This window comes from Myodes glareolus, chromosome 21 (genome assembly GCF_982192425.1).
Source record: "Myodes glareolus chromosome 21, mMyoGla1.1, whole genome shotgun sequence".
NCBI lineage: Eukaryota > Metazoa > Chordata > Mammalia > Rodentia > Cricetidae > Myodes > Myodes glareolus.
Genome location: NC_142046.1, coordinates 3832166 through 3903998, shown reverse-complemented (window position 1 = coordinate 3903998; position 71833 = coordinate 3832166).

Sequence of the window (71833 nt, the reverse complement as noted above, 5' to 3'; positions counted from 1 at the left end):
CGAAGGTAATAGAGTGTTGCTTCACTTTCTAAATGCTGTCCTTTCAGAGAAAATCACTTTCCTTTGAAAGTGCCTTAAGCTACTTACAAGCATTCACCAGAAACTCACATGCGTTTCTCTGAAACAGAAGCAGTCTGTTCCAACACTTCAATTCACTGTGTGAAGTGAATGGAGTGTTGCCTCACATTCTAAATGCTGTCCTTTCAGAGAATATCACTTTCCTTTGAAAGTGCCTTAAGCTAGTTGCAAGCATTAGGAAGAAACTCACATGCGTTTCTCTGAAAGAGAAGCAGTCTGTTCCAACACTTCAATTCACTGTGCGAAGTGTATGGAGTGTTGCTTCACTTTCTAAATGCTGTCCTTTTAGAGAAAATCCCTTTCCTTTGAATGTGCCTTAAGCTACTTACAAGCATTCAACAGAAACTCACATGCATTTCTCTGAAAGAGAAGCAATCTGTTCCAACACTTCAATTCTCTGTGCGAAGTGAATGGAGTGTTGCTTCACTTTCTAAATGCTGTCCTTTCAGAGAAAATCACTTTTCTTTGAAAGTGCCTTAAGCTACTTGCAAGCATTCACAAGAAACACTAATGCGTTTCTATGAAAGAGAAGCAGTCTGTTCCAACACTTCAAATTATTGCGCGAAGGGAATGGAGTGTTGCTTTACTTTCTAAATGCTGTCCTTTCAGAGAAAATCACTTTCCTTTGAAAGAGCCTTAAGCTACTTACAAGCATTCAACAGAAACTCGCATGCATTTCTCTGAAAGAGAAGCAGTCAGTTCCAACACTTCAATTCCCTGTGCGAAGTAAATGGAATGTTACTTCACTTTCTAAATGCTGTCCTTTCAGAGAAAATCACTTTCCTTTGAAAGTGCCTTAAGCTAATTTCTAGCATTCACAGGAAACACACATGCGTTTCTCTGAAAGAGAAGCAGTCTGTTCCAACACTTCAATTCACTGTGCGAAGTGAATGGAGTGTTGCTTCACTTTCTAAATTCTGTCCTTTCAGAGAAAATCACTTTCCATTGAAAGTGCCTTAAACTACTTTCAAGTATTCAAAAAAACTCACATGCGTTTCTCTGAAAGAGTAGCAGTCTGTTCCAACACTTCAGTTCACTGTACAAAGTGAATGGAGTGTTGTTTCACTTTCTAAATGCTGTCCTTTCAGAGAAAATCACTTTCCTTTGAAAGTGCCTTATGCAACTTGCAAGCATTCACAAGAAACACTAATGCGTTTCTATGAAAGAGAAGCACTCTGTTCCAACACTTCAATATACTGCACGAAAGGAAAGGAGTGTTGCTTCACTTTCTAAATGCTGTCCTTTCAGAGAAAATCACTTTCCTTTGAAAGTGCCTTAAGCTACTTACAAGCATTCACCAGAAACTCACATGCGTTACTCTGAAAGAGAAGCAGTCTGTTCCAACACTTCAATTCACTGTGCGAAGTGAATGGAGTGTTGCTTCACTTTCTAAATGCTGTCCTTTCAGAGAAAATCACTTTCTTTTGAAAGTTCCTTAAACTACTTTCAAGCATTCACAAAAACTCACATGCGTTTCTCTTAAAGAGAAGCAGTCTGTTCCAACACTTCAATTCACTGTGCGAAGGGAATGGAGTGTTGCTTCACTTTCTAAATGCTGTCCTTTCAGAGAAAATCACTTTCTTTTGAAAGTGCCTTAAACTACTTTCAAGCATTCATAAAAAACTCACATGCGTTTCTCTGAAAGAGAAGCAGTCTGTTCCAACACTTCAATTCACTGTGCGAAGTGAATGGAGTGTTGCTTCACTTTCTAAATGCTGTCCTTTCAGATAAAATCACTTTCCTTTGAAAGTGCCTTAAGCTACTTGCAAGCATTAGGAAGAAACTCACATGCGTTTCTCTGAAAGAGAAGCAGTCTGTTCCAACACTTCAATTCACTGTGTGAAGTGAATGGAGTGTTGCCTCACTTTCTAAATGCTGTCCTTTCAGAGAAAATCACTCTCCTTTGAAAGTTTCTTAAGCTACTTACAAGCATTCAACAGAAAATCACATGCGTTTCTCTGAAAGAGATGCAGTCTGTTCCAACACTTCAATTCAATGTGCTCAGTGAATGGAGTGTTGCTTCACTTTCTAAATGCTGTCCTTTCAGAGAAAATCACTTTCCTTTGAAAGTGCCTTAAGCTACTTACAAGCATTCAACAGAAACTCACATGCATTTCTCTGAAAGAGATGCAGTCTGTTCCAACACTTCAATTCACTGTGCGAAGTGAATGGAGTGTGGCTTCACTTTCTAAATTATGTCCGTTCAGAGAAAATCACTTTCCTTTGAATGTGCCTTAAGCTACTTGCTAGCATTAGGAAGAAACTCACATGCGTTTCTCTGAAAGAGAAGCAGTCTGTTCCAACACTTCAATTCACTGTGTGAAGTGAATAGAGTGTTGCCTCACTTTCTAAATGCTGTCCTTTCAGAGAAAATCACTTTCCTTTGAAAGTGATTTAAGCTACTTACAAGCATTTAACAGACTCACATGCGTTTCTCTGAAAGAAAAGCAGTCTGTTCCAACACTTCAATTCACTGTGCGAAGTGAATGGAGTGTTGCTTCACTTTCTAAATGCTGTCCTTTCAGAGAAAATCACTTTCTTTTGAAAGTGCCTTAAACTACTTTCAAGCATTCATAAAAAACTCACATGCGTTTCTCTGAAATAGAAGCAGTCTGTTCCAACACTTCACTTCACTGTGCGAAGTGAATGGAGTGTTGCTTCACTTTCTAAATGCTGTCCTTTCAGAGAAAATCACTTTCCTTTGACAGTGCCTTAAGCTACTTGCAGGCATTAGGAAGAAACTCACATGCGTTTCTCTGAAAGAGAAGCAGTCTGTTCCAACACTTCAATTCACTGTGTGAAGTGAATAGAGTGTTGCCTCACTTTCTAAATGCTGTCCTTTCAGAGAAAATCACTTTCCTTTGAAAGTGCCTTAAGATACTTACAAGCATTTAACAGAAACTAACATGCGTTTCTCTGAAAGAGAAGCAGTCTGTTCCAACACTTCAATTCACTGTGCGAAGTGAATGGAGTGTTGCTTCACTTTCTAAAGGCTGTTCTTTCAGAGAAAATCACTTTCGTTTGAATGTGCATTAAGCTACTTGCAAGCATTAGGAAGAAACTCACATGCGATTCTCTGAAAGAGAAGCAGTCTGTTCCAACACTTCAGTTCACTGTACAAAGAGAATGGAGTGTTGCTTCACTTTCTAAATGCTGTCCTTTCAGAGAAAATCACTTTCCTTTGAAAGTGCCTTAAGCTACTTGCAAGCATTAGGAAGAAACTCACATGCGTGTCTCTGAAAGAGAAACAGTCTGTTCCAACACTTCAATTCACTGTGCGAAGGGAATGGAGTGTTGCTTCACTTTCTAAATGCTGTCCTTTCAGAGAAAATCACTTTCCTTTGAAAGTGCCTTAAGCTACTTACAAGCATTCAACAGAAACTCACATGCATTTCTCTGAAAGTGAAGCAGTCTGTTCCAAAACTTCAATTCACTGTGCGAAGTGAATGGAGTGTTGCTTCACTTTCTAAATTCTGTCCTTTCAGAGAAAATCACTTTCCTTTGAAAGTGCCTTAAGCAACTTGCAAGCATTCACAAGAAACACTAATGCGTTTATATGAAAGAGAAGCACTCTGTTCCAACACTTCAATTCACTGCACAAAGGGAATGGAGTGTTGCTTCACTTTCTAAATGCTGTCCTTTCAGAGAAAACCACTTTCCTTTGAAAGTGCCTTAAGCTACTTACAAGCATTCACCAGAAACTCACATGCGTTTCTCTGAAAGAGAAGCAGTCTGATCCAACACTTCAATTCACTGTGCAAAGGGAATGGAGTGTTGCTTCACTTTCTAAATGCTTTCCTTTCAGAGAAAATCACTTTCCTTTGAAAGTGCCTTAAGCTACTTGCAAGCATTAGGAAGAAACTCACACGCGTTTCTCTGAAAGAGAAGCAGTCTGTTCCAACACTTCAATTCTCTGTGCGAAGTGAATGGAGTGTTGCTTCACTTTCTAAATGCTGTCCTTTCAGAGAAAATCACTTTCTTTTGAAAGTGCCTTAAACTACTTTCAAGCATTCATAAAAAACTCACATGCGTTTCTCTGAAAGAGAAGCAGTCTGTTCCAACACTTCAATTCACTGTGCGAAGTGAATGGAGGGTTGCTTCACTTTCTAAATGCTGTCCTTTCAGAGAAAATCACTTTCCTTTGAAAGTGCCTTAAGCTACTTGCAAGCATTAGGAAGAAACTCACATGCGCTTCTCTGAAAGAGAAGCAGTCTGTTCCAACACTTCAATTCACTGTGTGAAGTGAATGGAGTGTTGCCTCACTTTCTAAATGCTGTCCTTTCAGAGAAAATCACTTTCCTTTGAAAGTGCCTTAAAATACTTACAAGCATTTAACAGAAACTAACATGCGTTTCTCTGAAAGAGAAGCAGTCTGTTCCAACACTTCAATTCACTGTGCAAAGTGAATGGAGTGTTGCTTCACTTTCTAAAGGCTGTTCTTTCAGAGAAAATCACTTTCGTTTGAATGTGCATTAAGCTACTTGCAAGCATTAGGAAGAAACTCACATGCGTTTCTCTGAAAGAGAAGCAGTCTGTTCCAACACTTCAGTTCACTGTGCGAAGTGAATGGAGTGTTGCTTCACTTTCTAAATGCTGTCCTTTCAGAGAAAATCACTTTCCTTTGAAAGTGCCTTAAGCTACTTGCAAGCATTAGGAAGAAACTCACATGCGTGTCTCTGAAAGAGAAACAGTCTGTTCCAACACTTCAATTCACTGTGCGAAGGGAATGGAGTGTTGCTTCACTTTCTAAATGCTGTCCTTTCAGAGAAAATCACTTTCGTTTGAAAGTGCCTTAAGCTACTTGCAAGCATTAGGAAGAAACTCACATGCGTTTCTCTGAAAGAGAAGCAGTCTGTTCCACCACTTCAGTTCACTTTGCGAAGTGAATGGAGTGTTGCTTCACTTTCTAAATGCTGTCCTTTCAGAGAAAATCACTTTCTTTTGAAAGAGCCTTAAGCTCTTACAAGCATTAGGAAGAAACTCACATGCATTTCTCTGAAAGAGAAACAGTCTGTTCCAACACTTCAATTCACTGTGCGAAATGAATGGAGTGTTGCCTCACTTTCTAAATGCTGTCCTTTCAGAGAAAATCACTTTCCATTGAAAGTGCCTTAAACTACTTTCAAGCATTCAACAGAAACTCACATGCGTTTCTCTGAAAGAGAAGCAGTCTGTTCCAACACTTCAATTCAATGTGCAAAGTGAATGGAGTGTCGCTTCTTTTTCTAGATGCTGTCCTTTCAGAGAAAATCACTTTCCTTTGAAAGTGCCTTAAGCTACTTGCAAGCATTCAACAGAGACTCACATACATTTCTCTGAAAGTGAAGCAGTCTGATCCAACACTTCAATTCACTGTGCGAAGGGAATGGAGTGTTGCTTCACTTTCTAAATGATGTCCTTTCAGAGAAAATCACTTTCCTTTGAAAGTGCCTTAAGCTACTTGCAAGCATTAGGAAGAAACTCACACGCGTTTCTCTGAAAGAGAAGCAGTCTGTTCCAACACTTCAATTCACTGTGCGAAGTGAATGGAGTGTTGCTTCACTTTCTAAATGCTGTCCTTTCAGAGAAAATCACTTTCTTTTGAAAGTGCCTTAAACTACTTTCAAGCATTCATAAAAAACTCACATGCGTTTCTCTGAAAGAGAAGCAGTCTGTTCCAACACTTCAATTCTCTGTGCGAAGTGAATGGAGTGTTGCTTCACTTTCTAAATGCTGTCCTTTCAGAGAAAATCACTTTCCTTTGAAAGTGCCTTAAGCTACTTGCAAGCATTAGGAAGAAACTCACATGCGTTTCTCTGAAAGAGAAGCAGTCTGTTCCAACACTTCAATTCACTGTGTGAAGTGAATGCAGTGTTGCCTCACTTTCTAAATGCTGTCCTTTCAGAGAAAATCACTCTCCTTTGAAAGTTTCTTAAGCTAATAACAAGCATTCAACAGAAACTCACATGCGTTTCTCTGAAAGAGATGCAGTCTGTTCCAACACTTCAATTCAATGTGCGAAGTGAATGGAGTGTTGCTTCACTTTCTAAATGCTGTCCTTTCAGAGAAAATCACTTTCCTTTGAAAGTGCCTTAAGCTACTTACAAGCATTCAACAGAAACTCACATGCATTTCTCTGAAAGAGAAGCAGTCTGTTCCAACACTTCAATTCACTGTGCGAAGTGAATGGAGTGTGGCTTCACTTTCTAAATTATGTCCGTTCAGAGAAAATCACTTTCCTTTGAATGTGCCTTAAGCTACTTGCAAGCATTAGGAAGAAACTCACATGCGTTTCTCTGAAAGAGAAGCAGTCTGTTCCAACACTTCATTTCACTGTGTGAAGTGAATAGAGTGTTGCCTCACTTTCTAAATGCTGTCCTTTCAGAGAAAATCACTTTCCTTTGAAAGAGCCTTAAGCTACTTACAAGCATTTAACAGAAACTCACATGCGTTTCTCTGAAAGAAAAGCAGTCTGTTCCAACACTTCAATTCACTGTGCGAAGTGAATGGAGTGTTGCTTCACTTTCTAAATGCTGTTCTTTCAGAGAAAATCACTTTCGTTTGAAAGTGCCTTAAGCTACTTGCAAGCATTAGGAAGAAACTCACATGCGTTTCTCTGAAAGAGAAGCAGTCTGTTCCAACACTTCAATTCACTGTGCGAAGTGAATGGAGTGTTGCTTCACTTTCTAAATGCTGTCCTTTCAGAGAAAATCACTTTCCTTTGAAAGTGCCTTAAGCTACTTACAAGCATTCAACAGAAACTCACATGCATTTCTCTGAAAGTGAAGCAGTCTGTTCCAACACTTCAATTCACTGTGCGAAGTGAATGGAGTGTGGCTTCACTTTCTAAATTATGTCCGTTCAGAGAAAATCACTTTCCTTTGAATGTGCCTTAAGCTACTTGCAAGCATTAGGAAGAAACTCACATGCGTTTCTCTGAAAGAGAAGCAGTCTGTTCCAACACTTCAATTCACTGTGCGAAGTGAATGGAGTGTTGCTTCACTTTCTAAATGCTGTCCTTTCAGAGAAAATCACTTTCTTTTGAAAGTGCCTTAAACTACTTTCAAGCATTCATAAAAAACTCACATGCGTTTCTCTGAAAGAGAAGCAGTCTGTTCCAACACTTCAGTTCACTGTGCGAAGTGAATGGAGTGTTGCTTCACTTTCTAAATGCTGTCCTTTCAGAGAAAATCACTTTCTTTTGAAAGTGCCTTAAACTACTTTCAAGCATTCATAAAAAACTCACATGCGTTTCTCTGAAAGAGAAGCAGTCTGTTCCAACACTTCAATTCACTGTGTGAAGTGAATAGAGTGTTGCCTCACTTTCTAAATGCTGTCCTTTCAGAGAAAATCACTTTCCTTTGAAAGTGCCTTAAGATACTTACAAGCATTTAACAGAAACTAACATGCGTTTCTCTGAAAGAGAAGCAGTCTGTTCCAACACTTCAATTCACTGTGCGAAGTGAATGGAGTGTTGCTTCACTTTCTAAAGGCTGTTCTTTCAGAGAAAATCACTTTCGTTTGAATGTGCATTAAGCTACTTGCAAGCATTAGGAAGAAACTCACATGCGATTCTCTGAAAGAGAAGCAGTCTGTTCCAACACTTCAGTTCACTGTGCGAAGTGAATGGAGTGTTGCTTCACTTTCTAAATGCTGTCCTTTCAGAGAAAATCACTTTCCTTTGAAAGTGCCTTAAGCTACTTGCAAGCATAAGGAAGAAACTCACATGCGTGTCTCTGAAAGAGAAACAGTCTGTTCCAACACTTCAATTCACTGTGCGAAGGGAATGGAGTGTTGCTTCACTTTCTAAATGCTGTCCTTTCAGAGAAAATCACGTTCGTTTGAAAGTGCCTTAAGCTACTTGCAAGCATTAGGGAGAAACTCACATGCGTTTCTCTGAAAGAGAAGCAGTCTGTTCCAACACTTCAGTTCACTTTGCGAAGTGAATGGAGTGTTGCTTCACTTTCTAAATTCTGTCCTTTCAGAGAAAATCACTTTCCTTTGAAAGAGCCTTAAGCTACTTACAAGCATTCAACAGAAACTCACATGCATTTCTCTGAAAGAGAAGCAGTCTGTTCCAACACTTCAATTCACTGTACAAAGAGAATGGAGTGTTGCTTCACTTTCTAAATGCAGTCCTTTCAGAGAAAATCACTTTCCTTTGAAAGTGCCTTAAGCAACTTGCAAGCATTCACAAGAAACACTAATGCGTTTCTATGAAAGAGGAGCAGTCTGTTCCAACACTTCAATTCACTGTACAAAGTGAATGGAGTGTTGCCTCACTTTCTAAATGCTGTCCTTTCAGAGAAAATCACTTTCCTTTGAAAGTGCCATAAGCTACTTGCAAGCATTAGGAAGAAACTCACATGCGTTTCTCTGAAAGAGAAGCAGTCTGTTCCAACACTTCAATTCACTTTGTGAAGTGAATGGAGTGTTGCCTCACTTTCTAAATGCTGTCCTTTCAGAGAAAATCACTTTCCTTTGAAAGTGCCTTAAGCTACTAACAAGCATTCAACAGAAACTCACATGCGTTTCTCTGAAAGAGAAGCAGACTGTTCCAAAACTTCAATTCACTGTGCGAAGTGAATGGAGTGTTGCTTCTCTTTCTAAATGCTGTCCTTTCAGAGAAAATCACTTTCCTTTGAAAGTGCCTTAAGCTACTTACAAGCATTCAACAGAAACTCACATGCATTTCTCTGAAAGTGAAGCAGTCTGTTCCAAAACTTCAATTCACTGTGCGAAGTGAATGGAGTGTTGCTTCACTTTCTAAATTCTGTCCTTTCAGAGAAAATCACTTTCCTTTGAAAGTGCCTTAAGCAACTTGCAAGCATTCACAAGAAACACTAACGCGTTTATATGAAAGAGAAGCACTCTGTTCCAACACTTCAATTCACTGCACAAAGGGAATGGAGTGTTGCTTCACTTTCTAAATGCTGTCCTTTCAGAGAAAACCACTTTCCTTTGAAAGTGCCTTAAGCTACTTACAAGCATTCACCAGAAACTCACATGCGTTTCTCTGAAAGAGAAGCAGTCTGTTCCAACACTTCAATTCACTGTGCGAAGTTAATGGAGTGTTGCTTCACTTTCTAAATGCTGTCCTTTCAGAGAAAATCACTTTCCTTTGATAGTGCCTTAAGCTCCTTGCAAGCATTAGGAAGAAACTCACATGCATTTCTCTGAAAGAGAAGCAGTCTGTTCCAACATTTCAATTCACTGTATGAAGTGAATAGAGTGCTGCCTCACTTTCTAAATGCTGTCCTTTCAGAGAAAATCACTTTCCTTTGAAAGTGCCTTAAGCTACTTATAAGCATTTAACAGAAACTCACATGCGTTTCTCTGAAAGAGAAGCAGTCTGTTCCAACACTTCAATTCACTGTGCGAAGTGAATGGAGTGTTGCTTCACTTTCTTAATTCTGTTCTTTCAGAGAAAATCACTTTCCTTTGAAAGTGCCTTAAGCTACTTGCAAGCATTAGGAAGAAACTCACATGCGTTTCTCTGAAAGAGAAGCAGTCTGTTCCAACACTTCAATTCACTGTGCGAAGTGAAGGGAGTGTTGCTTCACTTTCTAAATGCTGTCCTTTCAGAGAAAATCACTTTCTTTTGAAAGTGCCTTAAACAACATTCAAGCATTCATAAAAAACTCACATGCGTTTCTCTGAAAGAGAAGCAGTCTGTTCCAACACTTCAATTCACTGTGCGAAGTGAATGGAGTGTTGCTTCACTTTCTAAAGGCTGTTCTTTCAGAGAAAATCACTTTCGTTTGAATGTGCATTAAGCTACTTGCAAGCATTAGGAAGAAACTCACATGCGTTTCTCTGAAAGAGAAGCAGTCTGTTCCAACACTTCAGTTCACTGTGCGAAGTGAATGGAGTGTTGCTTTACTTTCTAAATGCTGTCCTTTCAGAGAAAATCACTTTCCTTTGAAAGTGCCTTAAGCTACTTGCAAGCATTAGGAAGAAACTCACATGCGTGTCTCTGAAAGCGAAACAGTCTGTTCCAACACTTCAATTCACTGTGCGAAATGAATGGAGTGTTGCCTCACTTTCTAAATGCTGTCCTTTCAGAGAAAATCACTTTCCATTGAAAGTGCCTTAAACTACTTTCAAGTATTCAAAAAAACTCACATGCGTTACTCTGAAAGAGTAGCAGTCTGTTCCAACACTTCAGTTCACTGTACAAAGTGAATGGAGTGTTGTTTCACTTTCTAAATGCTGTCCTTTCAGAGAAAATCACTTTCCTTTGAAAGTGCCTTATGCAACTTGCAAGCATTCACAAGTAACACTAATGCGTTTCTATGAAAGAGAAGCACTCTGTTCCAACACTTCAATATACTGCACGAAAGGAAAGGAGTGTTGCTTCACTTTCTAAATGCTGTCCTTTCAGAGAAAATCACTTTCCTTTGAAAGTGCCTTAAGCTACTTACAAGCATTCACCAGAAACTCACATGCGTTACTCTGAAAGAGAAGCAGTCTGTTCCAACACTTCAATTCACTGTGCGAAGTGAATGGAGTGTTGCTTCACTTTCTAAATGCTGTCCTTTCAGAGAAAATCACTTTCCTTTGAAAGTGCCTTAAGCTACTTACAAGCATTCACCAGAAACTCACATGCGTTTCTCTGAAAGAGAAGCAGTCTGTTCCAATACTTCAATTCACTCTGCGAAGTAAATGGAGTGTTGCTTCACTTTCTAAATGCTGTCCTTTCAGAGAAAATCACTTTCCTTTGAAAGTGCCTTAAGCTACTTGCAAGCATTCACCAGAAACACACATGCATTTCTCTGAAAGAGAAGCAGTCTGTTCCAACACTTCAATTCATTGTGCGAAGTGAATGGAGTGTTGCCTCACTTTCTAAATGCTGTCCTTTCAGAGAAAATCACTTTCCTTTGAAAGTGCCTTAAGCTACTTACAAGCATTCAACAGAAACTCACATGCGTTTCCCTGAAAGAGAAGCAGTCTGTTCCAACACTTCAATTCAATGTGCGAAGTGAATGGAGTGTTGCTTCACTTTCTAAATGCTGTCCTTTTAGAGAAAATCACTTTCCTTTGAAAGTGCCTTAAGCTACTTACAAGCATTCACAAGAAACTCACATGCGTTTCTATGAAAGAGAAGCAGTCTGTTCCAACACTTCAATTCATTGCGCGAAGGGAATGGAGTGTTGCTTTACTTTCTAAATGCTATCCTTTCAGAGAAAATCACTTTCCTTTGAAAGAGCCTTGAGCTACTTACAAGCATTCAACAGAAAATCACATGCATTTCTTTGAAAGAGAAGCAATCTGTTCCAACACTTCAATTCACTGTGTGAAGTGAATGGAGTGTTTCTTCACTTTCTAAATGCTGTCCTTTCAGAGAAAATCCCTTTCCTTTGAATGTGCCTTAAGCTACTTACAAGCATTCAACAGAAACTCACATGCATTTCTCTGAAAGAGAAGCAATTTGTTCCAACACTTCAATTCACTGTGCGAAGTGAATGGAGTGTTGCCTCACTTTCTAAATGCTGTCCTTTCAGAGAAAATCACTTTCCATTGAAAGTGCCTTAAACTACTTTCAAGCTCACAAAAAACTCATGTGCGTTTCACTGAAAGAGAAGCAGTCTGTTCCAACACTTCAATTCACTGTGCGAAGTGAATGGAGTGTTGCTTCACTTTCTAAATTCTGTCCTTTCAGAGAAAATCACTTTCCTTTGAAAGTGCCTTAAGCTACTTGCAAGCATTAGGAAGAAACTCACATGCGTTTCTCTGAAAGAGAAGCAGTCTGTTCCAACACTTCAATTCACTGTGCGAAGTGAATGGAGTGCTGCCTCACTTTCTAAATACTGTCCTTTCAGAGAAAATCACTTTCCATTGAAAGTGCCTTAAACTACTTTCAAGCATTCACAAAAAACTCACATGCGTTTCTCTGAAAGAGAAGCAGTCTGTTCCAACACTTCAATTCACTGTGCGAAGTGAATGGAGTGTTGCTTCACTTTCTAAATGCTGTCCTTTTAGAGAAAATCCCTTTCCTTTGAATGTGCCTTAAGCTACTTACAAGCATTCAACAGAAACTCACATGCATTTCTCTGAAAGAGAAGCAATCTGTTCCAACACTTCAATTCTCTGTGCGACGTGAATGGAGTGTTGCTTCAGTTTCTAAATGCTGTCCTTTCAGAGAAAATCACTTTCCTTTGAAAGTGCCTTAAGCTACTTGCAAGCATTCACAAGAAACACTAATGCGTTTCTATGAAAAAGAAGCAGTCGGTTCCAACACTTCAATTCATTGCGCGAAGGGAATGGAGTGTTGCTTTACTTTCTAAATGCTGTCCTTTCAGAGAAAATCACTTTCCTTTGAAAGAGCCTTGAGGTACTTACAAGCATTCAACAGAAACTCACATGCATTTCTCTGAAAGAGAAGCAGTCGGTTCCAACACTTCAATTCACTGTACAAAGTGAATGGAGTGTTGCTTCACTTTCTAAATGCTGTTCTTTCAGAGAAATCACTTTCCTTTGAAAGTGCCTTATGCTACTTGCAAGCATTAGGAAGAAACTCACATGCGTTTCTCTGAAAGAGAAGCAGTCTGTTCCAACACTTCAATTCACTGTGCGAATTGAATGGAGTGTTGCTTCACTTTCTAAATGCTGTCCTTTCAGAGAAAATCACTTTCTTTTGAAAGTGCCTTAAACTACTTTCAAGCATTCACAAAAAACTCACATGCGTTTCTCTTAAAGAGAAGCAGTCTGTTCCAACACTTCAATTCACTGTGCGAAGTGAATGGAGTGTTGCTTCAGTTTCTAAATACTGTCCTTTCAGAGAAAATCACTTTCCTTTGAAAGTGCCTTAAGCAACTTGCAAGCATTCACAAGAAACTCACATGCGTTTCTCTGAAAGAGAAGCAGTCTGTTCCAACACTTCAATTCACTGTGCGAAGTGAATGGAGTGTTGCTTCTCTTTCTAAATGCTGTCCTTTCAGAGAAAATCACTTTCCTTTGAAAGTGCCTTAAACTACTTACAAGCATTCACCAGAAACTCACATGCGTTTCTCTGAAAGAGAAGCAGTCTGTTCCAATACTTCAATTCACTCTATGAAGTGAATGGAGTGTTGCTTCACTTTCTAAATGCTGTCCTTTCAGAGAAAATCACTTTCCTTTGAACGTGCCTTAAGCTACTTACAAGCATTCACCAGAAACTCACATGCATTTCTTTGAAAGAGAAGCAGTCTGTTCCAACATTTCAATTCACTGTGCGAAGTGAATGGAGTGTTGCTTCACTTTCTAAATGCTGTCCTTTCAGAGAAAATCACTTTCCTTTGAAAGTGCCTTAAGCTACTTAAAAGCATTCACCAGAAACTCACATGCGTTTCTCTGAAAGAGAAGCAATCTGTTCCAACACTTCAATTCACTGTGTGAAGTGAATGGAGTGTTGCCTCACTTTCTAAATGCTGTCCTTTCAGAGAAAATCTTTTTCCTTTGAACGTGCCGTAAGCTACTTGCAAGCATTCACAAGAAACACTAATGCGTTTCTATGAAAGAGAAGCAGTCTGTTCCAACACTTCAATTCATTGCGAGAAGGGAATGGAGTGTTGCTTCAGTTTCAAAATGCTGTCCTTTCAGAGAAAATCACTTTCCTTTGAAAGAGCCTTGAGGTGCTTACAAGCATTCACCAGAAACTCACATGCATTTCTCTGAAAGAGAAGCAGTCGGGTCCAACACTTCAATTCACTGTGCGAAGTGAATGGAATGTTACTTCACTTTCTAAATGCTGTCCTTTCAGAGAAAATCACTTTCCTTCGAAAGTGCCTTAAGCTACTTACAAGCATTCAGCAGCAACTCTCATGAGTTTCTCTGAGAGAGAAGCAGTCTGTTCCAACACTTCAATTCACTGTGCGAAGTGAATGGAGTGTTGCTTCACTTTCTAAATTCTGTCCTTTCAGAGAAAATCAGTTTCCATTGAAAGTGCCTTAAACTACTTTCAAGCATTCAAAAAAACTCACATGCGTTTCTCTGAAAGAGAAGCAGTCTGTTCCAACACTTCAATTCCCTGTGCGAAGTGAATTTAGTGTTGCCTCACTTTCTAAATGCTGTCCTTTCAGAGAAAATCACTTTCCATTGAAAGTCCCTTAAACTACTTTCAAGCATTCAAAAAAACTCACATGCGTTTCTCTGAAAGAGAAGCAGTCTGTTCCAACAGTTCAATTCACTGTGCGAAGTGAATGGAGTGTTGCTTCACTTTCTAAATGCTGTCCTTTTAGAGAAAATCCCTTTCCTTTGAATGTGCCTTAAGCTACTTACAAGCATTCAACAGAAACTCACATGCATTTCTCTGAAAGAGAAGCAATCTGTTCCAACACTTCAATTCTCTGTGCGACGTGAATGGAGTGTTGCTTCAGTTTCTAAATGCTGTCCTTTCAGAGAAAATCACTTTCCTTTGAAAGTGCCTTAAGCTACTTGCAAGCATTCACAAGAAACACTAATGCGTTTCTATGAAAAAGAAGCAGTCGGTTCCAACACTTCAATTCATTGCGCGAAGGGAATGGAGTGTTGCTTTACTTTCTAAATGCTGTCCTTTCAGAGAAAATCACTTTCCTTTGAAAGAGCCTTGAGGTACTTACAAGCATTCAACAGAAACTCACATGCATTTCTCTGAAAGAGAAGCAGTCGGTTCCAACACTTCAATTCACTGTACAAAGTGAATGGAGTGTTGCTTCACTTTCTAAATGCTGTTCTTTCAGAGAAATCACTTTCCTTTGAAAGTGCCTTATGCTACTTGCAAGCATTAGGAAGAAACTCACATGCGTTTCTCTGAAAGAGAAGCAGTCTGTTCCAACACTTCAATTCACTGTGCGAATTGAATGGAGTGTTGCTTCACTTTCTAAATGCTGTCCTTTCAGAGAAAATCACTTTCTTTTGAAAGTGCCTTAAACTACTTTCAAGCATTCACAAAAAACTCACATGCGTTTCTCTTAAAGAGAAGCAGTCTGTTCCAACACTTCAATTCACTGTGCGAAGTGAATGGAGTGTTGCTTCAGTTTCTAAATACTGTCCTTTCAGAGAAAATCACTTTCCTTTGAAAGTGCCTTAAGCAACTTGCAAGCATTCACAAGAAACTCACATGCGTTTCTCTGAAAGAGAAGCAGTCTGTTCCAACACTTCAATTCACTGTGCGAAGTGAATGGAGTGTTGCTTCTCTTTCTAAATGCTGTCCTTTCAGAGAAAATCACTTTCCTTTGAAAGTGCCTTAAACTACTTACAAGCATTCACCAGAAACTCACATGCGTTTCTCTGAAAGAGAAGCAGTCTGTTCCAATACTTCAATTCACTCTATGAAGTGAATGGAGTGTTGCTTCACTTTCTAAATGCTGTCCTTTCAGAGAAAATCACTTTCCTTTGAACGTGCCTTAAGCTACTTACAAGCATTCACCAGAAACTCACATGCATTTCTTTGAAAGAGAAGCAGTCTGTTCCAACATTTCAATTCACTGTGCGAAGTGAATGGAGTGTTGCTTCACTTTCTAAATGCTGTCCTTTCAGAGAAAATCACTTTCCTTTGAAAGTGCCTTAAGCTACTTATAAGCATTCACCAGAAACTCACATGCGTTTCTCTGAAAGAGAAGCAATCTGTTCCAACACTTCAATTCACTGTGTGAAGTGAATGGAGTGTTGCCTCACTTTCTAAATGCTGTCCTTTCAGAGAAAATCACTTTCCTTTGAACGTGCCGTAAGCTACTTGCAAGCATTCACAAGAAACACTAATGCGTTTCTATGAAAGAGAAGCAGTCTGTTCCAACACTTCAATTCATTGCGAGAAGGGAATGGAGTGTTGCTTCAGTTTCAAAATGCTGTCCTTTCAGAGAAAATCACTTTCCTTTGAAAGAGCCTTGAGGTGCTTACAAGCATTCACCAGAAACTCACATGCATTTCTCTGAAAGAGAAGCAGTCGGGTCCAACACTTCAATTCACTGTGCGAAGTGAATGGAATGTTACTTCACTTTCTAAATGCTGTCCTTTCAGAGAAAATCACTTTCCTTCGAAAGTGCCTTAAGCTACTTACAAGCATTCAGCAGCAACTCTCATGAGTTTCTCTGAGAGAGAAGCAGTCTGTTCCAACACTTCAATTCACTGTGCGAAGTGAATGGAGTGTTGCTTCACTTTCTAAATTCTGTCCTTTCAGAGAAAATCAGTTTCCATTGAAAGTGCCTTAAACTACTTTCAAGCATTCAAAAAAACTCACATGCGTTTCTCTGAAAGAGAAGCAGTCTGTTCCAACACTTCAATTCCCTGTGCGAAGTGAATTTAGTGTTGCCTCACTTTCTAAATGCTGTCCTTTCAGAGAAAATCACTTTCCATTGAAAGTCCCTTAAACTACTTTCAAGCATTCAAAAAAACTCACATGCGTTTCTCTGAAAGAGAAGCAGTCTGTTCCAACAGTTCAATTCACTGTGCGAAGTGAATGGAGTGTTGCTTCACTTTCTAAATGCTGTCCTTTTAGAGAAAATCCCTTTCCTTTGAATGTGCCTTAAGCTACTTTCAAGCATTCAACAGAAACTCACATGCATTTCTCTGAAAGAGAAGCAATCTGTTCCAACACTTCAATTCTCTGTGCGACGTGAATGGAGTGTTGCTTCAGTTTCTAAATGCTGTCCTTTCAGAGAAAATCACTTTCCTTTGAAAGTGCCTTAAGCTACTTGCAAGCATTCACAAGAAACACTAATGCGTTTCTATGAAAAAGAAGCAGTCGGTTCCAACACTTCAATTCATTGCGCGAAGGGAATGGAGTGTTGCTTTACTTTCTAAATGCTGTCCTTTCAGAGAAAATCACTTTCCTTTGAAAGAGCCTTGAGGTACTTACAAGCATTCAACAGAAACTCACATGCATTTCTCTGAAAGAGAAGCAGTCGGTTCCAACACTTCAATTCACTGTACAAAGTGAATGGAGTGTTGCTTCACTTTCTAAATGCTGTTCTTTCAGAGAAATCACTTTCCTTTGAAAGTGCCTTATGCTACTTGCAAGCATTAGGAAGAAACTCACATGCGTTTCTCTGAAAGAGAAGCAGTCTGTTCCAACACTTCAATTCACTGTGCGAATTGAATGGAGTGTTGCTTCACTTTCTAAATGCTGTCCTTTCAGAGAAAATCACTTTCTTTTGAAAGTGCCTTAAACTACTTTCAAGCATTCACAAAAAACTCACATGCGTTTCTCTTAAAGAGAAGCAGTCTGTTCCAACACTTCAATTCACTGTGCGAAGTGAATGGAGTGTTGCTTCAGTTTCTAAATACTGTCCTTTCAGAGAAAATCACTTTCCTTTGAAAGTGCCTTAAGCAACTTGCAAGCATTCACAAGAAACTCACATGCGTTTCTCTGAAAGAGAAGCAGTCTGTTCCAACACTTCAATTCACTGTGCGAAGTGAATGGAGTGTTGCTTCTCTTTCTAAATGCTGTCCTTTCAGAGAAAATCACTTTCCTTTGAAAGTGCCTTAAACTACTTACAAGCATTCACCAGAAACTCACATGCGTTTCTCTGAAAGAGAAGCAGTCTGTTCCAATACTTCAATTCACTCTATGAAGTGAATGGAGTGTTGCTTCACTTTCTAAATGCTGTCCTTTCAGAGAAAATCACTTTCCTTTGAACGTGCCTTAAGCTACTTACAAGCATTCACCAGAAACTCACATGCATTTCTTTGAAAGAGAAGCAGTCTGTTCCAACATTTCAATTCACTGTGCGAAGTGAATGGAGTGTTGCTTCACTTTCTAAATGCTGTCCTTTCAGAGAAAATCACTTTCCTTTGAAAGTGCCTTAAGCTACTTATAAGCATTCACCAGAAACTCACATGCGTTTCTCTGAAAGAGAAGCAATCTGTTCCAACACTTCAATTCACTGTGTGAAGTGAATGGAGTGTTGCCTCACTTTCTAAATGCTGTCCTTTCAGAGAAAATCACTTTCCTTTGAACGTGCCGTAAGCTACTTGCAAGCATTCACAAGAAACACTAATGCGTTTCTATGAAAGAGAAGCTGTCTGTTCCAACACTTCAATTCATTGCGAGAAGGGAATGGAGTGTTGCTTCACTTTCTAAATGCTGTCCTTTCAGAGAAAATCACTTTCCTTTGAAAGTGCCTTAAGCTACTTGCAAGCATTAGGAAGAAACTCACATGCGTTTCTCTGAAAGAGAAGCAATCTGTTCCAACACTTCAATTCACTGTGTGAAGTGAATGGAGTGTTGCCTCACTTTCTAAATGCTGTCCTTTCAGAAAAAATCACTTTCCTTTGAAAGTGCCATAAGCTACTTCAAGCATTCAACAAAAATCACATGCGTTTCTCTGAAAGAGAAGCAGTCTGTTCCTACACTTCAATTCAATGTGCGAAGTGAATGGAGTGTTGCTTCACTTTCTAAATGCTGTCCTTTCAGAGAAAATCACTTTCCTTTGAAAGTGCCTTAAGCTACTTACAAGCAATCACAAGAAACTCACATGCGTTTCTCTGAAAGAGAAGCAGTCTGTTCCAACACTTCAATTTACTGTGCGAAGTGAATGGAGTGTTGCCTCACTTTCTAAATGCTGTCCTTTCAGAGAAAATCACTTTCCATTGAAAGTGCCTTAAACTAATTTCAAGCTCACAAAAAACTCACATGCGTTTCTCTGAAAGAGAAGCAGTCTGTTCCAACACTTCAATTCACTGTGCGAAGTGAATGGAGTGTTGCTTCACTTTCTAAATGCTGTCCTTTTAGAGAAAATCCCTTTCCTTTGAATGTGCCTTAAGCTACTTACAAGCATTCAACAGAAACTAACAGGCATTTCTCTGAAAGAGAAGCAATCTGTTCCAACACTTCAATTCTCTGTACGAAGTGAATGGAGTGTTGCTTCACTTTCTAAATGCTGTCCTTTCAGAGAAAATCACTTTCCTTTGAACGTGCCATAAGCTACTTGCAAGCATTCACAAGAAACAGTAAAGCGTTTCTATGAAAGAGAAGCAGTCTGTTCCAACACTTCAATTTATTGCGCGAAGGGAATGGAGTGTTGCTTCACTTTCAAAATGCTGTCCTTTCAGAGAAAATCACTTTCCTTTGAAAGAGCCTTGAGGTACTTACAAGCATTCACCAGAAACTCACATGCATTTCTCTGAAAGAGAAGCAGTCGGGTCCAACACTTCAATTCACTGTGCGAAGTGAATGGAATGTTACTTCACTTTCTAAATGCTGTCCTTTCAGAGAAAATCACTTTCCTTCGAAAGTGCCTTAAGCTACTTACAAGCATTCAGCAGCAACTCTCATGAGTTTCTCTGAGAGAGAAGCAGTCTGTTCCAATACTTCAAGTCACTGTGCGAAGTGAATGGAGTGCTGCTTCACTTTCTAAATTCTGTCCTTTCAGAGAAAATCACTTTCCATTGAAAGTGCCTTAAACTACTTTCAAGCATTCAAAAAAACTCACATGCATTTCTCTGAAAGAGAAGCAGTCTGTTCCAACACTTCAATTCACTGTGCGAAGTGAATGGAGTGTTGCCTCACTTTCTAAATGCTGTCCTTTCAGAGAAAATCACTTTCCATTGAAAGTGCCTTAAACTACTTTCAAGCATTCAAAAAAACTCACATGCGTTTCTCTGAAAGAGAAGCAGTCTGTTCCAACACTTCAATTCACTGTGCGAAGTGAATGGAGTGTTGCTTCACTTTCTAAATGCTGTCCTTTCAGAGAAAATCACTTTCCTTTGAAAGTGCCTTAAGCAACTTGCAAGCATTCACAAGAAACTCACATGCGTTTCTCTGAAAGAGAAGCAGTCTGTTCCAACACTTCAATTCACTGTGCGAAGTGAATGGAGTGTTGCTTCACTTTCTAAATGCTGTCCTTTCAGAGAAAATCACTTTCCTTTGAAAGTGCCTTAAGCTACTTACAAGCATTCACCAGAAACTCACATGCGTTTCTTTGAAAGAGAAGCAGTTTGTTCCAATACTTCAATTCACTCTGCGAAGTGAATGGAGTGTTGCTTCACTTTCTAAATGCTGTCCTTTCAGAGAAAATCACTTTCCTTTGAAAGTGCCTTTAGCTACTTACAAACATTCAACAGAAACTCACATGCATTTCTCTGAAAGAGAAGCAGTCTGTTCCAACACTTCAATTCACTGTGCGAAGTGAATGGAGTGTTGCTTCACTTTCTAAATGCTGTCCTTTCAGAGAAAATCACTTTCCTTTGAAAGTGCCTTAAGCTACTTACAAGCATTCAACAGAAACTCACATGCGTTTCTCTGAAAGGGAAGCAGTCTGTTCCAACACTTCAATTCACTGTTCGAAATGAATGGAGTGTTGATTCACTTTCTAAATGCTGTCCTTTCAGAGAAAATCACTTTACTTTGAAAGTGCCTTAAGCAACTTGCAAGCATTCACAAGAAACACTAATGCGTTTATATGAAAGAGAAGCACTCTGTTACAACACTTCAATTCACTGCACGAAGGGAATGGAGTGTTGCTTCACTTTCTAAATGCTGTCCTTTCAGAGAAAATCACTTTCCTTTGAAAGTGCCTTAAGCTACTTACAAGCATTCACCAGAAACTCACATGCGTTTCTCTGAAAGAGAAGCAGTCTGTTCCAATACTTCATTTCACTCTGCTAAGTAAATGGAGTGTTGCTTCACTTTCTAAATGCTGTCCTTTCAGAGAAAATCACTTTCCTTTGAAAGTGCCTTAAGCTACTTGCAAGCATTCACCAGAAACTCACATGCATTTCTCTGATAGAGAAGCAGTCTGTTCCAACACTTCAATTCACTGTGCGATGTGAATGGAGTGTTGCTTCACTTTCTAAATGCTGTCCTTTCAGAGAAAATCACTTTCCTTTGAAAGTGCCTTAAGCTACTTACAAGCATTCACCAGAAACTCACATGCGTTTCTCTGAAAGAGAAGCAATCTGTTCCAACACTTCAATTCACCGTGTGAAGTGAATGGAGTGTTGCCTCACTTTCTAAATGCTGTCCTTTCAGAGAAAATCACTTTCCTTTGAAAGTGCCTTAAGCTACTTACAAGCATTCAACAGAAACTCACATGCGTTTCTCTGAAAGAGAAGCAGTCTGTTCCAACACTTCAATTCACTGTGTGAAGTGAATGGAGTGTTGCTTCACTTTCTAAATGCTGTCCTTTTAGAGAAAATCACTTTCCTTTGAAAGTGCCTTAAGCTACTTGCAAGCATTAGGAAGAAACTCACATGCGTTTCTCTGAAAGAGAAGCAGTCTGTTCCAACACTTCAATTCACTGTGCGAAGTGAATGGAGTGTTGCCTCACTTTCTAAATGCTGTCCTTTCAGAGAAAATCACTTTCCATTGAAAGTGCCTTAAACTACTTTCAAGCATTCACAAAAAACTCACATGCGTTTCTCTGAAAGAGAAGCAGTCTGTTCCAACACTTCAATTCACTGTGCGAAGTGAATGGAGTGTTGCTTCACTTTCTAAATGCTGTCCTTTCAGAGAAAATCACTTTCCATTGAAAGTGCCTTAAACTACTTTCAAGCATTCACAAAAAACTCACATGCGTTTCTCTGAAAGAGAAGCAGTCTGTTCCAACACTTCAATTCACTGTGCGAAGTGAATGGAGTGTTGCTTCACTTTCTAAATGCTGTCCTTTCAGAGAAAATCACTTTCCTTTGAAAGTGCCTTAAAGTACTTTCAAACATTCACAAAAAACTCACATGCGTTTCTCTTCAAGAGAAGCAGTCTGTTCCAACACTTCAATTCACTGTGCGAAGTGAATGGAGTGTTGCTTCACTTTCTAAATGCTGTCCTTTCAGAGAAAATCACTTTCCTTTGAAAGTGCCTTAAGCAACTTGCAAGCATTCATAAGAAACTCACATGCGTTTCTCTGAAAGAGAAGCAGTCTGTTCCAACACTTCAATTCACTGTGCGAAGTGAATGGAGTGTTGCTTCACTTTCTAAATGCTGTCCTTTCAGAGAAAATCACTTTCCTTTGAAAGTGCCTTAAGCTACTTACAAGCATTCACCAGAAACTCACATGCGTTTCTATGAAAGAGAAGCAGTCTGTTCCAAAACTTCAATTCACTCTGCGAAGTGAATGGAGTGTTGCTTCACTTTCTAAATGCTGTCTTTTCAGAGAAAATCACTTTCCTTTGAAAGTGCCTTAAGCTACTTGAAAGCATTCACCAGAAACTCACATGCATTTCTCTGAAAGAGAAGCAGTCTGTTCCAACACTTCAATTCACTGTGCGATGTGAATGGAGTGTTGCTTCAATTTCCAAATGCTGTCCTTTCAGAGAAAACCACTTTCTTTGAAAGTGCCTTAAGCTACTTAAAAGCATTCACCAGAAACTCACATGCGTTTCTCTGAAAGAGAAACAATCTGTTCCAACACTTCAATTAACCGTGTGAAGTGAATGGAGTGTTGCCTCACTTTCTAAATGCTGTCCTTTCAGAGAAAATCACTTTCCATTGAAAGTGCGTTAAGCTACTTACAAGCATTCAACAGAAACTCACATGCGTTTCTTTGAAAGAGAAGCAGTCTGTTCCAACACTTCAATTCAATGTGCGAAGTGAATGGAGTGTTGCTTCACTTTCTAAATGCTGTCCTTTCAGAGAAAATCACTTTCCTTTGAAAGTTCCTTAAGCTACTTACAAGCATTCACAAGAAACTCACATGCGTTTCTATGAAAGAGAAGCAGTCTGTTCCAACACTTCAATTCATTGCGCGAAGGGAATAGAGTGTTGCTTTACTTTCTAAATGCTGTCCTTTCAGAGAAAATCACTTTCCTTTGAAAGAGCCTTGAGCTACTTACAAGCATTCAACAGAAAATCACATGCATTTCTCTGAAAGAGAAGCAGTCTCTTCCAACACTTCAATTCACTGTGTGAAGTGAATGGAGTGTTGCTTCACTTTCTAAATGCTGTCCTTTCAGAGAAAATCCCTTTCCTTTGAATGTGCCTTAAGCTACTTACAAGCATTCAACAGAAACTCGCATGCATTTCTCTGAAAGAGAAGTAATCTGTTCCAACACTTCAATTCACTGTGCGAAGTGAATGGAGTGTTGCCTCACTTTCTAAATGCTGTCCTTTCAGAGAAAATCACTTTCCACTGAAAGTGCCTTAAACTACTTTCAAGCTCACAAAAAACTCATGTGCGTTTCTCTGAAAGAGAAGCAGTCTGTTCCAACACTGCAATTCACTGTGCGAAGTGAATGGAATGTTGCTTCACTTTCTAAATGCTGTACTTTCAGAGAAAATCACTTTCCTTTGAAAGTGCCTTAAAGTACTTTCAAACATTCACAAAAAACTCCCATGCGTTTCTCTTAAAGAGAAGCAGTCTGTTCCAACACTTCAATTCACTGTGCGAAGTGAATGGAGTGTTGCTTCACTTTCTAAATGCTGTCCTTTTAGAGAAAATCACTTTCCTTTGAAAGTGCCTTAAGAAACTTGCAAGCATTCACAAGAAACATTAATGCGTTTATATGAAAGAGAAGCACTCTGTTACAACACTTCAATTCACTGCACGAAGGGAATGGAGTGTTGCTTCACTTTCTAAATGCTGTCCTTTCAGAGAAAATCACTTTCCTTTGAAAGTTCCTTAAGCTACTTACAAGCATTCACCAGAAACTCACATGCGTTTCTCTGAAAGAGAAGCAGTCTGTTCCAATACTTCAATTCACTCTGCGAAGTGAATGGAGTGTTGCTTCACTTTCTAAATGCTGTCCTTTCAGAGAAAATCACTTTCCTTTGAAAGTGCCTTAAGCTACTTGCAAGCATTCACCAGAAACTCACATGCATTTCTCTGAAAGAGAAGCAGTCTGTTCCAACACTTCAATTCACTGTGCGATGTGAATGGAGTGTTGCTTCACTTTCTAAATGCTGTCCTTTCAGAGAAAATCACTTTCCTTTGAAAGTGCCTTAAGCTACTTACAAGCATTCACCAGAAACTCACATGCGTTTCTCTGAAAGAGAAGCAATCTGTTCCAACACTTCAATTAACCGTGTGAAGTGAATGGAGTGTTGCCTCACTTTCTAAATGCTGTCCTTTCAGAGAAAATCACTTTCCTTTGAAAGTGCCTTAAGCTACTTACAAGCATTCAACAGAAACTCACATGCGTTTCTCTGAAAGAGAAGCAGTCTGTTCCAACACTTCAATTCAATGTGCGAAGTGAATGGATTGTTGCTTCACTTTCTAAATGCTGTCCTTTCAGAGAAAATCACTTTCCTTGAAAGTGCCTTAAGCTACTTACAAGCATTCACAAGAAACTCACATGCGTTTCTATGAAAGAGAAGCAGTCTGTTCCAACACTTCAATTCATTGCGCGAAGGGAATAGAGTGTTGCTTTACTTTCTAAATGCTGTACTTTCAGAGAAAATCACTTTCCTTTGAAAGAGCCTTGAGCTACTTACAAGCATTCAACAGAAACTCACATGCATATCTCTGAAAGAGAAGCAGTCTGTTCCAACACTTCAATTCACTGTGTGAAGTGAATGGAGTGTTGCTTCACTTTCTAAATGCTGTCCTTTCAGAGAAAATCACTTTCCTTTGAATGTGCCTTAAGCTACTTACAAGCATTCAACAGAAACTCACATGCATTTCTCTGAAAGAGAAGCAATCTGTTCCAACACTTCAATTCACTGTGCGAAGTGAATGGAGTGTTGCCTCACTTTCTAAATGCTGTTCTTTCAGAGAAAATCACTTTCCATTGAAAGTGCCTTAAACTACTTTCAAGCTCACAAAAAACTCATGTGCGTTTCTCTGAAAGAGAAGCAGTCTGTTCCAACACTTCAATTCACTGTGTGAAGTGAATGGAGTGTTGCTTCACTTTCTAAATGCTGTCCTTTTAGAGAAAATCACTTTCCTTTGAAAGTGCCTTAAGCTACTTGCAAGCATTAGGAAGAAACTCACATGCGTTTCTCTGAAAGAGAAGCAGTCTGTTCCAACACTTCAATTCACTGTGCGAAGTGAATGGAGTGTTGCCTCACTTTCTAAATGCTGTCCTTTCAGAGAAAATCACTTTCCATTGAAAGTGCCTTAAACTACTTTCAAGCATTCACAAAAAACTCACATGCGTTTCTCTGAAAGAGAAGCAGTCTGTTCCAACACTTCAATTCACTGTGCGAAGTGAATGGAGTGTTGCTTCACTTTCTAAATGCTGTCCTTTTAGAGAAAATCCCTTTCTTTGAATGTGCCTTAAGCTACTTACAAGCATTCAACAGAAACTCACATGCATTTCTCTGAAAGAGAAGCAATCTGTTCCAACACTTCAATTCTCTGTGCGAAGTGAATGGAGTGTTGCTTCAGTTTCTAAATGCTGTCCTTTCAGAGAAAATCACTTTCCTTTGAAAGTGCCTTAAGCTATTTGCAAGCATTCACAAGAAACACTAATGCGTTTCTATGAAAGAGAAGCAGTCTGTTCCAACACTTCAATTCATTGCGTGAAGGGAATGGAGTGTTGCTTTACTTTCTAAATGCTGTCCTTTCAGAGAAAATCACTTTCCTTTGAAAGAGCCTTGAGCTACTTACAAGCATTCAACAGAAACTCTCATGCATTTCTCTGAAAGAGAAGCAGTCGGTTCCAACACATCAATTCACTGTGCGAAGTGAATGGAGTGTTGCTTCACTTTCTAAATGCTGTCCTTTCAGAGAAAATCACTTTCCTTTGAAAGTGCCTTAAGCTACTTTCTAGTATTCACAGGAAACACACATGCGTTTCTCTGAAAGAGAAGCAGTATGTTCCAACACTTCAATTCACTGTGCGAAGTGAATGGAGTGTTGCTTCACTTTCTAAATGCTGTCCTTTCAGAGAAAATCACTTTCCATTGAAAGTGCCTTAAACTACTTTCAAGCATTCAAAAAAACTCACATGCGTTTCTCTGAAAGAGAAGCAGTCTGTTCCAACACTTCAATTCACTGTACAAAGTGAATGGAGTGTTGCTTCACTTTCTAAATGCTGTCCTTTCAGAGAAAATCACTTTCCTTTGAAAGTGCCTTAAGCTACTTACAAGCATTCACCAGAAACTCACATGCGTTTCTCTGAAAGAGAAGCAGTCTGTTCCAACACTTCAATTCACTGTGCAAAGTGAATGGAGTGTTGCTTCACTTTCTAAATTCTGTCCTTTCAGAGAAAATCACTTTCCTTTGAAAGTGCCTTAAAGTACTTTCAAACATTCACAAAAAACTCACATGCGTTTCTCTTAAAGAGAAGCAGTCTGTTCCAACACTTCAATTCACTGTGCGAAGTGAATGGAGTGTTGCTTCACTTTCTAAATGCTGTCCTTTCAGAGAAAATCACTTTCCTTTGAAAGTGCCTTAAGCAACTTGCAAGCATTCACAAGAAACTCACATGCGTTTTTGGGAAAGAGAAGCAGTCTGTTCCAATACTTCAATTCACTCTGCGAAGTGAATGGAGTGTTGCTTCACTTTCTAAATGCTGTCCTTTCAGAGAAAATCACTTTCCTTTGAAAGTGCCTTAAGCTACTTACAAACATTCAACAGAAACTCACATGCATTTCTCTGAAAGAGAAGCAGTCTGTTCCAACACCTCAATTCACTGTGCGAAGTGAATGGAGTGTTGCTTCACTTTCTAAATGCTGTCCTTTCAGAGAAAATCACTTTCCTTTGAAAGTGCCTTAAGCTACTTACAAGCATTCAACAGAAACTCACATGCGTTTCTCTGAAAGGGAAGCAGTCTGTTCCAACACTTCAATTCACTGTTCGAAATGAATGGAGTGTTGCTTCACTTTCTAAATGCTGTCCTTTCAGAGAAAATCACTTTCCTTTGAAAGTGCCTTAAGCTACTTGCAAGCATTAGGAAGAAACTCACATGCGTTTCTCTGAAAGAGAAGCAGTCTGTTCCAACACTTCAATTCACTGTGCAAAGTGAATGGAGTGTTGCTTCCCTTTCTAAATGCTGTCCTTTCAGAGAAAATCACTTTCCTTTGAAAGTGCCTTAAGCTACTTGCAAGCATTAGGAAGAAACTCACATGCGTTTCTCCGAAAGAGAAGCAATCTGTTCCAACACTTCAATTCATTGTGTGAAGTGAATGGAGTGTTGCCTCACTTTCTAAATGCTGTCCTTTCAAAAAAAAATCACTTTCCTTTGAAAGTGCCATAAGCTACTTCAAGCATTCAACAGAAACTCACATGCATTTCTCTGAAAGAGAAGCAATCTGTTCCAACACTTCAATTCTCTGTGCGAAGTGAATGGAGTGTTGCTTCAGATTCTAAATGCTGTCCTTTCAGAGAAAATCACTTTCCTTTGAAAGTGCCTTAAGCTACTTACAAGCATTCACAAGAAACTCACATGCGTTTCTATGAAAGAGAAGCAGTCCGTACCAACACTTCAATTCATTGCGCGAAGGGAATAGAGTGTTGCTTTACTTTCTAAATGCTGTCCTTTCAGAGAAAATCACTTTCCTTTGAAAGAGCCTTGAGCTACTTACAAGCATTCAACAGAAACTCACATGCATTTCTCTGAAAGAGAAGCAGTCTGTTCCAACACTTCAATTCACTGTGTTAAGTGAATGGAGTGTTGCTTCACTTTCTAAATGCTGTCCTTTCAGAGAAAATCCCTTTCCTTTGAATGTGACTTAATCTACTTACAAGCATTCAACAGAAACTCGCATGCATTTCTCTGAAAGAAAAGCAATCTGTTCCAACACTTCAATTCACTGTGCGAAGTGAATGGAGTGTTGCCTCACTTTCTAAATGCTGTCCTTTCAGAGAAAATCACTTTCCATTGAAAGTGCCTTTAACTACTTTCAAGCTCACAAAAAACTCATGTGCATTTCTCTGAAAGAGAAGCAGTCTGTTCCAACACTTCAATTCACTGTGCGAAGTGAATGGAGTGTTGCTTCACTTTCTAAATGCTGTCCTTTCAGAGAAAATCACTTTCCTTTGAAAGTGCCTTAAAGTACTTTCAAACATTCACAAAAAACTCACATGCGTTTCTCTTCAAGAGAAGCAGTCTGTTCCAACACTTCAATTCACTGTGCGAAGTGAATGGAGTGTTGCTTCACTTTCTAAATGCTGTCCTTTCAGAGAAAATCACTTTCCTTTGAAAGTGCCTTAAGCAACTTGCAAGTATTCATAAGAAACTCACATGCGTTTCTCTGAAAGAGAAGCAGTCTGTTCCAACACTTCAATTCACTCTGCGAAGTGAATGGAGTGTTGCTTCACTTTCTAAATGATGTCCTTTCAGAGAAAATCACTTTCCTTTGAAAGTGCCTTAAGCTACTTACAAGCATTCACCAGAAACTCACATGCGTTTATATGAAAGAGAAGCAGTCTGTTCCAATACTTCAATTCACTCTGCGAAGTGAATGGAGTGTTGCTTCACTTTCTAAATGCTGTCTTTTCAGAGAAAATCACTTTCCTTTGAAAGTGCCTTAAGCTACTTGAAAGCATTCACCAGAAACTCACATGCATTTCTCTGAAAGAGAAGCAGTCTGTTCCAACACTTCAATTCACTGTGCGATGTGAATGGAGTGTTGCTTCAATTTCCAAATGCTGTCCTTTCAGAGAAAATCACTTTCTTTGAAAGTGCCTTAAGCTACTTAAAAGCATTCACCAGAAACTCACATGCGTTTCTCTGAAAGAGAAGCAATCTGTTCCAACACTTCAATTAACCGTGTGAAGTGAATGGAGTGTTGCCTCACTTTCTAAATGCTGTCCTTTCAGAGAAAATCACTTTCCATTGAAAGTGCGTTAAGCTACTTACAAGCATTCAACAGAAACTCACATGCGTTTCTTTGAAAGAGAAGCAGTCTGTTCCAACACTTCAATTCAATGTGCGAAGTGAATGGAGTGTTGCTTCACTTTCTAAATGCTGTCCTTTCAGAGAAAATCACTTTCCTTTGAAAGTTCCTTAAGCTACTTACAAGCATTCACAAGAAACTCACATGCGTTTCTATGAAAGAGAAGCAGTCTGTTCCAACACTTCAATTCATTGCGCGAAGGGAATAGAGTGTTGCTTTACTTTCTAAATGCTGTCCTTTCAGAGAAAATCACTTTCCTTTGAAAGAGCCTTGAGCTACTTACAAGCATTCAACAGAAAATCACCTGCATTTCTCTGAAAGAGAAGCAGTCTCTTCCAACACTTCAATTCACTGTGTGAAGTGAATGGAGTGTTGCTTCACTTTCTAAATGCTGTCCTTTCAGAGAAAATCCCTTTCCTTTGAATGTGCCTTAAGCTACTTACAAGCATTCAACAGAAACTCGCATGCATTTCTCTGAAAGAGAAGCAATCTGTTCCAACACTTCAATTCACTGTGCGAAGTGAATGGAGTGTTGCCTCACTTTCTAAATGCTGTCCTTTCAGAGAAAATCACTTTCCATTGAAAGTGCCTTAAACTACTTTCAAGCTCACAAAAAACTCATGTGCGTTTCTCTGAAAGAGAAGCAGTCTGTTCCAACACTGCAATTCACTGTGCGAAGTGAATGGAGTGTTGCTTCACTTTCTAAATGCTGTACTTTCAGAGAAAATCACTTTCCTTTGAAAGTGCCTTAAAGTACTTTCAAACATTCACAAAAAACTCACATGCGTTTCTCTTAAAGAGAAGCAGTCTGTTCCAACACTTCAATTCACTGTGCGAAGTGAATGGAGTGTTGCTTCACTTTCTAAATGCTGTCCTTTTAGAGAAAATCACTTTCCTTTGAAAGTGCCTTAAGCAACTTGCAAGCATTCACAAGAAACTCACATGCGTTTCTCTGAAAGAGAAGCAGTCTGTTCCAACACTTCAATTCACTGTGCGAAGTGAATGGAGTGTTGCTTCACTTTCTAAATGCTGTCCTTTCAGAGAAAATCACTTTCCTTTGAAAGTGCCTTAAGCTACTTACAAGCATTCACCAGAAACTAACATGCGTTTCTCTGAAAGAGAAGCAGTCTGTTCCAATACTTCAATTCACTCTGCGAAGTGAATGGAGTGTTGCTTCACTTTCTAAATGCTGTCCTTTCAGAGAAAATCACTTTCCTTTGAAAGTGCCTTAAGCTACTTACAAGCATTCACCAGAAACTCACATGCGTTTCTCTGAAAGAGAAGCAGTCTGTTCCAACACTTCAATTCACTGTGCAAAGTGAATGGAGTGTTGCTTCACTTTCTAAATTCTGTCCTTTCAGAGAAAATCACTTTCCTTTGAAAGTGCCTTAAAGTACTTTCAAACATTCACAAAAAACTCACATGCGTTTCTCTTAAAGAGAAGCAGTCTGTTCCAACACTTCAATTCACTGTGCGAAGTGAATGGAGTGTTGCTTCACTTTCTAAATGCTGTCCTTTCAGAGAAAATCACTTTCCTTTGAAAGTGCCTTAAGCAACTTGCAAGCATTCACAAGAAACTCACATGCGTTTTTGGGAAAGAGAAGCAGTCTGTTCCAATACTTCAATTCACTCTGCGAAGTGAATGGAGTGTTGCTTCACTTTCTAAATGCTGTCCTTTCAGAGAAAATCACTTTCCTTTGAAAGTGCCTTAAGCTACTTACAAACATTCAACAGAAACTCACATGCATTTCTCTGAAAGAGAAGCAGTCTGTTCCAACACCTCAATTCACTGTGCGAAGTGAATGGAGTGTTGCTTCACTTTCTAAATGCTGTCCTTTCAGAGAAAATCACTTTCCTTTGAAAGTGCCTTAAGATACTTACAAGCATTCAACAGAAACTCACATGCGTTTCTCTGAAAGGGAAGCAGTCTGTTCCAACACTTCAATTCACTGTTCGAAATGAATGGAGTGTTGCTTCACTTTCTAAATGCTGTCCTTTCAGAGAAAATCACTTTCCTTTGAAAGTGCCTTAAGCTACTTGCAAGCATTAGGAAGAAACTCACATGCGTTTCTCTGAAAGAGAAGCAGTCTGTTCCAACACTTCAATTCACTGTGCAAAGTGAATGGAGTGTTGCTTCCCTTTCTAAATGCTGTCCTTTCAGAGAAAATCACTTTCCTTTGAAAGTGCCTTAAGCTACTTGCAAGCATTAGGAAGAAACTCACATGCGTTTCTCCGAAAGAGAAGCAATCTGTTCCAACACTTCAATTCATTGTGTGAAGTGAATGGAGTGTTGCCTCACTTTCTAAATGCTGTCCTTTCAAAAAAAAATCACTTTCCTTTGAAAGTGCCATAAGCTACTTCAAGCATTCAACAGAAACTCACATGCATTTCTCTGAAAGAGAAGCAATCTGTTCCAACACTTCAATTCTCTGTGCGAAGTGAATGGAGTGTTGCTTCAGATTCTAAATGCTGTCCTTTCAGAGAAAATCACTTTCCTTTGAAAGTGCCTTAAGCTACTTACAAGCATTCACAAGAAACTCACATGCGTTTCTATGAAAGAGAAGCAGTCCGTACCAACACTTCAATTCATTGCGCGAAGGGAATAGAGTGTTGCTTTACTTTCTAAATGCTGTCCTTTCAGAGAAAATCACTTTCCTTTGAAAGAGCCTTGAGCTACTTACAAGCATTCAACAGAAACTCACATGCATTTCTCTGAAAGAGAAGCAGTCTGTTCCAACACTTCAATTCACTGTGTTAAGTGAATGGAGTGTTGCTTCACTTTCTAAATGCTGTCCTTTCAGAGAAAATCCCTTTCCTTTGAATGTGACTTAATCTACTTACAAGCATTCAACAGAAACTCGCATGCATTTCTCTGAAAGAAAAGCAATCTGTTCCAACACTTCAATTCACTGTGCGAAGTGAATGGAGTGTTGCCTCACTTTCTAAATGCTGTCCTTTCAGAGAAAATCACTTTCCATTGAAAGTGCCTTTAACTACTTTCAAGCTCACAAAAAACTCATGTGCATTTCTCTGAAAGAGAAGCAGTCTGTTCCAACACTTCAATTCACTGTGTTAAGTGAATGGAGTGTTGCTTCACTTTCTAAATGCTGTCCTTTCAGAGAAAATCCCTTTCCTTTGAATGTGACTTAATCTACTTACAAGCATTCAACAGAAACTCGCATGCATTTCTCTGAAAGAAAAGCAATCTGTTCCAACACTTCAATTCACTGTGCGAAGTGAATGGAGTGTTGCCTCACTTTCTAAATGCTGTCCTTTCAGAGAAAATCACTTTCCTTTGAAAGTGCCTTAAGCAACTTGCAAGTATTCATAAGAAACTCACATGCGTTTCTCTGAAAGAGAAGCAGTCTGTTCCAACACTTCAATTCACTCTGCGAAGTGAATGGAGTGTTGCTTCACTTTCTAAATGATGTCCTTTCAGAGAAAATCACTTTCCTTTGAAAGTGCCTTAAGCTACTTACAAGCATTCACCAGAAACTCACATGCGTTTATATGAAAGAGAAGCAGTCTGTTCCAATACTTCAATTCACTCTGCGAAGTGAATGGAGTGTTGCTTCACTTTCTAAATGCTGTCTTTTCAGAGAAAATCACTTTCCTTTGAAAGTGCCTTAAGCTACTTGAAAGCATTCACCAGAAACTCACATGCATTTCTCTGAAAGAGAAGCAGTCTGTTCCAACACTTCAATTCACTGTGCGATGTGAATGGAGTGTTGCTTCAATTTCCAAATGCTGTCCTTTCAGAGAAAATCACTTTCTTTGAAAGTGCCTTAAGCTACTTAAAAGCATTCACCAGAAACTCACATGCGTTTCTCTGAAAGAGAAGCAATCTGTTCCAACACTTCAATTAACCGTGTGAAGTGAATGGAGTGTTGCCTCACTTTCTAAATGCTGTCCTTTCAGAGAAAATCACTTTCCATTGAAAGTGCGTTAAGCTACTTACAAGCATTCAACAGAAACTCACATGCGTTTCTTTGAAAGAGAAGCAGTCTGTTCCAACACTTCAATTCAATGTGCGAAGTGAATGGAGTGTTGCTTCACTTTCTAAATGCTGTCCTTTCAGAGAAAATCACTTTCCTTTGAAAGTTCCTTAAGCTACTTACAAGCATTCACAAGAAACTCACATGCGTTTCTATGAAAGAGAAGCAGTCTGTTCCAACACTTCAATTCATTGCGCGAAGGGAATAGAGTGTTGCTTTAATTTCTAAATGCTGTCCTTTCAGAGAAAATCACTTTCCTTTGAAAGAGCCTTGAGCTACTTACAAGCATTCAACAGAAAATCACCTGCATTTCTCTGAAAGAGAAGCAGTCTCTTCCAACACTTCAATTCACTGTGTGAAGTGAATGGAGTGTTGCTTCACTTTCTAAATGCTGTCCTTTCAGAGAAAATCCCTTTCCTTTGAATGTGCCTTAAGCTACTTACAAGCATTCAACAGAAACTCGCATGCATTTCTCTGAAAGAGAAGCAATCTGTTCCAACACTTCAATTCACTGTGCGAAGTGAATGGAGTGTTGCCTCACTTTCTAAATGCTGTCCTTTCAGAGAAAATCACTTTCCATTGAAAGTGCCTTAAACTACTTTCAAGCTCACAAAAAACTCATGTGCGTTTCTCTGAAAGAGAAGCAGTCTGTTCCAACACTGCAATTCACTGTGCGAAGTGAATGGAGTGTTGCTTCACTTTCTAAATGCTGTACTTTCAGAGAAAATCACTTTCCTTTGAAAGTGCCTTAAAGTACTTTCAAACATTCACAAAAAACTCACATGCGTTTCTCTTAAAGAGAAGCAGTCTGTTCCAACACTTCAATTCACTGTGCGAAGTGAATGGAGTGTTGCTTCACTTTCTAAATGCTGTCCTTTTAGAGAAAATCACTTTCCTTTGAAAGTGCCTTAAGCAACTTGCAAGCATTCACAAGAAACTCACATGCGTTTCTCTGAAAGAGAAGCAGTCTGTTCCAACACTTCAATTCACTGTGCGAAGTGAATGGAGTGTTGCTTCACTTTCTAAATGCTGTCCTTTCAGAGAAAATCACTTTCCTTTGAAAGTGCCTTAAGCTACTTACAAGCATTCACCAGAAACTAACATGCGTTTCTCTGAAAGAGAAGCAGTCTGTTCCAATACTTCAATTCACTCTGCGAAGTGAATGGAGTGTTGCTTCACTTTCTAAATGCTGTCCTTTCAGAGAAAATCACTTTCCTTTGAAAGTGCCTTAAGCTACTTACAAACATTCAACAGAAACTCACATGCATTTCTCTGAAAGAGAAGCAGTCTGTTCCAACACTTCAATTCACTGTGCGAAGTGAATGGAGTGTTGCTTCACTTTCTAAATGCTGTCCTTTCAGAGAAAATCACTTTCCTTTGAAAGTGCCTTAAGCTACTTACAAGCATTCAACAGAAACTCACATGCGTTTCTCTGAAAGGGAAGCAGTCTATTCCAACACTTCAATTCACTGTTCGAAATGAATGGAGTGTTGCTTCACTTTCTAAATGCTGTCCTTTCAGAGAAAATCACTTTCCTTTGAAAGTGCCTTAAGCTACTTGCAAGCATTAGGAAGAAACTCACAAGCGTTTCTCTGAAAGAGAAGCAGTCTGTTCCTACACTTCAATTCAATGTGCGAAGTGAATGGAGTGTTGGTTCACTTTCTAAATGCTGTCCTTTCAGAGAAAATCACTTTCCTTTGAAAGTGCCTTAAGCTACTTACAAGCATTCAACAGAAACTCACATGCATTTCTCTGAAAGAGAAGCAGTCTGTTCCAACAATTCAATTCACTGTGCGAAGTGAATGGAGTGTTGCTTCACTTTCTAAATTATGTCCTTTCAGAGAAAATCACTGTACTTTGAAAGTGCCTTAAGAAACTTGCAAGCATTCACAAGAAACATTAATGCGTTTATATGAAAGAGAAGCACTCTGTTACAACACTTCAATTCACTGCACGAAGGGAATGGAGTGTTGCTTCACTTTCTAAATGCTGTCCTTTCAGAGAAAATCACTTTCCTTTGAAAGTTCCTTAAGCTACTTACAAGCATTCACCAGAAACTCACATGCGTTTCTCTGAAAGAGAAGCAGTCTGTTCCAATACTTCAATTCACTCTGCGAAGTGAATGGAGTGTTGCTTCACTTTCTAAATGCTGTCCTTTCAGAGAAAATCACTTTCCTTTGAAAGTGCCTTAAGCTACTTGCAAGCATTCACCAGAAACTCACATGCATTTCTCTGAAAGAGAAGCAGTCTGTTCCAACACTTCAATTCACTGTGCGATGTGAATGGAGTGTTGCTTCACTTTCTAAATGCTGTCCTTTCAGAGAAAATCACTTTCCTTTGAAAGTGCCTTAAGCTACTTACAAGCATTCACCAGAAACTCACATGCGTTTCTCTGAAAGAGAAGCAATCTGTTCCAACACTTCAATTCACCGTGTGAAGTGAATGGAGTGTTGCCTCACTTTCTAAATGCTGTCCTTTCAGAGAAAATCACTTTCCTTTGAAAGTGCCTTAAGCTACTTACAGGCATTCAACAGAAACTCACATGCGTTTCTCTGAAAGAGAAGCAGTCTGTTCCAACACTTCAATTCAATGTGCGAAGTGAATGGAGTGTTGCTTCACTTTCTAAATGCTGTCATTTCAGAGAAAATCACTTTCCTTGAAAGTGCCTTAAGCTACTTACAAGCATTCACAAGAAACTCACATGCGTTTCTATGAAAGAGAAGCAGTCTGTTCCAACACTTCAATTCATTGCGCGAAGGGAATAGAGTGTTGCTTTACTTTCTAAATGCTGTCCTTTCAGAGAAAATCACTTTCCTTTGAAAGAGCCTTGAGCTACTTACAAGCATTCAACAGAAACTCACATGCATTTCTCTGAAAGAGAAGCAGTCTGTTCCAACACTTCAATTCACTGTGTGAAGTGAATGGAGTGTTGCTTCACTTTCTAAATGCTGTCCTTTCAGAGAAAATCCCTTTCCTTTGAATGTGCCTTAAACTACTTACAAGCATTCAACAGAAACTCACATGCATTTCTCTGAAAGAGAAGCAATCTGTTCCAACACTTCAATTCACTGTGCGAAGTGAATGGAGTGTTGCCTCACTTTCTAAATGCTGTTCTTTCAGAGAAAATCACTTTCCATTGAAAGTGCCTTAAACTACTTTCAAGCTCACAAAAAACTCATGTGCATTTCTCTGAAAGAGAAGCAGTCTGTTCCAACACTTCAATTCACTGTGTGAAGTGAATGGAGTGTTGCTTCACTTTCTAAATGCTGTCCTTTTAGAGAAAATCACTTTCCTTTGAAAGTGCCTTAAGCTACTTGCAAGCATTAGGAAGAAACTCACATGCGTTTCTCTGAAAGAGAAGCAGTCTGTTCCAACACTTCAATTCACTGTGCAAAGTGAATGGAGTGTTGCCTCACTTTCTAAATGCTGTCCTTTCAGAGAAAATCACTTTCCATTGAAAGTGCCTTAAACTACTTTCAAGCATTCACAAAAAACTCACATGCGTTTCTCTGAAAGAGAAGCAGTCTGTTCCAACACTTCAATTCACTGTGCGAAGTGAATGGAGTGTTGCTTCACTTTCTAAATGCTGTCCTTTTAGAGAAAATCCCTTTCTTTGAATGTGCCTTAAGCTACTTACAAGCATTCAACAGAAACTCACATGCATTTCTCTGAAAGAGAAGCAATCTGTTCCAACACTTCAATTCTCTGTGCGAAGTGAATGGAGTGTTGCTTCAGTTTCTAAATGCTGTCCTTTCAGAGAAAATCACTTTCCTTTGAAAGTGCCTTAAGCTATTTGCAAGCATTCACAAGAAACACTAATGCGTTTCTATGAAAGAGAAGCAGTCTGTTCCAACACTTCAATTCATTGCGTGAAGGGAATGGAGTGTTGCTTTACTTTCTAAATGCTGTCCTTTCAGAGAAAATCACTTTCCTTTGAAAGAGCCTTGAGCTACTTACAAGCATTCAACAGAAACTCTCATGCATTTCTCTGAAACAGAAGCAGTCGGTTCCAACACATCAATTCACTGTGCGAAGTGAATGGAGTGTTGCTTCACTTTCTAAATGCTGTCCTTTCAGAGAAAATCACTTTCCTTTGAAAGTGCCTTAAGCTACTTTCTAGTATTCACAGGAAACACACATGCGTTTCTCTGAAAGAGAAGCAGTATGTTCCAACACTTCAATTCACTGTGCGAAGTGAATGGAGTGTTGCTTCACTTTCTAAATGCTGTCCTTTCAGAGAAAATCACTTTCCATTGAAAGTGCCTTAAACTACTTTCAAGCATTCAAAAAAACTCACATGCGTTTCTCTGAAAGAGAAGCAGTCTGTTCCAACACTTCAATTCACTGTACAAAGTGAATGGAGTGTTGCTTCACTTTCTAAATGCTGTCCTTTCAGAGAAAATCACTTTCCTTTGAAAGTGCCTTAAGCTACTTACAAGCATTCACCAGAAACTCACATGCGTTTCTCTGAAAGAGAAGCAGTCTGTTCCAACACTTCAATTCACTGTGCAAAGTGAATGGAGTGTTGCTTCACTTTCTAAATTCTGTCCTTTCAGAGAAAATCACTTTCCTTTGAAAGTGCCTTAAAGTACTTTCAAACATTCACAAAAAACTCACATGCGTTTCTCTTAAAGAGAAGCAGTCTGTTCCAACACTTCAATTCACTGTGCGAAGTGAATGGAGTGTTGCTTCACTTTCTAAATGCTGTCCATTCAGAGAAAATCACTTTCCTTTGAAAGTGCCTTAAGCAACTTGCAAGCATTCACAAGAAACTCACATGCGTTTTTGGGAAAGAGAAGCAGTCTGTTCCAACACTTCAATTCACTGTGCGAAGTGAATGGAGTGTTGCTTCACTTTCTAAATGCTGTCCTTTCAGAGAAAATCACTTTCCTTTGAAAGTGCCTTAAGCCTCTTACAAGCATTCAACAGAAACTCACATGCGTTTCTCTGAAAGAGAAGCAGTCTGTTCCAATACTTCAATTCACTCTGCGAAGTGAATGGAGTGTTGCTTCACTTTCTAAATGCTGTCCTTTCAGAGAAAATCACTTTCCTTTGAAAGTGCCTTAAGCTACTTACAAACATTCAACAGAAACTCACATGCATTTCTCTGAAAGAGAAGCAGTCTGTTCCAACACTTCAATTCACTGTGCGAAGTGAATGGAGTGTTGCTTCACTTTCTAAATGCTGTCCTTTCAGAGAAAATCACTTTCCTTTGAAAGTGCCTTAAGCTACTTACAAGCATTAAACAGAAACTCACATGCGTTTCTCTGAAAGGGAAGCAGTCTGTTCCAACACTTCAATTCACTGTTCGAAATGAATGGAGTGTTGCTTCACTTTCTAAATGCTGTCCTTTCAGAGAAAATCACTTTCCTTTGAAAGTGCCTTAAGCTACTTGCAAGCATTAGGAAGAAACTCACATGCGTTTCTCTGAAAGAGAAGCAGTCTGTTCCAACACTTCAATTCACTGTGCGAAGTGAATGGAGTGTTGCTTCCCTTTCTAAATGCTGTCCTTTCAGAGAAAATCACTTTCCTTTGAAAGTGCCTTAAGCTACTTGCAAGCATTAGGAAGAAACTCACATGCGTTTCTCCGAAAGAGAAGCAATCTGTTCCAACACTTCAATTCATTGTGTGAAGTGAATGGAGTGTTGCCTCACTTTCTAAATGCTGTCCTTTCAAAAAAAATCACTTTCCTTTGAAAGTGCCATAAGCTACTTCAAGCATTCAACAGAAACTCACATGCATTTCTCTGAAAGAGAAGCAATCTGTTCCAACACTTCAATTCTCTGTGCGAAGTGAATGGAGTGTTGCTTCAGATTCTAAATGCTGTCCTTTCAGAGAAAATCACTTTCCTTTGAAAGTGCCTTAAGCTATTTGCAAGCATTCACAAGAAACACTAATGCGTTTCTATGAAAGAGAAGCAGTATGTTCCAACACTTCAATTCATTGCGCGAAGGGAATGGAGTGTTGCTTTACTTTCTAAATGCTGTCCTTTCAGAGAAAATCACTTTCCTTTGAAAGAGCCTTGAGCTACTTACAAGCATTCAACAGAAACTCTCATGCATTTCTCTGAAAGAGAAGCAGTCGGTTCCAACACATCAATTCACTGTGCGAAGTGAATGGAGTGTTGCTTCACTTTCTAAATGCTGTCCTTTCAGAGAAAATCACTTTCCTTTGAAAGTGCCTTAAAGTACTTTAAAACATTCACAAAAAACTCACATGCGTTTCTCTTAAAGAGAAGCAGTCTGTTCCAACACTTCAATTCACTATGCGAAGTGAATGGAGTGTTGCTTCACTTTCTAAATGCTGTCCTTTCAGAGAAAATCACTTTCCTTTGAAAGTGCCTTAAGCAACTTGCAAGCATTCACAAGAAACTCACATGCGTTTTTGGGAAAGAGAAGCAGTCTGTTCCAACACTTCAATTCACTGTGCGAAGTGAATGGAGTGTTGCTTCACTTTCTAAATGCTGTCCTTTCAGAGAAAATCACTTTCCTTTGAAAGTGCCTTAAGCCTCTTACAAGCATTCACCAGAAACTCACATGCGTTTCTCTGAAAGAGAAGCAGTCTGTTCCAATACTTCAATTCACTCTGCGAAGTGAATGGAGTGTTGCTTCACTTTCTAAATGCTGTCCTTTCAGAGAAAATCACTTTCCTTTGAAAGTGCCTTAAGCTACTTACAAACATTCAACAGAAACTCACATGCATTTCTCTGAAAGAGAAGCAGTCTGTTCCAACACTTCAATTCACTGTGCGAAGTGAATGGAGTGTTGCTTCACTTTCTAAATGATGTCCTTTCAGAGAAAATCACTTTCCTTTGAAAGTGCCTTAAGCTACTTACAAGCATTCAACAGAAACTCACATGCGTTTCTCTGAAAGGGAAGCAGTCTGTTCCAACACTTCAATTCACTGTTCGAAATGAATGGAGTGTTGCTTCACTTTCTAAATGCTGTCCTTTCAGAGAAAATCACTTTCCTTTGAAAGTGCCTTAAGCTACTTGCAAGCATTAGGAAGAAACTCACATGCGTTTCTCTGAAAGAGAAGCAGTCTGCTCCAACACTTCAATTCACTGTGCGAAGTGAATGGAGTGTTGCTTCACTTTCTAAATGCTGTCCTTTCAGAGAAAATCACTTTCCTTTGAAAGTGCCTTAAGCTACTTGCAAGCATTAGGAAGAAACTCACATGCGTTTCTCCGAAAGAGAAGCAATCTGTTCCAACACTTCAATTCACTGTTCGAAGTGAATGGAGTGTTTCTTCACTTTCTAAATGCTGTCCTTTCAGAGAAAATCACTTTCCTTTGAAAGTGCCTTAAGCTACTTGCAAGCATTAGGAAGAAACTCACATGCGTTTCTCTGAAAGAGAAGCAGTCTGTTCCAACACTTCAATTCACTGTGCGAAGTGAATGGAATGTTGCTTCACTTTCTAAATGCTGTCCTTTCAGAGAAAATCACTTTCCTTTGAAAGTGCCTTAAGCTACTTGCAAGCATTAGGAAGAAACTCACATGCGTTTCTCCGAAAGAGAAGCAATCTGTTCCAACACTTCAATTCACTGTGTGAAGTGAATGGAGTGTTGCCTCACTTTCTAAATGCTGTCCTTTCAAAAAAAATCACTTTCCTTTGAAAGTGCCATAAGCTACTTCAAGCATTCAACAGAAACTCACATGCGTTTCTCTGAAAGAGAAGCAGTCTGTTCCAACACTTCAATTCAATGTGCGAAGTGAATGGAGTGTTGCTTCACTTTCTAAATGCTGTCCTTTCAGAGAAAATCACTTTCCTTTGAAAGTGCCTTAAGCTACTTACAAGCATTCACAAGAAACTCACATGCGTTTCTATGAAAGAGAAGCAGTCTGTTCCAACACTTCAATTCATTGCGCGAAGGGAATAGAGTGTTGCTTTACTTTCTAAATGCTGTCCTTTCAGAGAAAATCACTTTCCTTTGAAAGTGCATTAAAGTACTTTCAAACATTCACAAAAAACTCACATGCGTTTCTCTTAAAGAGAAGCAGTCTGTTCCAACACTTCAATTCACTGTGCGAAGTGAATGGAGTGTTGCTTCACTTTCTAAATGCTGTCCTTTCAGAGAAAATCACTTTCCTTTGAAAGTGCCTTAAGCAACTTGCAAGCATTCACAAGAAACTCACATGCGTTTCTCTGAAAGAGAAGCAGTCGGTTCCAACACTTCAATTCACTGTGCGAAGTGAATGGAGTGTTGCTTCACTTTCTAAATGCTGTCCTTTCAGAGAAAATCACTTTCCTTTGAAAGTGCCTTAAGCTACTTACAAGCATTCACCAGAAACTCACATGCGTTTCTCTGAAAGAGAAGCAGTCTGTTCCAATACTTCAATTCACTCTGCGAAGTGAATGGAGTGTTGCTTCACTTTCTAAATGCTGTCCTTTCAGAGAAAATCACTTTCCTTTGAAAGTGCCTTAAGCTACTTACAAACATTCAACAGAAACTCACATGCATTTCTCTGAAAGAGAAGCAGTCTGTTCCAACACTTCAATTCATTGCGTGAAGGGAATGGAGTGTTGCTTTACTTTCTAAATGCTGTCCTTTCAGAGAAAATCACTTTCCTTTGAAAGAGCCTTGATCTACTTACAAGCATTCAACAGAAATTCTCATGCATTTCTCTGAAAGAGAAGCAGTGGGTTCCAACACATCAATTCACTCTGCGAAGTGAATGGAGTGTTGCTTCACTTTCTAAATGCTGTCCTTTCAGAGAAAATCACTTTCCTTTGAAAGTGCCTTAAGCTACTTTCTAGTATTCACAGGAAACACACATGCGTTTCTCTGAAAGAGAAGCAGTCTGTTCCAACACTTCAATTCACTGTTCGAAATGAATGGAGTGTTGCTTCACTTTCTAAATGCTGTCCTTTCAGAGAAAATCACTTTCCTTTGAAAGTGCCTTAAGCTACTTGCAAGCATTAGGAAGAAACTCACATGCGTTTCTCTGAAAGAGAAGCAGTCTGTTCCAACACTTCAATTCACTGTGCGAAGTGAATGGAGTGTTGCTTCCCTTTCTAAATGCTGTCCTTTCAGAGAAAATCACTTTCCTTTGAAAGTGCCTTAAGCTACTTGCAAGCATTAGGAAGAAACTCACATGCGTTTCTCCGAAAGAGAAGCAATCTGTTCCAACACTTCAATTCATTGTGTGAAGTGAATGGAGTGTTGCCTCACTTTCTAAATGCTGTCCTTTCAAAAAAAATCACTTTCCTTTGAAAGTGCCATAAGCTACTTCAAGCATTCAACAGAAACTCACATGCATTTCTCTGAAAGAGAAGCAATCTGTTCCAACACTTCAATTCTCTGTGCGAAGTGAATGGAGTGTTGCTTCAGATTCTAAATGCTGTCCTTTCAGAGAAAATCACTTTCCTTTGAAAGTGCCTTAAGCTATTTGCAAGCATTCACAAGAAACACTAATGCGTTTCTATGAAAGAGAAGCAGTATGTTCCAACACTTCAATTCATTGCGCGAAGGGAATGGAGTGTTGCTTTACTTTCTAAATGCTGTCCTTTCAGAGAAAATCACTTTCCTTTGAAAGAGCCTTGAGCTACTTACAAGCATTCAACAGAAACTCTCATGCATTTCTCTGAAAGAGAAGCAGTCGGTTCCAACACATCAATTCACTGTGCGAAGTGAATGGAGTGTTGCTTCACTTTCTAAATGCTGTCCTTTCAGAGAAAATCACTTTCCTTTGAAAGTGCCTTAAAGTACTTTAAAACATTCACAAAAAACTCACATGCGTTTCTCTTAAAGAGAAGCAGTCTGTTCCAACACTTCAATTCACTATGCGAAGTGAATGGAGTGTTGCTTCACTTTCTAAATGCTGTCCTTTCAGAGAAAATCACTTTCCTTTGAAAGTGCCTTAAGCAACTTGCAAGCATTCACAAGAAACTCACATGCGTTTTTGGGAAAGAGAAGCAGTCTGTTCCAACACTTCAATTCACTGTGCGAAGTGAATGGAGTGTTGCTTCACTTTCTAAATGCTGTCCTTTCAGAGAAAATCACTTTCCTTTGAAAGTGCCTTAAGCCTCTTACAAGCATTCACCAGAAACTCACATGCGTTTCTCTGAAAGAGAAGCAGTCTGTTCCAATACTTCAATTCACTCTGCGAAGTGAATGGAGTGTTGCTTCACTTTCTAAATGCTGTCCTTTCAGAGAAAATCACTTTCCTTTGAAAGTGCCTTAAGCTACTTACAAACATTCAACAGAAACTCACATGCATTTCTCTGAAAGAGAAGCAGTCTGTTCCAACACTTCAATTCACTGTGCGAAGTGAATGGAGTGTTGCTTCACTTTCTAAATGATGTCCTTTCAGAGAAAATCACTTTCCTTTGAAAGTGCCTTAAGCTACTTACAAGCATTCAACAGAAACTCACATGCGTTTCTCTGAAAGGGAAGCAGTCTGTTCCAACACTTCAATTCACTGTTCGAAATGAATGGAGTGTTGCTTCACTTTCTAAATGCTGTCCTTTCAGAGAAAATCACTTTCCTTTGAAAGTGCCTTAAGCTACTTGCAAGCATTAGGAAGAAACTCACATGCGTTTCTCTGAAAGAGAAGCAGTCTGCTCCAACACTTCAATTCACTGTGCGAAGTGAATGGAGTGTTGCTTCACTTTCTAAATGCTGTCCTTTCAGAGAAAATCACTTTCCTTTGAAAGTGCCTTAAGCTACTTGCAAGCATTAGGAAGAAACTCACATGCGTTTCTCCGAAAGAGAAGCAATCTGTTCCAACACTTCAATTCACTGTTCGAAATGAATGGAGTGTTTCTTCACTTTCTAAATGCTGTCCTTTCAGAGAAAATCACTTTCCTTTGAAAGTGCCTTAAGCTACTTGCAAGCATTAGGAAGAAACTCACATGCGTTTCTCTGAAAGAGAAGCAGTCTGTTCCAACACTTCAATTCACTGTGCGAAGTGAATGGAATGTTGCTTCACTTTCTAAATGCTGTCCTTTCAGAGAAAATCACTTTCCTTTGAAAGTGCCTTAAGCTACTTGCAAGCATTAGGAAGAAACTCACATGCGTTTCTCCGAAAGAGAAGCAATCTGTTCCAACACTTCAATTCACTGTGTGAAGTGAATGGAGTGTTGCCTCACTTTCTAAATGCTGTCCTTTCAAAAAAAATCACTTTCCTTTGAAAGTGCCATAAGCTACTTCAAGCATTCAACAGAAACTCACATGCGTTTCTCTGAAAGAGAAGCAGTCTGTTCCAACACTTCAATTCAATGTGCGAAGTGAATGGAGTGTTGCTTCACTTTCTAAATGCTGTCCTTTCAGAGAAAATCACTTTCCTTTGAAAGTGCCTTAAGCTACTTACAAGCATTCACAAGAAACTCACATGCGTTTCTATGAAAGAGAAGCAGTCTGTTCCAACACTTCAATTCATTGCGCGAAGGGAATAGAGTGTTGCTTTACTTTCTAAATGCTGTCCTTTCAGAGAAAATCACTTTCCTTTGAAAGTGCATTAAAGTACTTTCAAACATTCACAAAAAACTCACATGCGTTTCTCTTAAAGAGAAGCAGTCTGTTCCAACACTTCAATTCACTGTGCGAAGTGAATGGAGTGTTGCTTCACTTTCTAAATGCTGTCCTTTCAGAGAAAATCACTTTCCTTTGAAAGTGCCTTAAGCAACTTGCAAGCATTCACAAGAAACTCACATGCGTTTCTCTGAAAGAGAAGCAGTCGGTTCCAACACTTCAATTCACTGTGCGAAGTGAATGGAGTGTTGCTTCACTTTCTAAATGCTGTCCTTTCAGAGAAAATCACTTTCCTTTGAAAGTGCCTTAAGCTACTTACAAGCATTCACCAGAAACTCACATGCGTTTCTCTGAAAGAGAAGCAGTCTGTTCCAATACTTCAATTCACTCTGCGAAGTGAATGGAGTGTTGCTTCACTTTCTAAATGCTGTCCTTTCAGAGAAAATCACTTTCCTTTGAAAGTGCCTTAAGCTACTTACAAACATTCAACAGAAACTCACATGCATTTCTCTGAAAGAGAAGCAGTCTGTTCCAACACTTCAATTCATTGCGTGAAGGGAATGGAGTGTTGCTTTACTTTCTAAATGCTGTCCTTTCAGAGAAAATCACTTTCCTTTGAAAGAGCCTTGATCTACTTACAAGCATTCAACAGAAATTCTCATGCATTTCTCTGAAAGAGAAGCAGTGGGTTCCAACACATCAATTCACTCTGCGAAGTGAATGGAGTGTTGCTTCACTTTCTAAATGCTGTCCTTTCAGAGAAAATCACTTTCCTTTGAAAGTGCCTTAAGCTACTTTCTAGTATTCACAGGAAACACACATGCGTTTCTCTGAAAGAGAAGCAGTATGTTCCAACACTTCAATTCACTGTGCGAAGTGAATGGAGTGTTGCTTCACTTTCTAAATGCTGTCCTTTCAGAGAAAATCACTTTCCATTGAAAGTGCCTTAAACTACTTTCAAGCATTAGGAAGAAACTCACATGCGTTTCTCCGAAAGAGAAGCAATCTGTTCCAACACTTCAATTCTCTGTGCGAAGTGAATGGAGTGTTGCTTCAGATTCTAAATGCTGTCCTTTCAGAGAAAATCACTTTCCTTTGAAAGTGCCTTAAGCTATTTGCAAGCATTCACAAGAAACACTAATGCGTTTCTATGAAAGAGAAGCAGTATGTTCCAACACTTCAATTCATTGCGCGAAGGGAATGGAGTGTTGCTTTACTTTCTAAATGCTGTCCTTTCAGAGAAAATCACTTTCCTTTGAAAGAGCCTTGAGCTACTTACAAGCATTCAACAGAAACTCTCATGCATTTCTCTGAAAGAGAAGCAGTCGGTTCCAACACATCAATTCACTGTGCGAAGTGAATGGAGTGTTGCTTCACTTTCTAAATGCTGTCCTTTCAGAGAAAATCACTTTCCTTTGAAAGTGCCTTAAAGTACTTTAAAACATTCACAAAAAACTCACATGCGTTTCTCTTAAAGAGAAGCAGTCTGTTCCAACACTTCAATTCACTATGCGAAGTGAATGGAGTGTTGCTTCACTTTCTAAATGCTGTCTTTTCAGAGAAAATCACTTTCCTTTGAAAGTGCCTTAAGCAACTTGCAAGCATTCACAAGAAACTCACATGCGTTTTTGGGAAAGAGAAGCAGTCTGTTCCAACACTTCAATTCACTGTGCGAAGTGAATGGAGTGTTGCTTCACTTTCTAAATGCTGTCCTTTCAGAGAAAATCACTTTCCTTTGAAAGTGCCTTAAGCCTCTTACAAGCATTCACCAGAAACTCACATGCGTTTCTCTGAAAGAGAAGCAGTCTGTTCCAATACTTCAATTCACTCTGCGAAGTGAATGGAGTGTTGCTTCACTTTCTAAATGCTGTCCTTTCAGAGAAAATCACTTTCCTTTGAAAGTGCCTTAAGCTACTTACAAACATTCAACAGAAACTCACATGCATTTCTCTGAAAGAGAAGCAGTCTGTTCCAACACTTCAATTCACTGTGCGAAGTGAATGGAGTGTTGCTTCACTTTCTAAATGCTGTCCTTTCAGAGAAAATCACTTTCCTTTGAAAGTGCCTTAAGCTACTTACAAGCATTCAACAGAAACTCACATGCGTTTCTCTGAAAGGGAAGCAGTCTGTTCCAACACTTCAATTCACTGTTCGAAATGAATGGAGTGTTGCTTCACTTTCTAAATGCTGTCCTTTCAGAGAAAATCACTTTCCTTTGAAAGTGCCTTAAGCTACTTGCAAGCATTAGGAAGAAACTCACATGCGTTTCTCTGAAAGAGAAGCAGTCTGCTCCAACACTTCAATTCACTGTGCGAAGTGAATGGAGTGTTGCTTCACTTTCTAAATGCTGTCCTTTCAGAGAAAATCACTTTCCTTTGAAAGTGCCTTAAGCTACTTGCAAGCATTAGGAAGAAACTCACATGCGTTTCTCCGAAAGAGAAGCAATCTGTTCCAACACTTCAATTCACTGTTCGAAATGAATGGAGTGTTTCTTCACTTTCTAAATGCTGTCCTTTCAGAGAAAATCACTTTCCTTTGAAAGTGCCTTAAGCTACTTGCAAGCATTAGGAAGAAACTCACATGCGTTTCTCTGAAAGAGAAGCAGTCTGTTCCAACACTTCAATTCACTGTGCGAAGTGAATGGAATGTTGCTTCACTTTCTAAATGCTGTCCTTTCAGAGAAAATCACTTTCCTTTGAAAGTGCCTTAAGCTACTTGCAAGCATTAGGAAGAAACTCACATGCGTTTCTCCGAAAGAGAAGCAATCTGTTCCAACACTTCAATTCACTGTGTGAAGTGAATGGAGTGTTGCCTCACTTTCTAAATGCTGTCCTTTCAAAAAAAATCACTTTCCTTTGAAAGTGCCATAAGCTACTTCAAGCATTCAACAGAAACTCACATGCGTTTCTCTGAAAGAGAAGCAGTCTGTTCCAACACTTCAATTCAATGTGCGAAGTGAATGGAGTGTTGCTTCACTTTCTAAATGCTGTCCTTTCAGAGAAAATCACTTTCCTTTGAAAGTGCCTTAAGCTACTTACAAGCATTCACAAGAAACTCACATGCGTTTCTATGAAAGAGAAGCAGTCTGTTCCAACACTTCAATTCATTGGGCGAAGGGAATAGAGTGTTGCTTTACTTTCTAAATGCTGTCCTTTCAGAGAAAATCACTTTCCTTTGAAAGTGCATTAAAGTACTTTCAAACATTCACAAAAAACTCACATGCGTTTCTCTTAAAGAGAAGCAGTCTGTTCCAACACTTCAATTCACTGTGCGAAGTGAATGGAGTGTTGCTTCACTTTCTAAATGCTGTCCTTTCAGAGAAAATCACTTTCCTTTGAAAGTGCCTTAAGCAACTTGCAAGCATTCACAAGAAACTCACATGCGTTTCTCTGAAAGAGAAGCAGTCGGTTCCAACACTTCAATTCACTGTGCGAAGTGAATGGAGTGTTGCTTCACTTTCTAAATGCTGTCCTTTCAGAGAAAATCACTTTCCTTTGAAAGTGCCTTAAGCTACTTACAAGCATTCACCAGAAACTCACATGCGTTTCTCTGAAAGAGAAGCAGTCTGTTCCAATACTTCAATTCACTCTGCGAAGTGAATGGAGTGTTGCTTCACTTTCTAAATGCTGTCCTTTCAGAGAAAATCACTTTCCTTTGAAAGTGCCTTAAGCTACTTACAAACATTCAACAGAAACTCACATGCATTTCTCTGAAAGAGAAGCAGTCTGTTCCAACACTTCAATTCACTGTGCGAAGTGAATGGAGTGTTGCTTCACTTTCTAAATGCTGTCCTTTCAGAGAAAATCACTTTCCTTTGAAAGTGCCTTGAGCTACTTACAAGCATTCAACAGAAACTCACATGCGTTTCTCTGAAAGGGAAGCAGTCTGTTCCAACACTTCAATTCACTGTTCGAAATGAATGGAGTGTTGCTTCACTTTCTAAATGCTGTCCTTTCAGAGAAAATCACTTTCCTTTGAAAGTGCCTTAAGCTACTTGCAAGCATTAGGAAGAAACTCACAAGCGTTTCTCTGAAAGAGAAGCAGTCTGTTCCAACACTTCAATTCAATGTGCGAAGTGAATGGAGTGTTGCTTCACTTTCTAAATGCTGTCCTTTCAGAGAAAATCACTTTCCTTTGAAAGTGCCTTAAGCTACTTGCAAGCATTAGGAAGAAACTCACATGCGTTTCTCTGAAAGAGAAGCAATCTGTTCCAACACTTCAATTCACTGTGTGAAGTGAATGGAGTGTTGCCTCACTTTCTAAATGCTGTCCTTTCAGAAAAAATCACTTTCCTTTGAAAGTGCCATAAGCCACTTACAAGCATTCAACAGAAAATCACATGCGTTTCTCTGAAAGAGAAGCAGTCTGTTCCTACACTTCAATTCAATGTGCGAAGTGAATGGAGTGTTGCTTCACTTTCTAAATGCTGTCCTTTCAGAGAAAATCACTTTCCTTTGAAAGTGCCTTAAGCTGCTTACAAGCATTCAACAGAAACTCACATGCATTTCTCTGAAAGAGAAGCAGTCTATTCCAACAATTCAATTCACTGTGCGAAGTGAATGGAGTGTTGCTTCACTTTCTAAATTATGTCCTTTCAGAGAAAATCACTGTACTTTGAAAGTGCCTTAAGAAACTTGCAAGCATTCACAAGAAACACTAATGCGTTTATATGAAAGAGAAGCACTCTGTTACAACACTTCAATTCACTGCACGAAGGGAATGGAGTGTTGCTTCACTTTCTAAATGCTGTCCTTTCAGAGAAAATCACTTTCCTTTAAAAGTGCCTTAAGCTACTTACAAGCATTCACCAGAAACTCACATGCGTTTCTCTGAAAGAGAAGCAGTCTGTTCCAATACTTCAATTCACTCTGCGAAGTGAATGGAGTGTTGCTTCACTTTCTAAATGCTGTCCTTTCAGAGAAAATCACTTTCCTTTGAAAGTGCCTTAAGCTACTTGCAAGCATTCACCAGAAACTCACATGCATTTCTCTGAAAGAGAAGCAGTCTGTTCCAACACTTCAATTCACTGTGCGATGTGAATGGAGTGTTGCTTCACTTTCTAAATGCTGTCCTTTCAGAGAAAATCACTTTCCTTTGAAAGTGCCTTAAGCTACTTACAAGCATTCACCAGAAACTCACATGCGTTTCTCTGAAAGAGAAGCAATCTGTTCCAACACTTCAATTCACCGTGTGAAGTGAATGGAGTGTTGCCTCACTTTCTAAATGCTGTCCTTTCAGAGAAAATCACTTTCCTTTGAAAGTGCCTTAAGCTACTTACAAGCATTCACCAGAAACTCACATGCGTTTCTCTGAAAGAGAAGCAGTCTGTTCCAACACTTCAATTCAATGTGCGAAGTGAATGGAGTGTTGCTTCACTTTCTAAATGCTGTCTTTTCAGAGAAAATCACTTTCCTTGAAAGTGCCTTAAGCTACTTACAAGCATTCACAAGAAACTCACATGCGTTTCTATGAAAGAGAAGCAGTCTGTTCCAACACTTCAATTCATTGCGCGAAGGGAATAGAGTGTTGCTTTACTTTCTAAATGCTGTCCTTTCAGAGAAAATCACTTTCCTTTGAATGTGCCTTAAGCTACTTACAAGCATTCAACAGAAACTCGCATGCATTTCTCTGAAAGAGAAGCAATCTGTTCCAACACTTCAATTCACTGTGCGAAGTGAATGGAGTGTTGCCTCACTTTCTAAATGCTGTCCTTTCAGAGAAAATCACTTTCCATTGAAAGTGCCTTAAACTACTTTCAAGCTCACAAAAACTCATGTGCGTTTCTCTGAAAGAGAAGCAGTCTGTTCCAATACTTCAATTCACTGTGTGAAGTGAATGGAGTGTTGCTTCACTTTCTAAATGCTGTCCTTTCAGATAAAATCACTTTCCTTTGAAAGTGCCTTAAGCTACTTGCATGCATTAGGAAGAAACTCACATGCGTTTCTCTGAAAGAGAAGCAGTCTGTTCCAACACTTCAATTCACTGTGCGAAGTGAATGGAGTGTTGCCTCACTTTCTAAATGCTGTCCTTTCAGAGAAAATCACTTTCCATTGAAAGTGCCTTAAACTACTTTCAAGCATTCACAAAAAACTCACATGCGTTTCTCTGAAAGAGAAGCAGTCTGTTCCAACACTTCAATTCACTGTGCGAAGTGAATGGAGTTTTGCTTCACTTTCTAAATGCTGTCCATTTAGAGAAAATCCCTTTCTTTGAATGTGCCTTAAGCTACTTACAAGCATTCAACAGAAACTCACATGCATTTCTCTGAAAGAGAAGCAAACTGTTCCAACTCTTCAATTCTCTGTGCGAAGTTAATGGAGTGTTGCTTCAGTTTCTAAATGCTGTCCTTTCAGAGAAAATCACTTTTCTTTGAAAGTGCCTTAAGCTACTTGCAAGCATTCACAAGAAACACTAATGCGTTTCTATGAAAGAGAAGCAGTCTGTTCCAACACTTCAATTCATTGCGCGAAGGGAATGGAGTGTTGCTTTACTTTCTAAATGCTGTCCTTTCAGAGAAAATCACTTTCCTTTGAAAGAGCCTTGAGCTACTTACAAGCATTCAACAGAAACTCTCATGCATTTCTCTGAAAGAGAAGCAGTCGGTTCCAACACGTCAATTCACTGTGCGAAGTGAATGGAGTGTTGCTTCACTTTCTAAATGCTGTCCTTTCAGAGAAAATCACTTTCCTTTGAAAGTGCCTTAAGCTACTTTCTAGTATTCACAGGAAACACACATGCGTTTCTCTGAAAGAGAAGCAGTATGTTCCAACACTTCAATTCACTCTGCGAAGTGAAAGGAGTGTTGCTTCACTTTCTAAATGCTGTCCTTTCAGAGAAAATCACTTTCCTTTGAAAGTGCCTTAAGCTACTTGCAAGCATTAGGAAGAAACTCACAAGCGTTTCTCTGAAAGAGAAGCAGTCTGTTCCAACACTTCAATTCAATGTGCGAAGTGAATGGAGTGTTGCTTCACTTTCTAAATGCTGTCCTTTCAGAGAAAATCACTTTCCTTTGAAAGTGCCTTAAGCTACTTACAAGCATTCACAAGAAACTCACATGCGTTTCTATGAAAGAGAAGCAGTCTGTTCCAACACTTCAATTCATTGCGCGAAGGGAATAGAGTGTTGCTTTACTTTCTAAATGCTGTCCTTTCAGAGAAAATCACTTTCCTTTGAAAGAGCCTTGAGCTACTTACAAGCATTCAACAGAAACTCACATGCATTTCTCTGAAAGAGAAGCAGTCTGTTCCAACACTTCAATTCACTGTGCGAAGTGAATGGAGTGTTGCTTCACTTTCTAAATGCTGTCCTTTCAGAGAAAATCACTTTCCTTTGAAAGTGCCTTAAAGTACTTTCAAACATTCACAAAAAACTCATATGCGTTTCTCTTAAAGAGAAGCAGTCTGTTCCAACACTTCAATTCACTGTGCGAAGTGAATGGAGTGTTGCTTCACTTTCTAAATGCTGTCCTTTCAGAGAAAATCACTTTCCTTTGAAAGTGCCTTAAGCAACTTGCAAGCATTCACAAGAAACTCACATGCGTTTCTCTGAAAGAGAAGCAGTCTGTTCCAACACTTCAATTCACTGTGCGAAGTGAATGGAGTGTTGCTTCACTTTCTAAATGCTGTCCTTTCAGAGAAAATCACTTTCCTTTGAAAGTGCCTTAAGCTACTTACAAGCATTCACCAGAAACTCACATGCGTTTCTCTGAAAGAGAAGCAGTCTGTTCCAATACTTCAATTCACTCTGCGAAGTGAATGGAGTGTTGCTTCACTTTCTAAATGCTGTCCTTTCAGAGAAAATCACTTTCCTTTGAAAGTGCCTTAAGCTACTTACAAACATTCAACAGAAACTCACATGCATTTCTCTGAAAGAGAAGCAGTCTGTTCCAACACTTCAATTCACTGTGCGAAGTGAATGGAGTGTTGCTTCACTTTCTAAATGCTGTCCTTTCAGAGAAAATCACTTTCCTTTGAAAGTGCCTTAAGCTACTTACAAGCATTCAACAGAAACTCACATGCGTTTCTCTGAAAGAGAAGCAGTCTGTTCCAACACTTCAATTCACTGTGCGAAGTGAATGGAGTGTTGCTTCACTTTCTAAATTCTGTCCTTTCAGAGAAAATCACTTTCCTTTGAAAGTGCCTTAAAGTACTTTCAAACATTCACAAAAAACTCACATGCGTTTCTCTTAAAGAGAAGAAGTCTGTTCCAACACTTCAATTCACTGTGCGAAGTGAATGGAGTGTTGCTTCACTTTCTAAATGCTGTCCTTTCAGAGAAAATCACTTTCCTTTGAAAGTGCCTTAAGCAACTTGCAAGCATTCACAAGAAACTCAAATGCGTTTCTCTGAAAGAGAAGCAGTCTGTTCCAACACTTCAATTCACTGTGCGAAGTGAATGGAGTGTTGCTTCACTTTCTAAATGCTGTCCTTTCAGAGAAAATCACTTTCCTTTGAAAGTGCCTTAAGCTACTTACAAGCATTCACCAGAAACTCACATGCGTTTCTCTGAAAGAGAAGCAGTCTGTTCCAATACTTCAATTCACTCTGCGAAGTGAATGGAGTGTTGCTTCACTTTCTAAATGCTGTCCTTTCAGAGAAAATCACTTTCCCTTGAAAGTGCCTTAAGCTACTTACAAACATTCAACAGAAACTCACATGCATTTCTCTGAAAGAGAAGCAGTCTGTTCCAACACTTCAATTCACTGTGCGAAGTGAATGCAGTGTTGCTTCACTTTCTAAATGCTGTCCTTTCAGAGAAAATCACTTTCCTTTGAAAGTGCCTTAAGCTACTTACAAGCATTCAACAGAAACTCACATGCGTTTCTCTGAAAGGGAAGCAGTCTGTTCCAACACTTCAATTCACTGTTCGAAATGAATGGAGTGTTGCTTCACTTTCTAAATGCTGTCCTTTCAGAGAAAATCACTTTCCTTTGAAAGTGCCTTAAGCTACCTGCAAACATTAGGAAGTAACTCACATGCGTTTCTCTGAAAGAGAAGCAGTCTGTTCCAACACTTCAATTCACTGTGCGAAGTGAATGAAGTGTTGCTTCACTTTCTAAATGCTGTCCTTTCAGAGAAAATCACTTACCTTTGAAAGTGCCTTAAGCTACTTGCAAGCATTAGGAAGAAACTCACATGTGTTTCTCCGAAAGAGAAGCAATCTGTTCCAACACTTCAATTCACTGTGTGAAGTGAATGGAGTGTTGCCTCACTTTCTAAATGCTGTCCTTTCAAAAAAAATCACTTTCCTTTGAAAGTGCCATAAGCTACTTCAAGCATTCAACAGAAACTCACATTCGTTTCTCTGAAAGAGAAGCAGTCTGTTCCTTCACTTCAATTCAATGTGCGAAGTGAATGGAGTGTTGCTTCACTTTCTAAAAGCTGTCCTTTCAGAGAAAATCACTTTCCTTTGAAAGTGCCTTTAGCTACTTACAAGCATTCAACAGAAACTCACATGCATTTCTCTGAAAGAGAAGCAGTCTGTTCCAACAATTCAATTCACTGTGCGAAGTGAATGGAGTGTTGCTTCACTTTCTAAATTATGTCCTTTCAGAGAAAATCACTTTACTTTGAAAGTGCCTTAAGCAACTTGCAAGCATTCACAAGAAACACTAATGCGTTTATATGAAAGAGAAGCACTCTGTTACAACACGTCAATTCACTGCACGAAGGGAATGGAGTGTTGCTTCACTTTCTAAATGCTGTCCTCTCAGAGAAAATCACTTTCCTTTGAAAGTGCCTGAAGCTACTTACAAGCATTCACCAGAAACTCACATGCGTTTCTCTGAAAGAGAAGCAGTCTGTTCCAATACTTCAATTCACTGTGCGAAGTGAATGGAGTGTTGCTTCACTTTCTAAATGCTGTCCTTTCAGAGAAAATCACTGTCCTTTGAAAGTGCCTTAAGCTACTAACAAGCATTCACCAGAAACTCACATGCGTTTCTCTGAAAGAGAAGCAGTCGGTTCCAACACTTCAATTCACTGTGCCAAGTGAATGGAGTGTTGCCTCACTTTCTAAACACTGTCCTTTCAGAGAAAATCACTTTCCTTTGAAAGTGCCTTAAACTACTTTCAAGCATCCATAAAAAACTCACATGCGTTTCTCTGAAAGAGAAGCAGTCTGTTCCAACACTTCAATTCACTGTGCGAAGTGAACGGAGTGTTGCTTCACTTTCTAAATGCTGTCCTTTCAGAGAAAATCACTTTCCTTTGAAAGTGCCTTAAGCTACTTACAAGCATTCAACTTAAAGTCACATGCATTTCTCTGAAATAGAATCAGTCTGTCCCAACACTTCAATTCACTGTGCGAAGTGAATGGAGTGTTGCTTCACTTTCTAAATGCTGTCCTTTCAGAGAAAATCACTTTCCTTTAAAAGTGCCTTAAGCTACTTGCAAGCATTAGGAAGAAACTCACATGCGTTTCTCTGAAAGAGAAGCAGACTGTTCCAACACTTCAATTCACTGTGCGAAGTGAATGGAGTGTTACTTCACTTTCTAAATGCTGTCCTTTCAGAGAAAATCACTTTCCTTTGAAAGTGCCTCAAGCTACTTGCAAGCATTAGGAAGAAACTCACATGCGTTTCTCTGAAAGAGAAGCAGTCTGTTCCAACACTTCAATTCACTGTGTGAAGTGAATGCAGTGTTGCCTCACTTTCTAAATGCTGTCCTTTCAGAGAAAATCACTTTCCTTTGAAAGTGCCTTAAGCTACTTACAAGCATTCACCAGAAACTCACATGCGTTTCTCTGAAAGAGAAGCAGTCTGTTCCAACACTTCAATTCAATGTGCGAAGTGAATGGAGTGTTGCTTCACTTTCTAAATGCTGTCCTTTCAGAGAAAATCACTTTCCTTTGAAAGTGCCTTAAGCTACTTACAAGCATTCAACAGAAACTCACATGCATTTCTCTGAAAGAGAAGCAGTCTGTTCCAACACTTCAATTCACTGTGTAAAGTGAATGGAGTGTTGCCTCACTTTCTAAATGCTGTCCTTTCAGAGAAAATCACTTTCCTTTCAAAGTGCCTTAAGCTACTTACAAGCATTCAACAGAAACTCACATGCGTTTCTCTGAAAGAGAAGCAGTCTGTTCCAACACTTCAATTCAATGTGCGAAGTGAATGGAGTGTTGCTTCACTTTCTAAATGCTGTCCTTTCAGAGAAAATCACTTTCCTTTGAAAGTGCCTTAAGCTACTTACAAGCATTCAACAGACACTCACATGCATTTCTCTGAAAGAGAAGCAGTCTGTTCCAACACTTCAATTCACTGTGCGAAGTGAATGGAGTGTTGCTTCACTTTCTAAATTATGTCCTTTCAGAGAAAATCACTTTCCTTTGAAAGTGCCTTAAGCAACTTGCAAGCATTCACAAGAAACACTAATGCGTTTATATGAAAGAGAAGCAGTCTGTTCCAACACTTCAATTCACTGTGCGAAGTGAATGGAGTGTTGCTTCACTTTCTAAATGCTGTCCTTTCAGAGAAAATCACTTTCCTTTGAAAGTGCCTTAAGCTACTTACAAGCATTCACCAGAAACTCACATCCGTTTCTCTGAAAGAGAAGCAGTCTGTTCCAATACTTCAATTCACTGTGCGAAGTGAATGGAGTGTTGCTTCACTTTCTAAATGCTGTCCTTTCAGAGAAAATCACTTTCCTTTGAAAGTGCCTTAAGCTACTTACAAGCATTCAACTTAAACTCACATGCATTTCTCTGAAAGAGAAGCAGTCTGTTCCAACACTTCAATTCACTGTGCGAAGTGAATGGAGTGTTGCTTCACTTTCTAAATGCTGTCCTTTCAGAGAAAATCACTTTCCTTTGAAAGTGCCTTAAGCTACTTACAAGCATTCACCAGAAACTCACATGCGTTTCTCTGAAAGAGAAGCAGTCTGTTCCAACACTTCAATTCACTGTGCGAAGTGAATGGAGTGTTGCTTCACTTTCTAAATGCTGTCCTTTCAGAGAAAATCACTTTCCTTTGAAAGTGCCTTAAGCTACTTGCAAGCATTAGGAAGAAACTCACATGCGTTTCTCTGAAAGAGGAGCAGACTGTTCCAACACTTCAATTCACTGTGCGAAGTGAATGGAGTGTTGCTTCACTTTCTAAATGCTGTCCTTTCAGAGAAAATCACTTTCCTTTGAAAGTGCCTTAAGCTACTTGCAAGCATTAGGAAGAAACTCACATGCGTTTCTCTGAAAGAGAAGCAGTCTGTTCCAAGACTTCAAGTCACTGTGTGAAGTGATTGGAGTGTTGCCTCACTTTCTAAATGCTGTCCTTTCAGAGAAAATCACTTTCCTTTGAAAGTGCCTTTAACTACTTTCAAGCATTCATAAAAAACTCACATGCGTTTCTCTGAAAGAGAAGCAGTCTGTTCCAACACTTCAATTCACTGTGCGAAGTGAATTTAGTGTTGCTTCACTTTCTAAATGCTGTCCTTTCAGAGAAAATCACTTTCCTTTGAAAGTGCCTTAAGCTACTTGCAAGCATCAGGAAGAAACTCACATGCGTTTCTCTGAAAGAGAAGCAGTCTGTTCCAACACTTCAATTCACTGTGCGAAGTGAATGGAGTGTTGCTTCACTTTCTAAATGCTGTCCTTTCAGAGAAAATCACTTTCCTTTGAAAGTGCCTTAAGCTACTTGCAAGCATTAGGAAGAAACTCACATGCGTTTCTCTGAAAGAGAAGCAGTCTGTTCCAACACTTCAATTCACTGTGCGAAGTGAATGGAGTGTTGCCTCACTTTCTAAATGCTGTCCTTTGAGAAAATCACTTTCCATTGAAAGTGCCTTAAACTACTTTCAAGCATTCACAAAAAACTCACATGCGTTTCTCTGAAAGAGAAGCAGTCTGTTCCAACACTTCAATTCACTGTGCGAAGTGAATGGAGTGTTGCTTCACTTTCTAAATGCTGTCCTTTCAGAGAAAATCATTTTCCTTTGAATGTGCCTTAAGCTACTTACAAGCATTCACCAGAAACTCACATGCGTTTCTCTGAAAGAGAAGCAGTCTGGTCCAACACTTCAATTCACCGTGCGAAGTGAATGGAGTGTTGCTTCACTTTCTAAATGCTGTTCTTTCAGACAAAATCACTTTCCTTTGAAAGTGCCTTAAACTACTTTCAAGCATTCACAAAAAACTCACATGCGTTTCTCTTAAAGAGAAACAGTCTGTTCGAACACTTCAATTCACTGTGCGAAGTGAATGGAGTGTTGCTTCAGTTTCTAAATGCTGTCCTTTCAGAGAAAATCACTTTCCTTTGAATGTGCCTTAAGCAACTTGCAAGCATTCAAAAGAAACTCACATGCGTTTCTCTGAAAGAGAAGCAGTCTGTTCCAACACTTCAATTCACTGTGCGAAGTGAATGGAGTGTTGCTTCACTTTCTAAATGCTGTCCTTTCAGAGAAAATCACTTTCCTTTGAAAGTGCCTTAAGCTACTTACAAGCATTCACCAGAAACTCACATGTGTTTCTCTGAAAGAGAAGCAGTCTGTTCCAATACTTCAATTCACTCTGCGAAGTGAATGGAGTGTTGCTTCACTTTCTAAATGCTGTCCTTTCAGAGAAAATCACGTTCCTTTGAAAGTGCCTTAAGCTACTTGCAAGCATTCACAAGAAATACTAATGCGTTTCTATGAAAGAGAAGCAGTGTGTTCCAACACTTCATTTCTCTGTGCGAAGTGAATGGAGTGTTGCTTCACTTTCTAAATGCTGTCCTTTCAGAGAAAATCACTTTCCTTTGAAAGTGCCTTAAGCAACTTGCAAGCATGCACAAGAAACACTAATGCGTTTCTATGAATGAGAAGCACTCTGTTCCAACACTTCAATTCACTGCACGAAGGGAATGGAGTGTTGCTTCACTTTCTAAATGCTGTCCTTTCAGAGAAAATCACTTTCCTTTGAAAGTGCCTTAAGCTACTTACAAGCATTCACCAGAAACTCACATGCGTTTCTCTGAAAGAAAAGCAGTCTGTTCCAAGACTTCAAGTCACTGTGTGAAGTGAATGGAGTGTTGCCTCACTTTCTAAATGCTGTCCTTTCAGAGAAAATCACTTTCCTTTGAAAGTGCCTTTAACTACTTTCAAGCATTCATAAAAAACTCACATGCGTTTCTCTGAAAGAGAAGCAGTCTGTTCCAACACTTCAATTCACTGTGCGAAGTGAATTTAGTGTTGCTTCACTTTCTAAATGCTGTCCTTTCAGAGAAAATCACTTTCCTTTGAAAGTGCCTTAAGCTACTTGCAAGCATCAGGAAGAAACTCACATGCGTTTCTCTGAAAGAGAATCAGTCTGTTCCAACACTTCAATTCACTGTGCGAAGTGAATGGAGTGTTGCTTCACTTTCTAAATGCTGTCCTTTCAGAGAAAATCACTTTCCTTTGAAAGTGCCTTAAGCTACTTACAAGCATTCACCGGAAACTCACATGCGTTTCTCTGAAAGAGAAGCAGTCTGTTCCAACACTTCAATTCACTGTGCGAAGTGAATGGAGTGTTGCTTCACTTTCTAAATGCTGTCCTTTCAGAGAAAATCACTTTCCTTTAAAAGTGCCTTAAGCTACTTGCAAGCATTAGGAAGAAACTCACATGCGTTTCTCTGAAAGAGAAGCAGACTGTTCCAACACTTCAATTCACTGTGCGAAGTGAATGGAGTGTTACTTCACTTTCTAAATGCTCTCCTTTCAGAGAAAATCACTTTCCTTTGAAAGTGCCTCAAGCTACTTGCAAGCATTAGGAAGAAACTCACATGCGTTTCTCTGAAAGAGAAGCAGTCTGTTCCAACACTTCAATTCACTGTGTGAAGTGAATGCAGTGTTGCCTCACTTTCTAAATGCTGTCCTTTCAGAGAAAATCACTTTCCTTTGAAAGTGCCTTAAGCTACTTACAAGCATTCACCAGAAACTCACATGCGTTTCTCTGAAAGAGAAGCAGTCTGTTCCAACACTTCAATTCACTGTGTGAAGTGAATGGAGTGTTGCCTCACTTTCTAAATGCTGTCCTTTCAGAGAAAATCACTTTCCTTTCAAAGTGCCTTAAGCTACTTACAAGCATTCAACAGAAACTCACATGCGTTTCTCTGAAAGAGAAGCAGTCTGTTCCAACACTTCAATTCAATGTGCGAAGTGAATGGAGTGTTGCTTCACTTTCTAAATGCTGTCCTTTCAGAGAAAATCACTTTCCTTTGAAAGTGCCTTAAGCTACTTACAAGCATTCAACAGACACTCACATGCATTTCTCTGAAAGAGAAGCAGTCTGTTCCAACACTTCAATTCACTGTGCGAAGTGAATGGAGTGTTGCTTCACTTTCTAAATTATGTCCTTTCAGAGAAAATCACTTTCCTTTGAAAGTGCCTTAAGCAACTTGCAAGCATTCACAAGAAACACTAATGCGTTTATATGAAAGAGAAGCAGTCTGTTCCAACACTTCAATTCACTGTGCGAAGTGAATGGAGTGTTGCTTCACTTTCTAAATGCTGTCCTTTCAGAGAAAATCACTTTCCTTTGAAAGTGCCTTAAGCTACTTACAAGCATTCACCAGAAACTCACATCCGTTTCTCTGAAAGAGAAGCAGTCTGTTCCAATACTTCAATTCACTGTGCGAAGTGAATGGAGTGTTGCTTCACTTTCTAAATGCTGTCCTTTCAGAGAAAATCACTTTCCTTTGAAAGTGCCTTAAGCTACTTACAAGCATTCAACTTAAACTCACATGCATTTCTCTGAAAGAGAAGCAGTCTGTTCCAACACTTCAATTCACTGTGCGAAGTGAATGGAGTGTTGCTTCACTTTCTAAATGCTGTCCTTTCAGAGAAAATCACTTTCCTTTGAAAGTGCCTTAAGCTACTTACAAGCATTCACCAGAAACTCACATGCGTTTCTCTGAAAGAGAAGCAGTCTGTTCCAACACTTCAATTCACTGTGCGAAGTGAATGGAGTGTTGCTTCACTTTCTAAATGCTGTCCTTTCAGAGAAAATCACTTTCCTTTGAAAGTGCCTTAAGCTACTTGCAAGCATTAGGAAGAAACTCACATGCGTTTCTCTGAAAGAGGAGCAGACTGTTCCAACACTTCAATTCACTGTGCGAAGTGAATGGAGTGTTGCTTCACTTTCTAAATGCTGTCCTTTCAGAGAAAATCACTTTCCTTTGAAAGTGCCTTAAGCTACTTGCAAGCATTAGGAAGAAACTCACATGCGTTTCTCTGAAAGAGAAGCAGTCTGTTCCAAGACTTCAAGTCACTGTGTGAAGTGATTGGAGTGTTGCCTCACTTTCTAAATGCTGTCCTTTCAGAGAAAATCACTTTCCTTTGAAAGTGCCTTTAACTACTTTCAAGCATTCATAAAAAACTCACATGCGTTTCTCTGAAAGAGAAGCAGTCTGTTCCAACACTTCAATTCACTGTGCGAAGTGAATTTAGTGTTGCTTCACTTTCTAAATGCTGTCCTTTCAGAGAAAATCACTTTCCTTTGAAAGTGCCTTAAGCTACTTGCAAGCATCAGGAAGAAACTCACATGCGTTTCTCTGAAAGAGAAGCAGTCTGTTCCAACACTTCAATTCACTGTGCGAAGTGAATGGAGTGTTGCTTCACTTTCTAAATGCTGTCCTTTCAGAGAAAATCACTTTCCTTTGAAAGTGCCTTAAGCTACTTGCAAGCATTAGGAAGAAACTCACATGCGTTTCTCTGAAAGAGAAGCAGTCTGTTCCAACACTTCAATTCACTGTGCGAAGTGAATGGAGTGTTGCCTCACTTTCTAAATGCTGTCCTTTGAGAAAATCACTTTCCATTGAAAGTGCCTTAAACTACTTTCAAGCATTCACAAAAAACTCACATGCGTTTCTCTGAAAGAGAAGCAGTCTGTTCCAACACTTCAATTCACTGTGCGAAGTGAATGGAGTGTTGCTTCACTTTCTAAATGCTGTCCTTTCAGAGAAAATCATTTTCCTTTGAATGTGCCTTAAGCTACTTACAAGCATTCACCAGAAACTCACATGCGTTTCTCTGAAAGAGAAGCAGTCTGGTCCAACACTTCAATTCACCGTGCGAAGTGAATGGAGTGTTGCTTCACTTTCTAAATGCTGTTCTTTCAGACAAAATCACTTTCCTTTGAAAGTGCCTTAAACTACTTTCAAGCATTCACAAAAAACTCACATGCGTTTCTCTTAAAGAGAAACAGTCTGTTCGAACACTTCAATTCACTGTGCGAAGTGAATGGAGTGTTGCTTCAGTTTCTAAATGCTGTCCTTTCAGAGAAAATCACTTTCCTTTGAATGTGCCTTAAGCAACTTGCAAGCATTCAAAAGAAACTCACATGCGTTTCTCTGAAAGAGAAGCAGTCTGTTCCAACACTTCAATTCACTGTGCGAAGTGAATGGAGTGTTGCTTCACTTTCTAAATGCTGTCCTTTCAGAGAAAATCACTTTCCTTTGAAAGTGCCTTAAGCTACTTACAAGCATTCACCAGAAACTCACATGTGTTTCTCTGAAAGAGAAGCAGTCTGTTCCAATACTTCAATTCACTCTGCGAAGTGAATGGAGTGTTGCTTCACTTTCTAAATGCTGTCCTTTCAGAGAAAATCACGTTCCTTTGAAAGTGCCTTAAGCTACTTGCAAGCATTCACAAGAAATACTAATGCGTTTCTATGAAAGAGAAGCAGTGTGTTCCAACACTTCATTTCTCTGTGCGAAGTGAATGGAGTGTTGCTTCACTTTCTAAATGCTGTCCTTTCAGAGAAAATCACTTTCCTTTGAAAGTGCCTTAAGCAACTTGCAAGCATGCACAAGAAACACTAATGCGTTTCTATGAATGAGAAGCACTCTGTTCCAACACTTCAATTCACTGCACGAAGGGAATGGAGTGTTGCTTCACTTTCTAAATGCTGTCCTTTCAGAGAAAATCACTTTCCTTTGAAAGTGCCTTAAGCTACTTACAAGCATTCACCAGAAACTCACATGCGTTTCTCTGAAAGAAAAGCAGTCTGTTCCAAGACTTCAAGTCACTGTGTGAAGTGAATGGAGTGTTGCCTCACTTTCTAAATGCTGTCCTTTCAGAGAAAATCACTTTCCTTTGAAAGTGCCTTTAACTACTTTCAAGCATTCATAAAAAACTCACATGCGTTTCTCTGAAAGAGAAGCAGTCTGTTCCAACACTTCAATTCACTGTGCGAAGTGAATTTAGTGTTGCTTCACTTTCTAAATGCTGTCCTTTCAGAGAAAATCACTTTCCTTTGAAAGTGCCTTAAGCTACTTGCAAGCATCAGGAAGAAACTCACATGCGTTTCTCTGAAAGAGAATCAGTCTGTTCCAACACTTCAATTCACTGTGCGAAGTGAATGGAGTGTTGCTTCACTTTCTAAATGCTGTCCTTTCAGAGAAAATCACTTTCCTTTGAAAGTGCCTTAAGCTACTTACAAGCATTCACCGGAAACTCACATGCGTTTCTCTGAAAGAGAAGCAGTCTGTTCCAACACTTCAATTCACTGTGCGAAGTGAATGGAGTGTTGCTTCACTTTCTAAATGCTGTCCTTTCAGAGAAAATCACTTTCCTTTAAAAGTGCCTTAAGCTACTTGCAAGCATTAGGAAGAAACTCACATGCGTTTCTCTGAAAGAGAAGCAGACTGTTCCAACACTTCAATTCACTGTGCGAAGTGAATGGAGTGTTACTTCACTTTCTAAATGCTCTCCTTTCAGAGAAAATCACTTTCCTTTGAAAGTGCCTCAAGCTACTTGCAAGCATTAGGAAGAAACTCACATGCGTTTCTCTGAAAGAGAAGCAGTCTGTTCCAACACTTCAATTCACTGTGTGAAGTGAATGCAGTGTTGCCTCACTTTCTAAATGCTGTCCTTTCAGAGAAAATCACTTTCCTTTGAAAGTGCCTTAAGCTACTTACAAGCATTCACCAGAAACTCACATGCGTTTCTCTGAAAGAGAAGCAGTCTGTTCCAACACTTCAATTCACTGTGTGAAGTGAATGGAGTGTTGCCTCACTTTCTAAATGCTGTCCTTTCAGAGAAAATCACTTTCCTTTCAAAGTGCCTTAAGCTACTTACAAGCATTCAACAGAAACTCACATGCGTTTCTCTGAAAGAGAAGCAGTCTGTTCCAACACTTCAATTCAATGTGCGAAGTGAATGGAGTGTTGCTTCACTTTCTAAATGCTGTCCTTTCAGAGAAAATCACTTTCCTTTGAAAGTGCCTTAAGCTACTTACAAGCATTCAACAGACACTCACATGCATTTCTCTGAAAGAGAAGCAGTCTGTTCCAACACTTCAATTCACTGTGCGAAGTGAATGGAGTGTTGCTTCACTTTCTAAATTATGTCCTTTCAGAGAAAATCACTTTCCTTTGAAAGTGCCTTAAGCAACTTGCAAGCATTCACAAGAAACACTAATGCGTTTATATGAAAGAGAAGCAGTCTGTTCCAACACTTCAATTCACTGTGCGAAGTGAATGGAGTGTTGCTTCACTTTCTAAATGCTGTCCTTTCAGAGAAAATCACTTTCCTTTGAAAGTGCCTTAAGCTACTTACAAGCATTCACCAGAAACTCACATCCGTTTCTCTGAAAGAGAAGCAGTCTGTTCCAATACTTCAATTCACTGTGCGAAGTGAATGGAGTGTTGCTTCACTTTCTAAATGCTGTCCTTTCAGAGAAAATCACTTTCCTTTGAAAGTGCCTTAAGCTACTTACAAGCATTCAACTTAAACTCACATGCATTTCTCTGAAAGAGAAGCAGTCTGTTCCAACACTTCAATTCACTGTGCGAAGTGAATGGAGTGTTGCTTCACTTTCTAAATGCTGTCCTTTCAGAGAAAATCACTTTCCTTTGAAAGTGCCTTAAGCTACTTACAAGCATTCACCAGAAACTCACATGCGTTTCTCTGAAAGAGAAGCAGTCTGTTCCAACACTTCAATTCACTGTGCGAAGTGAATGGAGTGTTGCTTCACTTTCTAAATGCTGTCCTTTCAGAGAAAATCACTTTCCTTTGAAAGTGCCTTAAGCTACTTGCAAGCATTAGGAAGAAACTCACATGCGTTTCTCTGAAAGAGGAGCAGACTGTTCCAACACTTCAATTCACTGTGCGAAGTGAATGGAGTGTTGCTTCACTTTCTAAATGCTGTCCTTTCAGAGAAAATCACTTTCCTTTGAAAGTGCCTTAAGCTACTTGCAAGCATTAGGAAGAAACTCACATGCGTTTCTCTGAAAGAGAAGCAGTCTGTTCCAAGACTTCAAGTCACTGTGTGAAGTGAATGGAGTGTTGCCTCACTTTCTAAATGCTGTCCTTTCAGAGAAAATCACTTTCCTTTGAAAGTGCCTTTAACTACTTTCAAGCATTCATTAAAAACTCACATGCGTTTCTCTGAAAGAGAAGCAGTCTGTTCCAACACTTCAATTCACTGTGCGAAGTGAATTTAGTGTTGCTTCACTTTCTAAATGCTGTCCTTTCAGAGAAAATCACTTTCCTTTGAAAGTGCCTTAAGCTACTTGCAAGCATCAGGAAGAAACTCACATGCGTTTCTCTGAAAGAGAAGCAGTCTGTTCCAACACTTCAATTCACTGTGCGAAGTGAATGGAGTGTTGCTTCACTTTCTAAATGCTGTCCTTTCAGAGAAAATCACTTTCCTTTGAAAGTGCCTTAAGCTACTTGCAAGCATTAGGAAGAAACTCACATGCGTTTCTCTGAAAGAGAAGCAGTCTGTTCCAACACTTCAATTCACTGTGCGAAGTGAATGGAGTGTTGCCTCACTTTCTAAATGCTGTCCTTTGAGAAAATCACTTTCCATTGAAAGTGCCTTAAACTACTTTCAAGCATTCACAAAAAACTCACATGCGTTTCTCTGAAAGAGAAGCAGTCTGTTCCAACACTTCAATTCACTGTGCGAAGTGAATGGAGTGTTGCTTCACTTTCTAAATGCTGTCCTTTCAGAGAAAATCATTTTCCTTTGAATGTGCCTTAAGCTACTTACAAGCATTCACCAGAAACTCACATGCGTTTCTCTGAAAGAGAAGCAGTCTGGTCCAACACTTCAATTCACCGTGCGAAGTGAATGGAGTGTTGCTTCACTTTCTAAATGCTGTCCTTTCAGACAAAATCACTTTCCTTTGAAAGTGCCTTAAACTACTTTCAAGCATTCACAAAAAACTCACATGCGTTTCTCTTAAAGAGAAGCAGTCTGTTCGAACACTTCAATTCACTGTGCGAAGTGAATGGAGTGTTGCTTCAGTTTCTAAATGCTGTCCTTTCAGAGAAAATCACTTTCCTTTGAATGTGCCTTAAGCAACTTGCAAGCATTCAAAAGAAACTCACATGCGTTTCTCTGAAAGAGAAGCAGTCTGTTCCAACACTTCAATTCACTGTGCGAAGTGAATGGAGTGTTGCTTCACTTTCTAAATGCTGTCCTTTCAGAGAAAATCACTTTCCTTTGAAAGTGCCTTAAGCTACTTACAAGCATTCACCAGAAACTCACATGTGTTTCTCTGAAAGAGAAGCAGTCTGTTCCAATACTTCAATTCACTCTGCGAAGTGAATGGAGTGTTGCTTCACTTTCTAAATGCTGTCCTTTCAGAGAAAATCACTTTCCTTTGAAAGTGCCTTAAGCTACTTGCAAGCATTCACAAGAAATACTAATGCGTTTCTATGAAAGAGAAGCAGTGTGTTCCAACACTTCATTTCTCTGTGCGAAGTGAATGGAGTGTTGCTTCACTTTCTAAATGCTGTCCTTTCAGAGAAAATCACTTTCCTTTGAAAGTGCCTTAAGCAACTTGCAAGCATGCACAAGAAACACTAATGCGTTTCTATGAATGAGAAGCACTCTGTTCCAACACTTCAATTCACTGCACGAAGGGAATGGAGTGTTGCTTCACTTTCTAAATGCTGTCCTTTCAGAGAAAATCACTTTCCTTTGAAAGTGCCTTAAGCTACTTACAAGCATTCACCAGAAACTCACATGCGTTTCTCTGAAAGAGAAGCAGTCTGTTCCAAGACTTCAAGTCACTGTGTGAAGTGAATGGAGTGTTGCCTCACTTTCTAAATGCTGTCCTTTCAGAGAAAATCACTTTCCTTTGAAAGTGCCTTTAACTACTTTCAAGCATTCATAAAAAACTCACATGCGTTTCTCTGAAAGAGAAGCAGTCTGTTCCAACACTTCAATTCACTGTGCGAAGTGAATTTAGTGTTGCTTCACTTTCTAAATGCTGTCCTTTCAGAGAAAATCACTTTCCTTTGAAAGTGCCTTAAGCTACTTGCAAGCATCAGGAAGAAACTCACATGCGTTTCTCTGAAAGAGAAGCAGTCTGTTCCAACACTTCAATTCACTGTGCGAAGTGAATGGAGTGTTGCTTCACTTTCTAAATGCTGTCCTTTCAGAGAAAATCACTTTCCTTTGAAAGTGCCTTAAGCTACTTGCAAGCATTAGGAAGAAACTCACATGCGTTTCTCTGAAAGAGAAGCCGTCTGTTCCAACACTTCAATTCACTGTGCGAAGTGAATGGAGTGTTGCCTCACTTTCTAAATGCTGTCCTTTGAGAAAATCACTTTCCATTGAAAGTGCCTTAAACTACTTTCAAGCATTCACAAAAAACTCACATGCGTTTCTCTGAAAGAGAAGCAGTCTGTTCCAACACTTCAATTCACTGTGCGAAGTGAATGGAGTGTTGCTTCACTTTCTAAATGCTGTCCTTTCAGAGAAAATCATTTTCCTTTGAATGTGCCTTAAGCTACTTACAAGCATTCACCAGAAACTCACATGCGTTTCTCTGAAAGAGAAGCAGTCTGGTCCAACACTTCAATTCACCGTGCGAAGTGAATGGAGTGTTGCTTCACTTTCTAAATGCTGTCCTTTCAGACAAAATCACTTTCCTTTGAAAGTGCCTTAAACTACTTTCAAGCATTCACAAAAAACTCACATGCGTTTCTCTTAAAGAGAAGCAGTCTGTTCGAACACTTCAATTCACTGTGCGAAGTGAATGGAGTGTTGCTTCAGTTTCTAAATGCTGTCCTTTCAGAGAAAATCACTTTCCTTTGAATGTGCCTTAAGCAACTTGCAAGCATTCAAAAGAAACTCACATGCGTTTCTCTGAAAGAGAAGCAGTCTGTTCCAACACTTCAATTCACTGTGCGAAGTGAATGGAGTGTTGCTTCACTTTCTAAATGCTGTCCTTTCAGAGAAAATCACTTTCCTTTGAAAGTGCCTTAAGCTACTTACAAGCATTCACCAGAAACTCACATGTGTTTCTCTGAAAGAGAAGCAGTCTGTTCCAATACTTCAATTCACTCTGCGAAGTGAATGGAGTGTTGCTTCACTTTCTAAATGCTGTCCTTTCAGAGAAAATCACTTTCCTTTGAAAGTGCCTTAAGCTACTTGCAAGCATTCACAAGAAATACTAATGCGTTTCTATGAAAGAGAAGCAGTGTGTTCCAACACTTCATTTCTCTGTGCGAAGTGAATGGAGTGTTGCTTCACTTTCTAAATGCTGTCCTTTCAGAGAAAATCACTTTCCTTTGAAAGTGCCTTAAGCAACTTGCAAGCATGCACAAGAAACACTAATGCGTTTCTATGAATGAGAAGCACTCTGTTCCAACACTTCAATTCACTGTTCGAAATGAATGGAGTGTTGCTTCACTTTCTAAATGCTGTCCTTTCAGAGAAAATCACTTTCCTTTGAAAGTGCCTTAAGCTACTTATAAGCATTCACCAGAAACTCACATGCGTTTCTCTGAAAGAGAAGCAGTCTGTTCCAACACTTCAATTCACTGTGCGAAGTGAATGGAGTGTTGCTTCACTTTCTAAATGCTGTCCAATCAGAGAAAATCACTTTCCTTTGAAAGTGCCTTAAGCTACTTGCAAGCATTAGGAAGAAACTCACATGCGTTTCTCTGAAAGAGAAGCAGTCTGTTCCAATACTTCAATTCACTGTGCGAAGTGAATGGAGTGTTGCTTCACTTTCTAAATGCTGTCCTTTCAGAGAAAAACACTTTCCTTTGAAAGTGCCTTAAACTACTTTCAAGCATTCACAAAAAACTCACATGCGTTTCTCTGAAAGAGAAGCAGTCTGTTCCAACACTTCAATTCACTGTGCGAAGTGAATGGAGTGTTGCTTCAGTTTCTAAATGCTGTCCTTTCAGAGAAAATCACTTTCCTTTGAAAGTGCCTTAAGCAACTTGCAAGAATTCACAAGAAACTCACATGCGTTTCTCTGAAAGAGAAGCAGTCTGTTCCAACACTTCAATTCACTGTGCGAAGTGAATGGAGTGTTGCTTCACTATCTAAATGCTGTCCTTTTAGAGAAAATCACTTTCCTTTGAAAGTGCCTTAAGCTACTTGCAAGCATTCCCAAGAAACTCTAATGCGTTTCTATGAAAGAGAAGCAGTCTGTTCCAACACTTCAATTCTTTGTTCGAAGTGAATGGAGTGTTGCTTTACTTTCTAAATGCTGTCCTTTCATAGAAAATCACTTTCCTTTGAATGTGCCTTAAGCTACTTACAAGCATTCAACAGAAACTCACATGCATTTCTCTGAAAGAGAAGCAGTCTGTTCCAACAGTTCAATTCACTGTACAAAGTGAATTGAGTGTTGCTTCACTTTCTAAATGCTGTCCTTTCAGAGAAAATCACTTTCTTTTGAAAGTGCCTTAAACTACTTTCAAGCATTCACAAAAAACTCACATGCGTTTCTCTTAAAGGGAAGCAGTGTGTTCCAACACTTCAATTCACTGTGCGAAGTGAATGGAGTGTTGCTTCACTTTCTAAATACTGTCCTTTCAGAGAAAATCACTTTCCTTTGAAAGTGCCTTAAGCGACTTACAAGCATTCACCAGAAACTCACATGCGTTTCTCTGAAAGAGAAGCAGTCTGTTCCAACACTTCAATTCACTGTGTGAAGTGAATGGAGTGTTGCTTCACTTTCTAAATGCTGTTCTGTCAGAGAAAATCACTTTCCTTTGAAAGTGCCTTAAGCTACTTGCAAGCATTAGGAAGAAACTCACATGCGTTTCTCTGAAAGAGAAGCAGACTGTTCCAACACTTCAATTCACTGTGCGAAGTGAATGGAGTGTTGCTTCACTTTCTAAATGCTGTCCTTTCAGAGAAAATCACTTTCCTTTGAAAGTGCCTTAAGCTACTTACAAGCATTCACCAGAAACTCACATGCGTTTCTCTGAAAGAGAAGCAGTCTGTTCCAACACTTCAATTCACTGTGTGAGGTGAATGGAGTGTTGCCTCACTTTCTAAATGCTGTCCTTTCAGAGAAAATCACTTTCCTTTGAAAGTGCCTTAAGCTACTTACAAGCATTCACCAGAAACTCACATGCGTTTCTCTGAAAGAGAAGCAGTCTGTTCCAACACTTCAATTCAATGTGCGAAGTGAATGGAGTGTTGCTTCACTTTCTAAATGCTGTCCTTTCAGAGAAAATCACTTTCCTTTGAAAGTGCCTTAAGCTACTTGCAAGCATCAGGAAGAAACTCACATGCGTTTCTCTGAAAGAGAAGCAGTCTGTTCCAACACTTCAATTCACTGTGCGAAGTGAATGGAGTGTTGCTTCACTTTCTAAATGCTGTCCTTTCAGAGAAAATCACTTTCCTTTGAAAGTGCCTTAAGCTACTTGCAAGCATTAGGAAGAAACTCACATGCGTTTCTCTGAAAGAGAAGCAGTCTGTTCCAACACTTCAATTCACTGTGCGAAGTGAATGGAGTGTTGCCTCACTTTCTAAATGCTGTCCTTTCAGAGAAAATCACTTTCCTTTGAAAGTGCCTTAAGCTACTTGCAAGCATTCACAAGAAATACTAATGCGTTTCTATGAAAGAGAAGCAGTGTGTTCCAACACTTCATTTCTCTGTGCGAAGTGAATGGAGTGTTGCTTCACTTTCTAAATGCTGTCCTTTCAGAGAAAATCACTTTCCTTTGAAAGTGCCTTAAGCAACTTGCAAGCATGCACAAGAAACACTAATGCGTTTCTATGAATGAGAAGCACTCTGTTCCAACACTTCAATTCACTGCACGAAGGGAATGGAGTGTTGCTTCACTTTCTAAATGCTGTCCTTTCAGAGAAAATCACTTTCCTTTGAAAGTGCCTTAAGCTACTTATAAGCATTCACCAGAAACTCACATGCGTTTCTCTGAAAGAGAAGCAGTCTGTTCCAACACTTCAATTCACTGTGCGAAGTGAATGGAGTGTTGCTTCACTTTCTAAATGCTGTCCAATCAGAGAAAATCACTTTCCTTTGAAAGTGCCTTAAGCTACTTGCAAGCATTAGGAAGAAACTCACATGCGTTTCTCTGAAAGAGAAGCAGTCTGTTCCAATACTTCAATTCACTGTGCGAAGTGAATGGAGTGTTGCTTCACTTTCTAAATGCTGTCCTTTCAGAGAAAAACACTTTCCTTTGAAAGTGCCTTAAACTACTTTCAAGCATTCACAAAAAACTCACATGCGTTTCTCTGAAAGAGAAGCAGTCTGTTCCAACACTTCAATTCACTGTGCGAAGTGAATGGAGTGTTGCTTCAGTTTCTAAATGCTGTCCTTTCAGAGAAAATCACTTTCCTTTGAAAGTGCCTTAAGCAACTTGCAAGAATTCACAAGAAACTCACATGCGTTTCTCTGAAAGAGAAGCAGTCTGTTCCAACACTTCAATTCACTGTGCGAAGTGAATGGAGTGTTGCTTCACTATCTAAATGCTGTCCTTTTAGAGAAAATCACTTTCCTTTGAAAGTGCCTTAAGCTACTTGCAAGCATTCCCAAGAAACTCTAATGCGTTTCTATGAAAGAGAAGCAGTCTGTTCCAACACTTCAATTCTTTGTTCGAAGTGAATGGAGTGTTGCTTTACTTTCTAAATGCTGTCCTTTCATAGAAAATCACTTTCCTTTGAATGTGCCTTAAGCTACTTACAAGCATTCAACAGAAACTCACATGCATTTCTCTGAAAGAGAAGCAGTCTGTTCCAACAGTTCAATTCACTGTACAAAGTGAATTGAGTGTTGCTTCACTTTCTAAATGCTGTCCTTTCAGAGAAAATCACTTTCCTTTGAAAGTGCCTTAAACTACTTTCAAGCATTCACAAAAAACTCACATGCGTTTCTCTTAAAGGGAAGCAGTGTGTTCCAACACTTCAATTCACTGTGCGAAGTGAATGGAGTGTTGCTTCACTTTCTAAATGCTGTCCTTTCAGAGAAAATCACTTTCCTTTGAAAGTGCCTTAAGCGACTTACAAGCATTCACCAGAAACTCACATGCGTTTCTCTGAAAGAGAAGCAGTCTGTTCCAACACTTCAATTCACTGTGTGAAGTGAATGGAGTGTTGCTTCACTTTCTAAATGCTGTTCTTTCAGAGAAAATCACTTTCCTTTGAAAGTGCCTTAAGCTACTTGCAAGCATTAGGAAGAAACTCACATGCGTTTCTCTGAAAGAGAAGCAGACTGTTCCAACACTTCAATTCACTGTGCGAAGTGAATGGAGTGTTGCTTCACTTTCTAAATGCTGTCCTTTCAGAGAAAATCACTTTCCTTTGAAAGTGCCTTAAGCTACTTACAAGCATTCACCAGAAACTCACATGCGTTTCTCTGAAAGAGAAGCAGTCTGTTCCAACACTTCAATTCACTGTGTGAGGTGAATGGAGTGTTGCCTCACTTTCTAAATGCTGTCCTTTCAGAGAAAATCA